At 36.3% G+C, this 72,089-nt stretch overlaps 4 protein-coding genes and 1 pseudogene across 4 annotated transcripts; all 5 read right to left on the reverse strand.

Moving 5' to 3' along the window:
- Window positions 1–2,036: 2,036 nt before the first annotated feature.
- Window positions 2,037–4,596, reverse strand: LOC125282628 (olfactory receptor 6C75-like). Its single transcript, XM_048217998.1, has 2 exons — window positions 4,584–4,596; window positions 2,037–2,977 (listed from the first exon to the last, which is right to left on the reverse strand). The coding sequence occupies exon 2, from the start codon at window positions 2,973–2,975 to the stop codon at window positions 2,037–2,039; it is 939 nt and encodes a 312-aa protein (XP_048073955.1). The 5' UTR covers window positions 2,976–2,977; window positions 4,584–4,596.
- Window positions 4,597–20,154: 15,558 nt separating this feature from the next.
- Window positions 20,155–21,070, reverse strand: LOC113255935 (olfactory receptor 6C2-like; annotated as a pseudogene).
- A 9,614-nt stretch (window positions 21,071–30,684) lies between these two features.
- LOC125282639 (olfactory receptor 6C2-like) lies at window positions 30,685–31,623 on the reverse strand. Its single transcript, XM_048218063.1, has one exon. The coding sequence runs from the start codon at window positions 31,621–31,623 to the stop codon at window positions 30,685–30,687; it is 939 nt and encodes a 312-aa protein (XP_048074020.1).
- Window positions 31,624–43,247: 11,624 nt separating this feature from the next.
- Window positions 43,248–44,183, reverse strand: LOC125282636 (olfactory receptor 6C2-like). Its single transcript, XM_048218038.1, has one exon. It carries the CDS (start codon window positions 44,181–44,183, stop codon window positions 43,248–43,250), a length of 936 nt encoding a protein of 311 aa, XP_048073995.1.
- A 21,010-nt stretch (window positions 44,184–65,193) lies between these two features.
- On the reverse strand, window positions 65,194–66,129 carry LOC125282633 (olfactory receptor 6C2-like). The gene has a single exon (XM_048218017.1). The coding sequence runs from the start codon at window positions 66,127–66,129 to the stop codon at window positions 65,194–65,196; it is 936 nt and encodes a 311-aa protein (XP_048073974.1).
- Between the last annotated feature and the right edge of the window lie 5,960 nt (window positions 66,130–72,089).

Genomic DNA, 72,089 nt, shown 5'->3' on the forward strand with positions numbered 1-72,089 from the left:
TGCTATAAAATGCACATTTGTCTTCTTTCTTTTAAACATATGGTGACTCAGGTCATCATATATGCTTTCATTTTTGTTCTACTAACAGAGCTAAATTTGTTAATAGCCTTGGATAGCTAGTTTTTAATCAAATTGTGTCTTCATCTCTAGAAAAACATGAATATAAGTTTTTCCTCTATTCTCATGATGATTTTAGTAATCAATCTTGAAATAATTTTAGAAAGTAACTAAGTATTTTAGCTATTTCTTTACAGAGCAGCTAGGTATAAATACACTAAAATTTAGAGCTTTAATTTTCATAGGCATTCTACAATATGTCAAATTTGTAAACTCTCGGGAGAAATATTTTGCACCTTATCTTTATTACTGACTAAATATCGGGTTATAGTATGGAATGTATTTTCAAACCCAGATCATCATATATACTTTCATTTTTGTTCTACTAACAGAGCTAAATTTGTTAACCTCACATAATAAGTTTCCAAGAGAGTAGGATCTAAGAAATATTTTTCCCTACTCTCAAATACTCTTACAGACCAATTCAAAATTACAAAGAACTATATAGGAGATTATACTATAAAGGACAAAATAGAAATTAAAATGCAAGTATTAATATGTTTTGTATAAGCCAACTCTCAACTAGATTTTAAAGGAAATATAATGATCTTTTGCAGAGACTCTGAATTTGACCTCTGACATTCATTTAATTTTTCCTTCAATAAGTTATAAACATTGGTCTTTATCTTAGGGAATTGGCATTAATGTTTTCAAATTTTCATTCTCACATTTCCTTCATTCAAAGTATAGTGACGCTTGACATTAAAATTAACTTGGTTAACAAGAAGAAAAATTTCCTACTGACTCCACTGACTTTGGAGAATTTATCCTGTATTGCTATTATTACCAGTAACATCACCAAAGCCTCAATTAACTGGAATAGAATATTAAAATGCAATTTAGCATTATATGGGAAAATGATTATTGCATTCAAATAAGAAATGTTTTAGATAAAGAACATAGATTTATTTAATCAGGAAAATCCTGTGGAAGAGTTAGAATATACTTTAAGCTTTGAAGTAAGGCAATGAAATAATTTCTTACATAGCAATTCATTTCAGTGGCATAGGTAGACATTATCTCTTTCAGGAATTTAAAATTTTAGAATTTTAATTAAAAACTTTTTAATTAAAAATTTTCATTTGGGGTTATGTAGAATTTGATTATTATTATTGATTATTATTCATTTTTCTCATTCATGACATATATAAGGATCAAAATTTATTCTTACTGAAAGAAAAGTATTTTGTAAAATAAATTATAAATTATAATTTGACTTACTTTATAATTTCTGCAATCTGCCCACACATTAAAAAATGACACGAAATAGAATATTCCTCATAACATAACGCTATTATCACTGAGCTATTTTCTTGACTAAATGGTTGATTTTGTAATCTCTTTCAAACATTCATTTTTGTTCTAAAAATATGATTCTGACTACAAACATTCTATTTACATGCCAAGTTCCACAGGCATCTAACATGTACAGGCATCTAACTCATACAGAACCTCATTGAAAACATTTGTTTCATACAATATGATCTGTGAAAAATATCACATTTAAAATTCTGCATTTCTGAAATCAAGAAAGGAACAGATTTGTGGATAGAATTCCTAGCCAGAAATAATTGCATTGAAGGAGTCCCCAAGTGGGCTGAAATTGCTAACTTGAAAATATGCACAAAGTAAGAGAAAGTAAACCAAGGTTAACAGAGCAACATTTTTTTGGCACCTGGGGGGCTCAGTTAAGTGTCTGACTCTTGATTTTGGCTCAGGTTATGATTTCAGGGTCCTGGGCTGGAGCCCTGTGTTGGGCTCTGCCGTCAGCGGGAGTCTGCTTGAGATTCTCTCTCTCCCTCTCCCTCTGCCCCTTCCCCCCTGCTCTCTCTCTCTTTCAAATAAATAAATAAATCTTTAAAAAAATAAAAGGGCAACATGTTAATTCATTTTCTCCCTTTGTACTTTTTAGAACTTTCTCATTTGTTTGAAGCAAATAAAACTTTCTGGACCATGTCCTTAAAGGCCTGTTTCACTTGCTGGTTCCTTAGTGTATAAATAAAGGGATTCAATAAGGGGGCAACTGAGGTATTGAGCACAGCTACTCCTTTGCTTAAAGTCACTCTGTCATTTGCTGATGGTTTTATGTACATGAAGATGCAGCTACCATAAGAGATGGAAACTACAATCATGTGGGAAGAACAGGTAGAAAAGGCTTTAGTCCTTTGCTGAGCAGAAGGGAATTTGAGAATTGTCTTGATAATGTAGCCATAGGAGAGAATCACTAACATCAATGTGACCATTAGTGTCACCACAGCCAAGAAAAAGGACATTAGCTCTAGAAAATGTGTATCTGAACAAGAGATCTGCAGGATGGGAGAAGAATCACAAATAAAATGATCAATGACATTGGAAGCACAGAATTCCAGCTTGAGTCCCAAGATGATTGGAGGAAAGGTGATCAGGAATCCAGTTACCCAAGAGCTGAGTACAAGTTGGTAGCAAACTTTGTTGCTCATGACGGTGGTATAGTGCAGAGGTTTACATAGAGCCACGTAACGGTCATAGGACATAGCAGCCAGAAGGTAAAATTCAGTTACTCCCAGAAAGATAAAAAAAAATAACTGAGTCATACAACTCATATAGGAAATAGTTCTGTCCTTTGTCACAAGGCTCACCAGGAACCGTGGAATACAAACAGTTGTGAATGAAATTTCTAAAAAGGAGAAATTCCTTAGGAAGAAATACATGGGTGTCTTCAGGTGGAAATCCAGCAGAGTGAGAATGATGATGGTTAAGTTTCCTGTCACACTCAACAAGTAGGTAAAAAATAGAAAGAGGAAAATTACAACCTGCAATTCAGGGTCATCTGTCAGACCCAAAAGAATGAACTCTGTCTTCATTGAATGGTTCCTCATTTCTCTCTTGTGGGTTTTAACAAAGCTAGATAAAAAGAGTTTAAAAAATCGTCAAGATTCGCTAGTAGAGTCAATAAAAAGGAAAAAGGAGAGAGAGAAGCTAACATTCATTGATCACCAGCAACGTACCATGCACTGTATTTGGAGATTTACATAAATTTTCTTACTAATATCTCCAACAACCTTCTTTGAGCAGAGTATGACAATCCTCATTTCTTAGAGAAGGAAACTGAGGCTCAGATTAGAGTCTGTCTACGGTGTATATCTAAATGTTGGGCTTTCTAAAGTTGGAAAATCTTTAACAAAGATAAAAGCCCAACACACAACCCAGACAATTCATTTGAATACCTTGGGTAAGATCTAGGCATTTATATTTCTACAACGTTTACAGGTTCATAGCCAACTTGGGAAGTATTGTGTTAGTAATTCAATTGGGAACTGAATCCTGAGTCATTTAAATACTACACCTTTGTTCTTTTTAATTTTATCATACTGAATATCCATTATAGTCTTTAGTACATGAATTGATTTCAGAATATTCATTAATTCACTTAAATTCTATGGAAATTGTGTGGAAGAGGGCACACAATTTTTGTTAGAAAGGTCACATGACATGTTTAAGACTCATTTACAGTATATTGTATTGCTTCATGAATGGCAGCAGTAAGAACATAATTCAAAATCTATGCCAATTGGGTGTGAAATCAGAAAATTGCAGATGGGCCTGAAAAGCATAGAAGACAGTCACAGCATCTTCGAGTTAAAGGAGATTTTATAGATCATTTGTCCAGTCTTGACATAAAACTGAAATCCTCTCTTCAAAAGTAAGGAAGGGATCTACTTATTCAGGTTTTACTTTTAAGACTGCGATTATGATTATGATAGCTTTTAAGTGTAAGAAAAACTTTAGATCGTAAATAAATATAAACAAAGGGAGAAATAGTCCTGTAAATTAAAAAACGTACAAACTCTTGCAACCACAGTTTAGATAGCAGTTTTCAACACCCTTTAACATTTTAGAAATTAGCTATATTGTTTGTACGATCTATACTGAGAGTTGTCTTCCTCCTCCTCCTCCTCCTCCTTCAGAATGTTTTGTAGATCCTTTGCATTATTTCCTTATGGGGTTTCCCATTAACATGATCCCTAAGGGACAAAACCAAAATACAAATAAGCAAAAACAAAGTGCATTTTTTTTTCTTTAGAATTACCTTTATCTGTGAAACTTTGGACTGCTGGTAATGACTTTCTTTCTTAATATGGTCAACTATTCAGCTGTCTTTTAAAATTACCATATCCCTAAAATTTTCTCCCATTTTATGTTTATTACTTTTTTGCAGTTCTCATGTCAAAATTTATGCCTGCCCAGAAAAATTATGTATTGCTTCTTTAATAGTTTTCTTCTAGTTTGATTTAAAAAAATAAAATTTGACCTAGTCCAGAGAGTTGTCTGAATATCACAGTGATTTCCTGAATCAAGTGAGAAAGTATTTAAATTAGTTCATGGTATCTTCTGTCTAAAGCTGCTTTGTGTTTATTGGCTGATAAATGGAAATAATGTATTCCTTTTCACAACTATTGTCTTGTAATCACCGTCTTCATAATTACTATTTTTTATATTAATAAATGGAAAAATAGCTAAGAAGGTATAATCAGACAAAAATAAGTTGATAACTAAAATGTGGCAAAATAATGATCATAGAGTGAAGATTTCTCTTTCTAGAGATCATTTCATTAGTCTTTTTTTCTCAATTTATGCATTGCTATCTTAAGCTTAAATAATTAATAAAAAAAGCAATGGACAGATTTAGGTGCATTTTGTAAATAGGTACCATTTATACATTTTGTATTTCTATACTAAAAAAGATGAAAACTGATTAACCAAAAAGAAAAAAAATCAAGCTACATATACATATCTGCCTTTGATTTCCACAAAATTACCTTAATTTACAATTAAAAATAAAAGATCCCAACTCTAAAACGTTTACCTTAATTCCTGTGTTTTCTCATATTTTCTTCTAGGATGTGAAAAGGCAAAAAAAAAAAAAAAAAACCCAAAACCAAAATAAAACTAGTAATGGATTATGAATGTACTCAAAGCCTAGACAATATTATTTCAGTAAGAAATTGAAAAAAAAATAACTTTTAAGTTGCAACTTAATGCAAAAAGATGGAATATATGCTGTGCTTTTGTAAATTTTCTATGTCCACCTCACCCTTGTATGTAAGTTTGAAGTTAGACCAGTTGTGGACTTGGGTAATACTATATTTAATTTTATTTTAGATAAGATAAATTCTTAGGCTTTACTGTGAATATGTCCGAATTATATAATATCTATATTAATGCAAGTGAAATTCATTTCTATATTCTTTACATTTGGAAGTGGAAAAAATCCTGGAAGATCTGATAAAAGTGTTATTATATCCACCAGGTAGGGGGATGGTTCATTGTTAATTTTACATGCTAAAAATGTGAGTGTTCTTATATCATTTAATTAATTACATACCCAAGGGATTCTATTGAGAAGGGAAAAGAAACAAAACAATACAAAGAAAACTTTCCCCTGGGATTAATGATCAGAAGACACTGATACATGATAAAACTAACTTGTATAGCACATTGTAATAGAATGTGAAGGGTCAATATACCTAAGGAGAACTGAGGTTAAAAGAAATCTGTGACAAAGTAAATGAGCAATTAATGGGTCATGATCACATTCATTTTATTATTCAATAATTAATATTTCAGGTTAGAGGTATATAATCCCATTAGATTTACCACATTTAACAAAATCTTTTTTCAGAAAGTCCTTGTAAAAATGGTTGCAAAGTTACTCATTTTATCATTTTACACAATAATTTCCAGAGCATAGAGGCACCAGGGTGGTTCAACAGGTTAAGCATCTGCCTTTGGCTCAGCTCATGATCTCGGAGTCCTGTGATCAAGCCCCATGTCTGGCTCCCTGCTCAGTGGGGAGTCTGCTTCTCCCTCTGCCTCTGCTCCTCCTCCTGTGCTCTCTCTCTCTTTCTCAAATAAATAAAGTCTTTTAAAAAAATTTTCCAGAGCATAGATAAGGAGGAAAAGCTCCTTTTGTTGTTTTATGGAACCAACATAACATTGACATCAGTCACTGTCAAGTTAAAGAAAATAAATTAAAATTATAAACTAATCTCTCTTTGGCCTAGGGAAAATTTTTAAAAAGTATTAACAAATTAAGTCCAGTGATATATAAAATTGGAGCTACATCAAGACCAATTTGAATTAATTACAGGTTTTTTGAGATTGGTATTAGAAAACAGATTAATGATTCATTACACAGATGAAAATTGTATGTTAATCTCAATAGATTAAAAGCAGTATTTGATAAAATTCAATACTCATTTATCATAAAATTCTTGACAACTTTGGAGTACAGGTAATTTCTTTAATTTGATGCAGAAAACCTAAAAAATAAAAGTAAACTCTTTAGCAGATATATTTAGTGGTAAAATATTAAGAGCTATCCCTCTGAGACAAAAAAAAAAAAACCTACTTTAATTTATATTTAACATTGTATTCATATTTTTGGCCAGTTTAAAGAGGCCAAATAGAGGAAAAAAAGATGGCAGAGGAGTAGGGGACCTTTTTTCAGCTGGTCCCATGAATTGAGCTGGATATCTACCAGATCATCCTGAACACCCATGAAATCAGCCCGAGAGGTAGGAAGATATAACTGGATCTCTACAAATAAACATCTCCGGCGCTGAGTATTGAGGTATGAAGTGGGGAGCCATGAATCTGCGCACAGATATCGATAGATAAATGGAAGGGGGAGGGAGCCACCCCTTTCAGGTGTCAGGAAGTAGTAGCCTCCTGCACTGGGGAGGGGGCCGGACTCACGGACCAGTAGCCTCCAAGAAACTAGATTGCTACTGGGAGCTTGGGAGCACACACACGACCAGACTGAAAACTGGAGCTCTGGAGCGCGCGCAAGCCACACTGAAACAGGGAGCTCGGGAGCACACCCGGGAACCGGGGGCGGCTGGCGGTGTTAGAAGCACAAAGGACAGAGATGTGCCAGCCCTGGGAGTGAGGACTGGGAGAGCAGCTGTGGGGCACACAACCCAGGACGCTGTGGGGTTTTTAGCAGCACTAACAGAAACAGAGTTAAAATGGCCAGGAGAGCTCAGGGGAGGGCAGACTGCAATCTCTCTGTTCTGAGACAGAGGATAGGATTCGGCCATTGCTGCTCTGACTCTCAGAAGAGGCACAGAAAACCACCAGGGAAAGCAGCCAGAGAACAAAAGCCCAGAAATACTGGTTCTCATTGTGCCCATCCCGACCCCTCCTCACAGGGGATGAGTAACTCTACCCAAACAAGGTTGCCTGAGGATCAGGGCAGCAGGCCCCTCCACCAGAAAGCAGGCTGAAAAAACAAGAAGCCCACATTCCTAAGGTCCCTATAAAACATTGCTTGGGTCTTGGTCAATAATCTGGGCTCTGTACATCACCACAACCACTCCTCATTAGAATGACCAGGAGGAGGAACCCCCAACAAAGGAAAGAGACAGAGACTGTGGCCTCTGCCACAGAACTAATGGATATGGATATAATCAAAGTGTCAGAAATGGAGTTCAGAGTAACAACGGTCAAGATGATGTGCAGGCTTGAAAAAATATTAACAAATAATGAGAATATAGAATCTCTAAGGGTAGAAATGAGAGTGAATCTGGCAGAAATTAAAAATGCTATTAATCAAATGCAGCCTAAACTGGATGCTGTGACAGGGTAAATGAGGCAGAATGAATTAGTGAATTGGAAGATGGGATGATAGAAAAGAAGGAAAAAATGGGAACTTAGTTAAAAAAAAATCCAATCTCAAGAATGTAGATTATGGGAGATTACTGACTCAATGAAACATTCCAATGTCAGAATCATTGGCATCCCCAAGGGGGTGGAGAATGAGAGAGGTCTAGAAGAGATATTTGGACAAATTGTAACTGAGAACTTCCCTAATCTGGTGAAGAAAACAAACATTCCTGTCCAAGAGGCAGAGAGGACCCCTCCCAAGATCAATGAGAACAGACCAACTCCACGTCATATAATAGTACAATTCGCAAATCTTAGATCCAAGGATAAAATCTTGGAGGTGGACAGGGGGAAGAGAATCCTCACCTACAGAGGGAGGAACATCAGAATAACGTCAGACCTGTCTACAGAGACCTGGCAAGCCAGAAAAAGCTGACAAGACATATTCAGAGCACTAAGTGAGAAGAACATGCAGCCAAGGATCCTTTATCCAGCAAGGCTGTCATTCAGAATGGATGGAGAGACAAGGACCTTTCAAGACTGGCAGAAACTGAAAGAATATGTGACCACCAAGCCAGCCCTAGAAGAAATATTAAGGGGGGTTCTATAAAAGTAAAAAGACCCCAAGAGTGATACAGAACAGAAATTTACAATCTATAGAAACAAAGACTTCACAGGCAGCATGACATCATTAAAATCATATCTCTCAATAATCACTCTCAATATGAATGGCCTAAATGCTCCCATAAAGAGCCACAGGGTTGCAGATTGGATAAAAAGACATGACCCAGCCATTTGCTGTCTACAAGAGACTCATTTTGAACCTAAAGATACATCCAAACTGAAAGTGAAGGGATTGAGAACCATGTTTCATGCCAGTGGACCTCAAAAGAAAGCTGGGGTAGCAATTCTCATATCAGACAGATTAGATTTTAAACTAAACACTGTAATAAGAGATACAAGAGGACACTATATTATTCTTAAACGTATGTATCCCACAAGAGAATATAACAATTATAAATATCTATCCCCCCAAGAGGGGAGCAGCTAGATACACAAGCCAACTCTTAACCAGAATAAAGAGACATACAGATAATAATACATTAATAGTAGGGGACCTCAACACTCTGCTCTCAGCAATAGACAGATCACCTAAGTAGAAAATCAACAAAGAAACAAGAACTTTAAATAACATACTGGACCAGATGGACCTTCTAAATATATACAGAGCACTACACCTCAGAAAAACAGAATACTCATTCTTTTCGAATGCATATGGAACTTTCTCCAGAATAGACCATGTTCTGGGTCACAAAACAGGTCTCAAATGATACCAAATGACTGAGATTATTCCCTGCGTATTCTCAGACCACAATGCTTTGAACCTGGAACTAAATCACAAGGAAAAATTTGGAAGAAACTCAAACACTTGGAAACTGAGAACCATCCTGCTTAAGAATGATTAGGTAAACCAAAAAATTAAGGATGAGCTTAAGCAATTTATGGAAACCAATGAGAATGAAAACACATCGGTTCAAATCCTGTGGGACATGGCAAAGGCGGTCCTAAGGGAAAAATACATAGCCATCCAAGCCTCACTCAAAAGAATAGAAAAATCTAAAATGCAGTTTTTATATTCTCACCTCAAGAAGCTGGAGTTGGAACAGAACAGGCCTAACCCACGCACGAGAAGGTAGGTGAACAAGATTAGAGCATAGATCAATGAATTAGAAACCAGGAGCACAGTAGAGCAGATCAACAAACCTCGTAGCTGTTCCTTGAGAGAATAAATAAGATTGATAAGCCACTGTCCAGACTTATTCAAAAGAATAGAGAAAGGACCCAAATTAATAAAACTGTGAATGAAAAGGGAGAGATCACAAACAACACCAAGGAAATAGAAACAATTATTAGAAACTACATAATCAGAGAGGAGTTAAGATGGCAGAGGAATAGGGGTCCCCTTTTTCAGTTGGTCCTCTGAGTCGAGCTGGATAGGTAACAGACCATCCTGAACATCCAAGGAATCAGCCTGAGATGCAGGAAGATACATCTGGATCTCTACAAATGAACATCTTCAGCGATGAGTATTGAGGTACTAAGCGGGAAGCCATGAAGCTGTGCACAAATATCAGAAGATAAACGGAAGGGGGAGGGAGACTCTGGGTTTGGGCACCAGGAAGCTGTAGCCACCTGCACGGGAGAGTGGGTGGACTCACGGACCGGCACCAGCAAGAGAGCAGACTGAGACGTGAGCCAGGGAACATGCACGACCAGTCTGAAAACCAGAGCTCCAGACTGCGCGCGAACCATACTGAAACGGAGCTCCAGAGCACGTGGGGGCGGCTGGCGGCTGGTGGCTGGCAGCTGGTGGTGTTAGAAACACAAAGGACAGAGATGTGCCGGCCCGGGAAGTGAGGGCTGGGACACTGACTGTGGGGCACACAACCAGGGACGCTGCAGGGTTGAGTAGCACCAACAGAAACAGAGTTAAAGTGGCCAGAACATCAGTGGAGAACCATCTGCGATCCCTCTGTTCTGAGACAGAGGCTGAGATTTGGCTACTGCTGCTCTGACTCTCAGAAGAGGCACAGCAAACCACCAGGGAAAGCCACCAGAGAACAAAAGCCTGGAAATACTGGCTCACAGTGTTCCCATCCCCATTCCCCCCTTGCAGGGGACACGGAGACTCTACCCAAACAGGTTTGCCTGAGTATCAGCGTGGCAGGCCCCTCCCCTAGAAGGCAGGCTGAAAAATCAAGAAGCCCACATCCCTAAGGTCCCTATAAAACAAGGGCGCACGGCCTGGGTCCTGGTCAATAATTTGGGCTCTGGACAACCCTACAACCTCTCCTAATCAAAATGACGAGGAGGACAAATCCCCCCCAACAAGGAAAAGACAACGAGTCTGTGGCCTCTGCCACAGAACTAATGGGTATGGATATAACCAAATTATCAGAAATGGAATTCAGAGTAACAATGGTCAAGGTGATGTGTAGACTTGAAAAAAGTATTAACGAAAATGTTAATGAGAATATAGAATCTCTAAGGGCAGAAATGAGAGTGAATCTGGCAGAAATTAAAAATTCTATGAGCCAATGCAGTAAAAACTAGATGCTCTGACAGCCAGGTTGAATGAGGCAGATAAACGTATCAGCGATTTGGAGGATGGGTTAGTAGAAGAGAAAGCTAAAATAGGAACTTGGCTTAAAAAAATCCATTCTTATGAATGTAGGTTACAGGAGATTACTGACTCAATGAAACGTTCCAATGTCAGAATCATTGGCTTCCCCGAGGGGGTGGAGAAAAACAGAGGTCTAGAAGAGATATTTGAACAAATTGTAGCTGAAAACTTCCCTAATCAAGAAAAGGAAACAAGCTTTCATGTCTAAGAGACAGAGAGGACCCCTCCCAAGCTCAACCACAACAAACCTATGCCACATCAGGTCATAGTGAAATTCACAAATATTAGATCCAAGGATACAGTATTGAAAGCAGCCAGGGCAAAGATATTTCTCTCGTACCAAGGCAAAGATATCAGAATTACGTCAGACCTGTCTACACAGACCTGGAATGAGAGAAAGGATTGGGGGGGGGCATTTTTAAAGCTCTTTCAGAGAAAAACATGCAGCCAAGGATCCTTTATCCAGCAAGGCTGTCATTCAGAATTGATGGAGAGATAAAGACCTTCCAGAATTGCCAGTCATTGACCAATTTCATACCACAAAACCAGCCCTGCAGGAGATATTAAGGGGGGGTTCTATAAAAGTAAAAAGGCCCCCAGAGTGATATAGAACAGAAAGTCACAACCAATACAAACAAAGACTTTACAGGCAACATGGCATCATTAAAATCATATCTCTCAATAATTACTCGAACTATAAATCACCTAAATGCTCCCATAAAATGCCACAGGGTTGCAGATTGGATAAAAGACATGATCTATCTTTGCTGTCTACAAGAGACTCATTTGGAACCTAAAGATACATTCAGACTGAAAGTTAAGGGATGGAATACCATCTTTCATGCCAATGGACCTCAAAGAAAGCTGGGGTAGCAATTCTCATATCAGACAGATTGGATTTTAAACTAAAGACTATAGTTAGAGATACAGAAGGGCAATATATTATTCTTAAAGGATGTGTCCAACAAGTGGATATGACAATTATAAATGTATATGCCCCCAACAGGGGAACAGCAAGATACACAAGCTGCTTTATACTGTTACGAGTATAAAGTATAAAGAGACATATAGATAAAAATACTTTAAGAGTAGGGGACTTCAACACTCCACTATCAGCAATACACAGAGCACTGGAGCAGAAACCAACATAGAAACAAGAGCTTTGAATTCCATACTCGATGAGTTGGACCTCATAGATGTATATAGAACACTACACCCCGAACCAAAGAATACCCATTCTATTCTAATGCCCATGGAACATTCTCAAGAATAGACCATGCTCTGGGACACAAAACAGGACCCAACCAATACCAAAAGACTGAAATTATTCCCTGAATATTCTCAGACCACAACGCTTTGAAATTGGAACTCAACCACAAGGAAAAATTTGGAAGAAACTCAAACACTTGGAGACTAAGAACCATCCTGCTCAAGAATGATTCGATAAACCAGGAAATCAAAAATAAATAAAAATAATTTATGGAGACCAACGAGAATGAAAACACAACGGTCGAAAACCTATGGGATGCTGCAAAGGCAGTCCTAAGGGGGAAATACATAGCCATCCAAGCCTCACTCAAAAGAATAGAAAAATCTAAAATGCAGTTTTTATATTCTCACCTCAAGAAGCTGGAACAGCAACAGAGGAACAGGCTTAACCAATGCACGAGATAGCAGTGGATCAAGATTTGATCAATGAATTAGAAACCAGGAGTACAGTAGAGCAGATCAACAGAACTAGATGCTGGTTCTTTGAAGGAATTAATAAAATTGACAAACCACTGGCAAGACTTATCCAAAAGTATAGAGAAAGGACCCAAATTAATAAAATTATGAATGAAAAGAGAGAGGTCACAACCAACACCAATGAAATTGGAAGGATTATTAGAAACTTTTATCAACAGCGTTATGCCAATAAATAAAGCAATCTGGAAGAGATGGAGGCCTTCCTGGAAACCTATAAACTACCAAGACTGAAACAGGAAGAAATTGATTTTTTAAATAGTCCAATTAATTATGAAGAGATTGAAACAGTGGTTAAAAACCTTCCAAAAAACAAAACACCAGGGCCTGATGGTTTTCCCAGGGAATTCTACCAAACATTCAAAGAAGAAATAATACCTATTCTCCTAAAGGTATTTCAGAAAATAGAAACAGAAGGAAGGCTACCAAACTCATTCTATGAGGCCAGTATTACCTTGATCCCCAAACCAGGCAAACACCCCATTAAAAAAGACAATTACAGACCGATTTCCCTAACGATTATGGATGCCAAAATTCTCAACAAGATCTTGGCTAATAGAATCCAACAGTACCTTAAAAGGATTATCCATCATGACCAAATGGGATTCATCCCTGGGATGCAAGGGTGGTTCAACATTTGCAAATTGATCAGTGTCATAGATTTTATCAGCAAGAAAAAAGCCAAAAATCATATGATTCTCTCAATAGATGCAGAAAAAGCATTTGACAAAATACAACATCCTTTCCTGATTAAAACACTTCAGAGTATAGGGGTAGAGGGTACATTCCTCAATTTCATAAAAACCATCTATGAAAAGCCTACAGCAAATATCATTCTCAATGGGGAAAAGCTGGAAGCCTTTCCCTTAAGATCAGGAACACGACAAGGATGCCCACTCTCTCCACTATTACTCAACATAGTACTAGAAGTCCTTGCAACAGCAATCAGACAACAAAAAGGGATAAAAGGTATCCAAATCGGGAAAAAAGTAGTCAAACTGTCTCTATTCGCAGATGACATGATACTCTATATTGAAAACCCAAAAGAATCCACTACCAAACTATTAGAAGTTATAGAGCAATTCAGTAATGTGGCGGGATACAAAATCAATGCTCAGAAATCAATTGCACTTTATAGATGAACAATGAGACTGAAGAAAGAGAAATTAGGGAGTCTGTCCCATTTACAATAGCACCAAAAACCATACGTTACCTTGGAATTAACTTAACCAGAAACATAAAGGATCTATATTCTAGAAACCACAGAACACTGTTGAAAGACACTGAAGAAGACACAAAAAAATGGAAAAACATTCCATGCTCATGGAGGAGAAGAATAAACATAGTTAAAATGTCCATGCTACCCAGAGCATTCTACACTTTCAGTGCTATCCCGATCAAAATACCAATGACATTTTTCAAACAACTGGAACAAACAGCCCTTAAATTTGTGTTGAATCAGAAAAGGGCCTGAATCACCAAGGAATTGATGAAAAGAAAAAACAAAGCTGGGGGCATCACAATGCCGGATTTCAAGCCGTACTACAAAGCTGTGATCAGAAAGACAGCATGGTACTGGCACAAAAACAGACACATAGACCAATGGAAAAGAATAGAGAACCCAGAAATGGACCCTCGGCTCTTTGGGCAACTGATCTTTGACAAAACAGGAAAAAACACCTGGTGGAAAAAAGGCAGTCCCTTCAATCAATGGTGCTGGAAAATTGGACAGCTACATGCAAAAGAATGAAACTTGACCACTCTCTCACACCATGCACAAAGATAAACTCCAAATGGATGAAATTCCTCGATGTGAGACAGGAATCCATCAAAATCCTAGAGGACAACATAGGCAACAACCTCTACGACATCGGCCACAGCAACCTTTTTCATGACACATCTCCAAAGGCAAGAGAAACAAAAGACAAAATGAATTTATGGGACTTCATCAAGATAAATAGATTCTGCACAGCAAAGGAAACAGTCATCAAAACAAAGAGGCCACCCACAGAATGGGAGAAGATATTTGCAAATGACACTACAGATAAAAGACTGGTATCCAAGATATACAAAGAACTTCTCAAACTCAATACATGAGAAACAAACGATCAAATCAAAAAATGGGCAGAAGATATGAACAGACACTTTTCTAATGATGACATACAAATGGCTAACAGACACATGAAAAAATGTTCAAAATCATTAGCCATCAGGGAAATTGAAATGAAACTACATTGAGATACCACCTTACGCCAGTGAGAATGGCAAAATTGACAAGCCAAGAAACAACGAATGTTGGAGAGGATGTGGAGAAAGGGGAACCCTCTTACACTGTTGGTGGGAATGCAAGTTGGTACAGCCACTTTGGAAAACAGTGTGGAGATCCCTCAAAAAGTTAAAAATAGAGCTACCTTATGACTCAGCAATTGCACTACTGGGTATTTACCCCAAATATGTGGATGTAGTGAAGACAAGGGCTATATAGACAAGGCACCTCAATGTTCATAGCAGCATCGTCCACAATAGCTAAATTGTGGAAGGAGCTGAGATGCCCTTCAACAGACGAATGGATAAAGAAGGTGTGGTTCATATACACAATGGAATATTACTCGGCCATCAGAAAGAACGATTCCTGAATATTTGTAGCAACATGAATGGGACTGGAGGAGATTATGCTAAGTGAAATAAGTCAAGCAGAGAAAGACAATTATCATATGGTTTCACTTCTTATGGAACATAAGAAATAGCAGGGAGACTGGTAGGAGAAGGAACGAAGAATGAAGGGGGGGGTAAACAGAAGGGGGAATGAACCAGGAAAGACTATGGACTCTGGGAAACAAACTGAGGGTTTCAGAGGATTGTGGGATTGGGATAGGCCAGTGATGGGTATTAAGGAGGGCATGTATTGCATGGAGCACTGGGTGTTATACGCAAACAATGAATCATGGAATACTACATCAAAAACTAAGTATACTGTATGGTGACTAACATAAGATAATAAAAAATTAGAAAAAAATAAAGAGGCCAAATAAGAAAGAAGAAAGAAAATGTAGGTTAATCGAAAAAGGGAAAATAAGTGTTACTGATCGTAGATAACAGGTTATGTATATAGGAAATCCAAATGAATCTGGAGAAAACATTAAAATTAAATACTGATTTTAGCAAAGTCACTCAGGTCATTTATAACTAAATTGTGGGGTGCCTGGGTGGCTCATTTGGTTAAGCCTCTGGGTTTGGCTCAGGTAAGGATCCCAAGGTCCTGGGATTATGTCCTTTATAGGGCTCCCTCCTCAGCAGAGAGTCTACTTCTCCCTCTCCCTCCACCCCTCCCCCTGCTCATTCTCTCTCTCTCAAATAAATAAATAAATAAATAAATAAATAAATAAATAAAATCTTTAAAAAATATATATTTCAGATATAAATAGTGTATTTATCCTTGCAAGAAAGAATCAGGAAATGAAAATAAAATAAATTAAAATACTGATACTGTTTATAGTGACATAAAAATATTAAATATCAAGGAAGAAATCTGTTAAAATATGTGCAAAACTGCTGCCCTGGAAACAAAAAACCACTTTACTGTAGGAAACTAGAATGACTTAAATAAATGGACGGCTAAATCTGAAATCAGGCATTTAAAACACTATGAAAACACCAGTAGTTGATGAAATAATAAAGGGTGATTCTGTTCCTTCTTGTTATTCACATTCTTCCTGTAAAGAGGAAATGCTTATGTATAGACGGTACCCTCTCCACAGAAGATCATAGTCTGTCATTGTGACCTCACAACACATATAGGTAGTTCATTTGGGGTAAATGGATTATCCAGCTTTATTTTGTAAATGGTGGATGCTTCTCATAATTCTTTCTTTCCTTTTTTTGTTTTTTGTTTTGAAGTTTTTATTTCTTCAAGAGAGTGCGTGAATGAGAGAGCATAAGCAGGGGGAGCAGCAGAGGGAGAGGGAGAAGCTGACTCCTTATGGAGCAGGAAGCCCCACGTGGGGCTCCATCTCAGGACCCTGGGATCATGACCCCAGCCAAAGGCAGTTGCTTAACTGGCGCCCCTCTCATAAGTCTTTCTGAGAACACTTGGAAAATTAAAGTTTACTGAATCTATTTGTCTTTGAGTTAAAAATTTCAGAGGATTATGGATTGCACGTGGCAGTTTGCTTGACAGCATCTGACTTGCAGGCTTAAAAATAGTTGAATTCAGGGGCGCCTGAGTGGCACAGCGGTTAAGCGTCTGCCTTCGGCTCAGGGTGTGATCCCGGCATTACGGGATCGAGCCCCACGTCAGGCTCCTCCACTGTGAGCCTGCTTCTCCCTCTCGCACTCCCCCTGCTTGTGTTCCCTCTCTCTCTGGCTGTCTCTATCTCTGTCAAATAAATAAATAAAATCTTTAAAAAAAATAGTTGAATTCATAATTATATATTGTTTATGATAAAGGATACAGACATATCATTGAATACTTATGTATCTTAACTTTTTAGCCTTTAGTTTTTTTAATTTCAAACTATATCAAGTACCCCAAAATTGAATTTTTTGATCTAGCCTTTACATATAAAATCAATATCCCACACCAAGGAGCTTTAACTATGATCTTGCAGAGGCCAATACTTGTAAACCAATACTGATAAGAATTGAGAATAAAGTAGAAGCAGCCTTTCCTGAATAAAAGTGGAGGACTATCCCATAGTCATGTATTAGAAAGTTCAATATTATAAGAATGTCAGTTCTCTCTAAATTTATCTATTGAGTAAATGCAATGCAATAAAACTGTAGCATTTTAATTTCAAGAAATTTCACAAGCTGATTCTAAATTTAGATGGAGATGCAAAGGACAAAACATAGCTAGACAATCTTGAAGTACAAGAAAGTTGGAAGACTTACTGCAAATATCAAGACTTATTATAGTTGATAAGTAATAAGTAATAATTATAGTAATTAAGATGTTGTGGTATTGGTACAAGAAAAACTAAAAATGAAATTGGCCAGCAAAATGAAATAAAAATTCTAGTAACAGATCCAGACTTCTTTGATCACCTGAATCACAGCAAATTCACACCTGCAAGGAGAAAGGAAAGATTCAATAAATAATGCCATGTCAATTGGATATTCCTATGAGAAGAATAAATGGAATTTAAACCCTACACCATAGCATACAGTGAAGGTTTACCATGGTGGTTATATTGGTTTTTTCTCCAGGGGGCAGGTTATGAGCCACATGGGCAAATAATGATTACTTTTACCTATTTTAGCAAAGCTTGTATGCATAGATCAGAGATGAGTGAAAGGGATCTGACAGTTACTAATTTGTCTGTCCTGATTTTTAGATACTCTGGATCCAGAGACATGATTATTAAGTGGGATTGTGAGCCACTGCAAATAGTTAGATAGGATTCCATCACCCAGCCTTGAAACACACAAACTCTATTTGCATTTGTGTCGTGTGGTGTCAGAGTTAGTTCCAACAGAAACGGAAAGGTCAATTTTAACAGACCTTGAAAGAATTTGGAAGTCCCTTTTTTCCAGGTCTAGAATTACTCTGATAAGTGACCTCACCTCTTCTTGGGGAAGGACTGACTGAAAAACCTTTGTCTGTATTTTTTGTGGCATTGCGGTGTCCTTCCACAAGAAGACATGGCCTCTCCTTCAAAGATGGGTTTTACAGTTGGAAAGTGGCTCATCTGTGGCAATTGGGAAGGGAATTTCCATTGGGTTGGCTTCCCTCAGCCTTCTTCTTGACACTTCTTGATCATATAGCTCAAATAATACTCTCTTTCGCTGCCCATCTCAGTCCTATTCTACTAGATACTGTCACAGACCTCTGCAGGTCAGTGACCTTGTGTTTCCATTCCTAGGTAAATGAAAATTAGACCACCTTGCCCTTAACAGAAAGTGTTGCAGCCTGGCTGTTGATACTCTGAATCTTGTCCATGAGAAATAGCGTCCAATCTTTGATTTACAAAGAACAGTTATCACTAAGGTCTCAGTGATGCTTGTGTTGCTTCTACTAGAACATTGCTTCTTTGTTTTGAGAACAGAATTTCCTTTGGCTTCTCACAGCTCATGTGTTCTCTGGTTTTAGTTGATAAATCCAATCCAGCATTCCTAACTTTTTGAAATTTTGCATCATTTATAAACACTGTATAAAGCTATTCTGGCATCTCTACCTCATTTATTGTAGGGTCCAATGTGTCCAGGCTTCAAGGAGTCAAACTAGCAGTACATTAGGACTGGCTCCAGGTGTTTTTGCCAGGACGTCAAAGTATAAGCCACTGAAGAGTGGCCCTATATCAGTAATCTCTCCCTTATTTAACATTTTATTTAACTCTTATTCAAGTGTAGTAACCTCTTGGTCCATTCTTAGGTCTGTTATCTTGATTCCTGCATTACACATTAGCTATCTTGATGAATAATTATTTTCCTTCTTTAGAAGGGAAAGTACTTCCTTAGGAAGGCCATGTTGAAACTTGATCCTAGACATTGTTATAGAAGCCATGATTCGAGGTGAGGGCAGATTTAAGGAAAATAAGTGCCAACTTCTAATGCATTTGCTTCAGATGAAGACTGTGTATTTTCCAAGTAGGAGGAGGCTGTTATTTTCCAGCAAGGAAGAGTGGACCTTCTTCAAGTCAGAGAGTGTAGGAGAATCTGAGGGTTCAAGATTCTCAGAACATTTACTCTGATATCTCCATTCTACTTTGGAAACTGAGGACAAGGGTAGAACAGCTTCAGAATGCTTCAGAATTCTTCCACTTGAGGGTCAAGGGAGAATGGGTATTTAAACACTAATTCATCTCAGTCAATGAATGAGTCCTCTTGAGGCATTTTGATTTTAGACACTTCTAGTCTGCCCCAAAGATGGGCACAATAGACCTCTGTGGCCCTATGTCCCTTCTGGTAGTTGGAAGTCAGGAAGTCAGATGGTGCACATCACAGCAGGAAGTCTGAGAAGATATGGATGGGGCACTGCAGCATCTCCTATCGGCCTCACCTAAGTACAAATGTTCTGAGAATGTATAGGTGTACATTCAAGAGGGGGACAGATAGTGTAAGCTACAATGAAACTCTGTCCAGAAATTCCATTGGCTTTTAACTTCTATCATTTGCATATTAATTTGAGCAGGAATGCAACTGCCTCCTAAGAGTTTATCTTGGAGAAATTTCTAAAATCTTTTCCAGAAACTATTGACTTCTATTTTATTCATATATTGTAAGGCTGGATATGATGTGGTGTTTTGGTCCCTCATAGAAAACTGTTAATAAAACATCAATTAAAGACATTTGCAAGAAGTGACCTTACTAAGTAAGGGGAGTGTTGGAGACAAGAAACATTTTGAGAAATTTTATTTGAATGGACTTCAGATTAGGAAGGAACAAATCATTTTAAGAACTCAATGATATATGCTTTGGGAAGCCAATCTCTTATGAAAACTTGAATCATCAACTTTAGCATTCCTTTATTTCTTGGAAGATAAGACAATTCTTTTGATTGAGTTATTGAAGGCTTGTTTTACTTGTCTGTTTCTCAAAGTGTAAATGAAGGGGTTCAACATAGGAGCGACGGAAGTAGTTAGCATTATTACACCCTTATTAATGGCCACTGATTCCTTTGCTGAAGGTTTGACATAGATGAAGATACAGCTGCCATAAGTGATAGAAACTACAATCATATGGGAAGAGCAGGTAGAAAAGGCTTTTTTCCTTTGCTGGGCTGAAGGGAATCTTACAATATGCTTATGTATGTGTAGGAAAGAACCACACAAAGAGGTGTTGTGATGAAGGTCAACACAGAACAAATGATAACCATGTGTCTGAGCATGAAATCTTCAGGAAGGGAGATACCTCACAGAGAAAGCTATCAATGACATTTGAGTCACAGAATTCCAGACTTTGGCTCAAGCTAAATGGTGGGAGTATGATTAACAAGCCAGCTATCCAACAGCAAAGGATGAGTCTTTTACAGACTCTGCTGCTCATGATGGTGCTGTAATGCAGGGGTTTGCAGAGGGCCACATAGTGGTCATAGGACATGGTACCCAGGAGAAAAAATTCCATTACTCCAAAAAGATCAGTGAAAAATGCTTGAATGGCTCAAGCACAGTAGGTAATAGTCTTGTCACCTGTTGCTAGGTTATATAAGTATCTAGATATACAAACGGATATGAATAAAATCACTAAGAGGGAAAAATTTTGTAGGACAATGTACATTGGTGTTTTAAGGTGAGAATCCACTAGTGTAAGTGAAATTATAGCCAGGTTCCCAGTTACACTTAGTAAGTAGGTAAAAAATAGAAAAATTTAAAGTAGACCCTGAAGTTGTGGATCATCCGTTAGTTCCAGAAGAATGAATGTTGTTATTATATAGTTTTTCATCTCTGACTTCTGATTTTTGTCCAATCTGCATGAGAAAGATAAGTTATTGTATTAGAATATAGAGATGCCAACGTTAAGTAGTGACAAACAATGACAAAGTCAAAGAAGTGACTGGGTCACATGAAATTTATTTTTTAATTTGGTGATTAATATTGTTAATATACTGGTGGACTTAGTTTGTGAATATCCTTCTTGTAGGTTTTTTTTTTCAAGTTTTAATTTAAATTCTAGTTAGTTAACATATAGAGCGATATTAGTTTCAGGAGTAGAATTTAGTGATTCATCACTTACAACAGCCAGTGCTCATCACAAGTGCCCTCCTTAATACCCATCACCCATTTAGTCCATTCCCTCCGCCCCCTTCCCTCCAGCAACCCTCAGTTTGTTCTCTATAATTAACAGTAACTTATGGTTTGCCTCCCTCTCTTTTTTTTCTTTCCGCTATGTTCATCTGTTTTATTTCTTAAATTCCACGAGTGAAATTATATGGTATTTGTCTTTCTCTGACTGACTTATTTTGCTTAGCATAATAAATGAAATTTCTTATAGATCAACTTACTTGGGCCACAATCCAATAATTTATGGATTTTGTGTCTCCATTGCATTTTTCCAAATTTATTTAAAAATTTTGTCTATATTCTGGATTGGTTTTATTGATAGTGCATCGTGATGTCATCAGTGTTAAAATTGTCTTTTACTCCCATCCATTCTTCTCTATGTTTTTAAGTAATTTAAAAAATTTTGAGCATAATTGACCCAGTAATTTCACTACTGGGTATTTACCCAAAGGAAATAAAAATACTAATTCAAAAAGATATATGCACTTCTATGTTTATTACAGCTTTATTTACAATAGCTAAGATATGGAAGCAACCTAGGTGTCCATTGATAGGTGAATGGATAAGGAAGATGTATATATAAAATATATAACATGAACATTACACAACCATTTCTCTGTGTTTTGAAGCTGAAATCTTGAAGTTCACTACCAGTATCATATCTTTGCTTGTAGGTTGGTTCTTGATAAAACGCATTTACAGAATAAATAATTTGGACTGCTTAAGAGACTCTCCAAAATCCATTCATCAATTATAATTTTATGTTCAACCCCTGTAACAGAATAGTGGTTTTGTTGCATTCTGTATAAAGTATGTATACACTTTGGGGACTATATGCATCAAGTCCTCTGATTTTGAATAGAACCCATACGTAATAATTCTTCTATCTGTATATCCAGTGGTGATTTCTTTTCTGAAATCCAGGTGTATGTAGCCACACATACCTCATATTGAACACATGCAAAGTTGGTTTCATGGACTCTGCATCCCTATCCTTTTCATCCAATGTGTTTCCTCTAATAAAGCTAATTGGTTACAATAATTGAACTCACACACTATGCCATGTGTTATGTAATGACTTCCTAGGAAGCACTTCTCTGGACCAACTGGAATTCTAATCCTTTCCCTTCTTCTACTATATCTTTCTTTAACATTTCTTGAATTCACCTTGAGGACACTGATTTCTCTTTGATTCTCAGCCTACACATTATTTCTTTTGGGAAGCCTTTAGAAACCTGGTGGCTGTGTTGGATCCTCCAGTCCCCATTAATGCATCATTGCTAAGCAATGCTTATTTCCATCATAGTACTTACCCTGAGAAGGTAAGTCTGTTGAGATTAGGAACTGTGGTTTTTGTTATTTTATTTTATTTTTCTTTAACTGGGATAACCAAGGAAACCAACACAGCCCAAGCATGTAGCCAATTCCTAACCAATGTTACTGGTTGAATGCCAAAATCAATATTTTTCTCCAGATACATACAAAGCTTTCTTCCTTCCTATTTGGACTTCTTCTTGATATTGTTCTATCACTGAATTTACTTTTTAAAAAATTTCTATGCCCGTGGTTCTCATATTTTGTATTTTATTTCTTTGTGGGATTTATTTATTTATTTATTTATTTATTTATTTATTTGCATTGAAGTGGAATGTTGGCTACTGAATTAAGTCATACCACAAAGCTGCCCCATTCTCTGCTAATATTTATTACTAAAGAAACAACTGGCTTTTCTTTATTGCCTAATCTTGCAAATGAGTATTTGAAACTCCATTTTGCTTCTTTGAGATATCTGTCATTGAGATAATCAAATAATAGGTCAACTTTGCAATACTAAGTTTGAGTCAATAGCTTTTCCATAGCTTTTCCCTGTTATCACAAATTAATCACAATAGGAAGCAATGAAATATTTTCATGTCTTTAGGGTTTGTTGTTTTTCCTATGTCAATGAATGAATTTTTCCGGGAGACTCTAATAGTTACAAGACTCGTTTCAATGCACTGATTAAAATATTCTCTTCTTACCTGGGTGCGTAGAGGGTCAACCCCATCTATGTGTCCCATTCTCACATTTATGCCACTATCTCGGAGAAATGTCATTAGCCAGGCTCTAGCTTTTCTTGAGAACTGGAACTCTGAAAGGTACTAGGGTCACACAAGGAATGCCCTCTGCGGATCACATTAAGATATAGCGAAGGGCCTCTTCAGGAACCCACCTACTCCCTTTGAATCCCATTTCTTCAGCTCACAGATACTAAATGCTTCATTATGGCATTAAACTAAGCCATGCACATCTTGAGAAATGGAGGCTCTAGGAATATAAATATTTTACTGCAATTATAAATAACATTATTCCATGGAAAACCTATCTATCCTATATAGTGAGAGTCAAGTTCTGATAAAATAATTGACGCTGAAGTGTGACTGGTATATTTTTATTTTATCTTTCAAATATTTCACATTTATAATGCCTGTAGGGATCACAAATAAAATGGTATCACCTAAGACTCTCTTTAGTTTGAAAGTGTAGCGTATGATGGTCTTGCATGACAATAATATGACATTTTGATGACCTTTCTTAGTTACTGCTACTAATGACCTAATGTACCCAATGGTAGTGCTTTCATGCTTAACAGTTACTCATAGCTTCTGTTCACTGTGAAACCACAAAATATTTTAAAGATACAAAATTGAAAATGAATGTGGAGTTGAGATTTGTGTATGAACTTATGGTCACTTGTGCTAAGCACAGGTAGCCCCGGGAATTTATGGTGTTTGCTCTCTGCAATGTAGTGCTAAAACACACCCCTAATGGCTTTTCTGTCTAGGCAATATTTTCTGGTGATATTTGCTTCAGTATTCTCCAGTATTCATCATTATTGGAATGAAAAACTTTTCAAAGTGAGTAATGTTGGGAATAATCTCTTTGGAGGAAAATCTAATGTTTGAAATCCTCTGGGCTGAGAGGTTTTTACACTATCAGTTTGACATTTGTGATTTATCATTAAGTTGAAAAATCAGAAGGTCTTTTGTAACATACATTCAAAAGGTACTAATGCATCTTCTGTGTATTGAAGTGGTAAAAACAAAAAACCCCTAACAATAATCAGTAATGAGAATGTCCTCAGAGAAAAGAGTGTCAATAAATCCATTACAGACTGCCGGAACAAAATTTAAAGTATCAGTCTAACTTAAGTTTATTTATTTTCATACATTCGAAGACAGTTAAAAATTATAAGATCTTGTATTTATTCTTTATCTGTTTTTATTATATGAATAATTTATAAACTAGAAAAATTTTGTGTGATATGTAAAATGGGGAAAAGTGTGAAATATTGTAACAGAGATAGCAAATATTTTGAAGCATACGCTTTTAGGTTTTCCTTCTACAAGTAGACCTATATATTATAAATAACACAGAAATACAAACATTAAATACAAAACTTGTACAATTGAATATATAGTTTGTCACATTTATTTACCTTAAAATATCACAATCTTTTTAATACCTTAATCAAAACACCCAAACCAAGGAACAAAATAATGCTTGGGTTCTTCTTCCTATCTTAGGCAAATATGTAATTTTTCCCTCATTATTGCAATTTCTACCTCTTCAATTCATCTTTCAGTAACATATTAGCATGTTTAAGGACTTTATGTTCTGAGTTTGTGTCAGTGCTCTTCCATAATTCTTTTTCAATAGTTACTAATTAACTACATTATAATCTGAACTATTTTAATTCCTGAACCAAAGGGAGGTATTTTAATTCCTGAGTCAGTGCTTGTAGGGGTTGAGATTAGTTTATATCGATGAATGGAAAAGAGTTTTCCCTGGAGGCTCTGATTAGATTGCAGCCTGAATAGTTTTCCTTTCTTTCTTTAAAATCTTTCCTTCTTTTAGAATTGGGAGGAGGGTCAGGTACCAGATGTGTCTAGTTCATGTAAAATCCCAAAGTATACAGTCACCATGATGGAAAACTTTCTGGGGAGCCATGGGATTGTAGGCATACACTGGATATAACTAAATACATCAAGTTAAGATACACTGAAGGATTATCTCTATAGCCCACCTAGCCTCCTGTCAATCCCTTTTCCTGAATTTATGGGCACTTATTGTAGTATGTACAAACACAATCTCTTGTTCTAAAATATCTATCTTTTCTTCCAGTTGTTAGTGCTCTCCTCTTGTGCAAAACACTAAGAGACAAAGTTTGAGGAAATTATTGAAAAGGATTGTAATTGACATTTTTGTTTTTTCTATATGTCTTTCAAAGTGTTTAAAAAAATTTTTAAGGGTGTAGAGACCATTTATTACATATACTTAGATATATATATATACTTAGATAGTAAGTCATGTTTAGAGGTAATTTTTCATATAAATCTACATTGCTTCACTTTGAAGTGGAGGGTGAATTCATGTCAGATGATAATTCATGTCGATAACACTCATTATATACCATCTTGGCTAAGCTAAGGTCATGCTTTCTACAGAAAATACAACTATGATATAAAGTTAATTCTTTTTTACAGTATTTCAAATAGCTACATACATTACTAATTTTGGTAAATGTAAGTCATATTTGTTCTTAATCTAAGTTCTCAAAAAGAAAAGTGAAATCACAACTGTCATACTTACTCTTCTGAGAGTCAATGATAGCTTTCACTGGATGTTTAACAATACTTTTCTTGTTGATTACTAGGAAGAGTAGACTTTGATTCTTAGGAAGAGTAGAGTTTGTTAGCAGAAGGTTACATTTGAACTTCTGGCCACTCTTGCTTGTGGACCAGCACTCCCCTTACAGGCATTCTGGAATGCCTGTGATCTCTGGGATACTCTTCTCCAACACACTGCCAAGTTCTTCTTATTAACGACTTCATCCCATTTTAGAGCTCTAAGGTTGAAAGTGATACAGAATTCAAAGGTTTTTGGAAACTGTAGGAGCTCTTTCTGGTTTTGAAAGGGTTGGTAGTCTGATTCTTGGTCTAGCAAGAAGTTTTTACATTAACAAGAATAACAGTTGTTATTTGTCAAAGCTAAAATGAAATGAATAAACACAAGGGACCTCTGTGACCCCATTTCAAAAAATCCCTGATGAATCTTCTGTGTAATGAATTTGGCAGAAATCCTGAAAGATGTAGTAGTGAGGAGAGTGTCCTCAGAGAAAGAAAGATGCAACAGTACCATTCAATACTGGTAACACACAGCATTAAAAATTAGATGGTAGAGTGCATGTCTGCCTTTCCTGTATGTGTTCCATACCTCCTGTGGCTGGTATAAGACCTAGTTTTCTTCCTTATCACATGACTTAATTAAAAGAGGTAAAAAAGTCAGATAATCTTTTTTTTTTTAAGATTTTATTTATTTGGCAGAGAGAGCACGGAAGAGAAAGCATGAGCAGGGGAGGGGGTGGAGCAGAGGGAGAGGGACAAGCAGACCCCCCACTGAACAGGGAACCCCACCTCAGGCTCAATCCCAGACCCTGGGATCATGACCTGAGCCAAAGGCAGATGCTTAACTGACTGAGCCACCCAGGCGTCCCCTAAAATCAGATAATCTTAGGAAAATATATGAATAATCACAAAATCTAGTGATAAGTACTTTTACCGTGTCTATACTTAATCTTTCTAATGTTTTCTGTGCACAAATGTCAACTGCCTAAATGCACAAATGTAAGCCTGTCTCAATACATCTTACATGATTTTGATAACTTGTTTTGTCACATAAACAACATGAAACTATTTTCAAATCACTAGTTGTAGACCATGAACCATCATTTTAAAAATTTTTATTTTTTTAATTGAAGTACAGTTGACACATAATGGTACATTAGTTTCAGTTGTATAACATAGTGATGGATCATCATTTTTGATGACTGTGTAATATGCACATTTCAGGATCCCATCGGTTTTTCATTCCTAACTTTTAAAAATTTGTCTGCAATTGTTCATTATCAAATAAATAGATGTATATAAATAAATTGTATGGTTGCATAAACTATTTCTCAGAAATTTAGTTTTTTTTCAGCAAATCATATACTTCTATAAATATTTTTGCAAACTAAATTTATTATCAGTCTTCAAATATATTTATTTATATTATTTAAAAAATTGTGGTCAAACTCCCTTTTACTTTTAGCTATTTTATAATTTGTCTGTAAAAAAAGTCCTCTGAAAAAAATTCTTCTATATTTATCAAATTGTTATTGACGTTCCCTCCAATGGAAAAAAGTTTGCTTTGATTCTTAGTTTGTTGAGAATTTTATTGATAATAAATTTTACATTTTATAAAATATTCCATATTCATTGAGATAATAAAGTTAATTTTCTAACTTGTTTTATTATTTTTGTTTAATTTATTTAAATATTTTTATTAGTAAGAAAGTGTGAATTGGGTATTTTAAAATATAAAACAAATATATTCTTAGAACAAATTTTTTAAAATTATTTTTTGTGACAAGAACACTTAACATAAGATCTACATTTAAAAAAAAGATTTTATCTATTTATTTGAGAGAGAGATAGAGAGAAGACAAGGTGGAGAGGAGAGGAGAAAGAAAGGGAAAGAGAGACTCTCCAGGAGACTCCACACTGAGCATGGAGCCTGATGTGGGGCTCAATCCCAGGACTCTGGAATCTTGACCTGGGCCGAAATCAGGAGTTGGACACTTAGCCAACTGAGCCACCCAGGGGCCCCTTGGGGCAAATTTTTAAGCATTCATTACAGTACTGTTAACTGTAGACACTATGCTGTACAGTAGATCGCTAGGATATATTCATCTTGTATCTGTGAGATCCATTTGTTCTATAGCATTATTCAAGTCCGCTGTTTCCTTATTTTCTGTCTGGATATTCTGTTGTTAAAAATGGAGTATTTGAAGGCTCCTGCTATTATTGTATTGCTATTTCTCACTTTGGTACTGTTAATGTTTGCTTTATATATTTAGGTGCTCTGATGTTGGTGCTCTGATTTCTCACTTTGGTTTTGTTAATGTTTGCTTTATATATTTAGGTGCTCTGATGTATATATATTTACAATTGTTATATATTCCTGTTGATTGACTCTTTAGCATTATATTTTGTGTCTTGTGACAGTTTTCAACTTAGCCTTTGTTGGCACTATGCTGTGCCATGTTGGGGGAGGTATGATGTGGGTAAAGTGAAGTTCCTCTTACCCTTTCCAATGGGTCTTACTTCTGTGTATCACCAGCATACCGTAACTTCTCACCTGAAATTGGTAGCTTTTAATGGTATCATCTGTGGATGGTTGTTAAATCTTTCTGTGTGGAGATGAGGGCTGGGACCTCTTTCTAACATCATTCTCTCTGGCTTGGTTTTTCTCAGAAGAAATTGTAATATATCATGATGTATTACTGTTTTCATATATTGTGGGATTCAGTTTACTAATTTACTAATGTTTTACTTAGGATTGTTGTGTCTGTCCTCATGAGAGATACTGGCCAGTAAATTTTCTTTCTTTTAATATTATCACCAGACTTTCATATCAGATTATTCTGGCCTTAAAGTATGTTTTGCTTTTCTCCCCCCACTTTTTGAGAAGTTTGTGTAAGATTGATGCCATTTGGAGTAATCTACTTGGGATGTTATTTGGGCTTGGCATTCACGTTATGGGAAAAGTTTTCTTTACAGCTGCATTTACTTTTTATAGATATAGAAATACTAATATTTGAATTAATCATGTGTCATTTTTGGCGAGTTGTGATTTTCTAGATTTTTCCATTCAAATACATGTAAAAATTCATTGGCATACATTGTTTAGAACGTCACCTCATTTCTTCTTAATATCTTTAGATTCTGTAGTGATACACATGATATATTTGGACCTCTGTAAAAAATAGAATGATAATTTGTGTGTGTGCTTATATGTGGAATCTCTTTTCTGTTCCATTTAGCCTTTGTTTTTTGTTTTTTTTTAAAGATTTTATTTATTTATTTGACAGAGAGAGACAGCCAGTGAGAGAGGGAACACAAGCAGAGGGAGTGGGAGAGGAAGGAGCAGGCTCCCAGCAGAGGAGCCCAATGCGGGGCTCGATCCTAGAGTGCCAGGATCATGCCCTGAGCCGAAAGCAGACGCTCAACGACTGAGCCACCCAGGCGCCCCTCCATTTAGCCTTTGATCTTGATGCAAATACTATCTTGGTTACTATAGTGTCATTTGTCTTGAATTTAGGGGAGTTTTGTTCTTCAATATTATTCTTTCTTAAAACTGATTTAGACATTCTACATCCTTTGCATTTGTGTATAAATTTTAGAATAGGATTGTCAAATTTTAGAGAAAAATCTACTGATTTTGATAGGAATAATATACAATCTATAGAAAAATTTGGGGGAAAATTAACATCTTACACCCAGTTTTGCAACCTGTGAACATAATATATCTCTCCATTTATTTAGGTCTTCTTTAATTTATCATGGCCTCCTAAACTCTAATCTCTTATCAGATCTTCCCCTTGGATAAACTCTCCTTTAAGCCAGAGATCAAGGGAATTTACTTACGACATTTATAAGGTGAGTCTTATGGGGCATGGAAACAATGGAAATAGATAGATCTGGATAGACATAGAGAAAATATCCAAAATATTCTGGAGGGTCAGGTCATTTGTCCACTTTAGTACTGTTGCATGTTGGCCAACCTCAATCGTCAAGATTTATTGGCAGGATTATGATAGGGTTTAGTTCTATCCAACTGTTCAGAACTTATGTGTGTATGCCTGAGGCAGTAGTCCTGGGTCTTCTTTTTATTTTTTCTTTTTAGAATCAGAATACAACTTCCTTATGTTAGAGCAATGTCTACTTGTTCTAAACACATCTCTCATAAATTAGGCATTAATCTTTTTAAAAAAAATTTTTGAAATTGTTTAATTTTTGTAACTCTATAAGAAAAGTATCATTAGCCCCATTTTAAACCTTGAGAAACTGAAGCTCAGAAGACTTACATAACTTTAGGCACTAATTTTCTGTGTGTGTCATATTTGTTTTCTATCATTTAAAAATTTTATGATATTTTGTAGGTTTGTTTAAGTCAGAAGGTATAGTTATTAATGTATTTCCTATGAACGTAAAGTCATGTTTTCTTTTAAGGGATGTTATCTCAATAGAGGTTCATCTATAAGAAGAGTGAAGAATGAACTGGAATGTGGGCTTTTGGATGTTTTGAGGAAGTTAATCTGAATTAGGACACAGACGAGGAGGATGGAATGACTTGTTAACTTAAAGAAGCTCTGGTATTTTGAAATCTTCATTCCTAGATTTCAGCATTCCCTTACTTCTTTGAGGATAATGCAAATCTTTTGAATGAGTCACTGAAGGCTTGTCTCACTTGTTTGTTTCTCAGAGTGTAAATGAATGGGTTCAACATGGGAGCTATGGACGTCATTAGCACAGTCACACTCTTATTAATAGCCACTGATTCCTTTGCTGAAGGTTTGACATAGATGAAGATACAACTTCCATATGTGATGGAAACAACAATCATGTGAGAAGAACAGGTGGAAAAGGCCCTTTTTCTTTGCTGGGCAGAGGGGAATCTTAGAATGGTCTTGATAATGTATACGTAGGACAGAACAACACACAGAAGGGTTGTGATGAAGGCCAATACAGCACAGGTTATCACCATCTGCTCTAAAAGCCACGTATCTGAGCATGAAATCTTCAAGATAGGAGATGAATCACAGAAGAAATAATCAATTACATTCGAGTCACAGAATTCTAGATTTACTATCATGATAAGTGGTGGGAGTATGATCAACACACCAGCTGTCCAGCAGCAGAGGACAGATTTTCCACAGACCTTGTTGTTCATGATGGTTACATAATGCAGGGGTTTGCAGATGGCTACATAGCGGTCATAAGACATGATGGCCAAAAGAAAAAATTCTGTTACCCCAAATGCATCAATAAAAAACACTTGAATGACACAGATACTATAAGTTATTGATCTGTCACCTGTTGCTATGTTGTATAAATATCTAGGAATACAAGCAGATGTGAATGAAATTTCTAATAAAGCAAAATTCTGTAGGAAAAAGTACATGGGTGTTTTGAGGTGTGAGTCGACCAAAGTGAGCAATATGATGGTCAGATTCCCAGTTATACTGAACATGTAAGTGAGAAATAGAAACATAAAAACTGGAATCTGAAGTTGAGGGTCCTCTGTCAGTCCGAGGAGAATGAAGGTTGTTATCGTCTGATTTCTCATCATTGACTTCCAGTTTCTTTATGAGTTTAAGAAAAGTTCAGAGAAATTTCAACTAAATAGAGAAGTATCAAAGGCAAGAAATACAATATCCTATCTTGCTAGAGTGTGGAGAGTCACCCTCTGTTGCTTTGACCTCTAGAATCAAAACAAACCAAATTCATAACAGAATCATAATCTTAAAAAATCTCAGGGATCTGAAGATCCGGAAGATCCAAAGAAACCTAAACAAAATAAAGTACATAAAATAATACATTCTTCATGAAAGAGATATTTCTCTCAACTTCTCTCATCTAAGGCAGAAGTAATAAAGATGGAGGCATTTGCCATAGGTAAAAGTAAAAAGAAACCACCCAAAATGTTAATGTAATTTTAGTGGCTGCAGAAGAAACCTTGTGACAGGTTGGAATTCCAAGTTTCTCTAGTCAGAGTGAATTTTCTCATGCAACTCTTTCCCACAAATCCACGCCAGGTACTCAAGGCAGCATATCAAAGCTTGGGGGAAGGAGCAGATATTGTCCCAAATGCAAGTCAATGTCTTCTGAATATATTTCAAGTTTTCAAATGCAGAAGAATGAGGAAGGGGATATAGAGCTAAAAGAAACCCTTTTAATATATTCCAAATCAACACAAGATGCCTGGTAGCCAATCTCCAAGAATGGGGGCAGTCTAATAGGGTAGAGAAAAATCTCCTAGGATCCAGAAAGCTGGGAATGGACAGAAAAGCAAAGAAAACTTACCAGAATGAAGACAATGGAGTGGCATCTTTGTAATGCTGAAAGGGCAACAACAACAAAAAACTAAAATTCTTACTCAGCAAAAAGCCCATCAGATATGAAAGCAAAATAAGACATTTTTACACAGAAAAAGCTGAGATAAGCTATTTCCAGTAGAGTTCCACCTAAAAGAAGGCTGAAAGTTCGTTCTTTCTTTCTTTCTTTCTTTCTTTCTTTCTTTCTTTCTCTCTCTCTCTCTTTCTTTCTTTCTTTCTTTCTTTCTTTCTTTCTTTCTTTCTTTCTTTCTTTCTTTCCTTTCTCCTTTCTTTCTTTCTTTCTTTCTTTCTTCTTTCTTTCTTTCTTCTTTCTTTCCTTTTAGAGGGAGAGAAAGACAGTGTGTGAGCAGGGGTGTGGGGAAGGACAGATGGAGAGGGAGAGAGAGAATCTTAAGCAGGTCCCACACCCAGGACAGAGCCTGATGTGGGGCTCAATCTCACGACCCTGATATTGTGACCTGAGCTGAAATTAAGAGTCAGATGGTTAATCAACTGAGCCACCCAGGCACCCCAGAATGCTAGAAGTTCTTTGTGCTAAAAACATATGATATCAAATGGAAACTAGATACACAGAAACAAAGAGTACCAGAAATCTTGATTTTGGTCACCCCCTGTTTGTGCACTCTCTCTCTCTCTCTCACTCTCAAATAAATAAATAAATCTTAAAAAAAAAAAGTACTGTAACATCACTTGCATTTATACCCAGAAATCTTCTCCTTTAGTGAACAGAGAAGACTCTATTGTTGACTTTAAACTTCATAATCAGTTTTATGCTTCTGCTGGAAGTTTTGGAGCTTGATAAAATTAAGCTGCATTGTCATTAAACAGGCCTTTCTAGATCTATTTTTAAAGTGAGATTTCTGTTTAACTACTGTCACCAAAAGTAGTTTTTGTTTCTGTTTTGTGTGTGTGTTTTGAAAAGGAACTCCAATTTTCAGGCTCCCTCCTCTGACTCTTTCTATTGTTTCTCTGATAGTATACGTAGACACAGAAATCATTTTAGTACATAGTTTACTACAGATGATGTATATTGAGTGCACTGGCTTAGTGAAGAGCAAAGTAATAACTGCCTACTTTCTGAGTTATTTTTCTTCAATAATCGCTGAAGTTTCCCTTTGGTTGATTTTGTGCACTTATAAGTGAATAAATATTTTCTTACACTGTTCGTCATTTAAAAGAAAGTCTCTTTTAAAGGGCTTTAAACATCATAAACTCTCTCGACTTATAAATATTGATATTCTTACAGTATCAAATTTAACATTTCTTTTATTTGCTAAATATGCAAACAAATTAATAAAATTATTTCATTATATGTCTTTGGAGACCAGGTACCAAAGACATGATGAACCTTTTCGTGTTTTGCAAGAAATAATGTTGGAAACAAGCTCTCAGACATAAGAGGGTGCAGTGGAGATAGCAGACACAAGTTGCTGAGCCAAAAAATAAGACCATATTTTAAGATAAAAGTCTAGATTATTCTTTCTATCGTGTGAAGTATTTGGAAAATTACAAGTTATCTTTTTTCTTCTTTTTATTATTATGATTTTATTAAAGAAATCATGTGTATTATTTAAAAGCCTTAATTTGATAAGCCAAAAGAAAAAAAATGCAAAATCACATAGGGTAGAAATAACTAATCCAATTATTTGGGAGTATATTCTTCCCAACTTTGCCCTCTGTGATTTTACTCAGAAATATTATATACTAATGTGATTAGTAAATGCATGATATCTAATTGAATACATCACTTGTCACATATCCTATTATCCTTAAAACATTTTGTGCGCCTATTTACATCTCAATAATTAGAGATATGCATCTATTTAATTTCAGGTTTTTGTGAATATTTATAATCATATTTTAAAACTCATCTCTTTTGACAAGATGTTATGATTTTTCCCCAAGAATTCTCCACTTTTAATGTGACGATACACCTATGTTTATTATTTTTTATTATTTTTTATTTTTTAAAGATTTTTATATATTTATTTGTCAGAGAGAGAGAGAGAGCACAAGCAGGGGAGGGGAGGTAGAGGGAGAAACATGCTCCCTGCTGAGCAAGGAGCCCGATGCAGGACTCGATCCCAGGACCCTCTGGGATCGTGACCTCAGCCAAAGGCAGATGCTTAACTGACTGAGCCACCCAGACATTCCACACCTCATGTTTAAACCATGGACTAATTACAATCTTTAGATTCCCCTTAGTTTTTGTTCCTAAAAACTATACAGTGTTTGTCAATAGCATCCTTGTAGAAGCAGTTTGCATTTGTCATTAATAATATCACTGAAATTTCTAGGACAAGGGTGTACTTATTTTTTAAATGCTTTTGAATGTCACCAAAGTGACATCCATAATGTTTTTTATCAATATTACACTTCAAGGCCACTGTATGAATATTTGCCTTTGCTTACATGGAAATCACTCTTGCATTCTATTTTTTTAAAAAAAGTTTAGGGCCTCCTGGGTGGCCAATTGGTTTAACATTTTTCCTTAAAAAAACAGTTTTCCCCTAGAGAGTTTTCTCTTTGTTGTTGCCAATTATACCTTATCAACTCATCTTTCTGTAGGATACTAACGAAAAAAGATTTGGGGCTTTGTAAATGTGGGTTTTGGACCGTAGCTACTCCGTAATAGTTCCTAAAGTATCACCAGTTTTTCCACCAATTATTTATAATAACAGGTAGTCAGTAATTTTAGTTTTGAATAAGTATCTCTAGGGGTTACAAGTTTCTTAAATTGATGAGTTTAAAGAAAAATTTCCCTGGAGATCCCATTTAGTTTATTATGTGAATGGCTTTAATCGGTTCCTTTAAAACATTGCCTTTCTATTGATATTGGCTCTGCCAACCCCCACTCTGTGTCCCATTCCCACAGCTAAAACTGCTGTCATATTATGGTGGGAGGACTGACCTAAGACCATAGTTTTCTGCTGAGCTGTTACACTCACCAGCCACTCAGTGTGATATATTTGAAAGCATTAGCTCTCCAAGCCACCCACAGTCTCTTCATTGTCCTATCCTCAACCTAGAAGTTTCTATTAGAGGCACTGTTTGGGAAAACAACTGACCCTGAACTGTGACTGATTGAAGTTCCTATTAAGAGGCAACATTTGGGAGGTGCCTGGGTGGCACAGCGGTTAAGCGTCTGACTTTGGCTCAGGGCGTGATCCCGGCATTATGGGATCGAGCCCCACATCAGGCTCCTCCGTTATGAGCCTGCTTCTTCCTCTCCCACTCCCCCTGCTTGTGTTCCCTCTCTTGCTGGCTGTCTCTCTCTCTGTCGAATAAATAAATAAAAAATCTTAAAAAAAAAAAAGCAACATTTGGGAAAATAACTGACCCTGAACTGAGACTGATTGAGTTATATTTGCTTTATTGGCTTTCAGAGATTTTCTTTTCTAATCTAAAAGAGTTCATGGGTCATTAAATAAATCAGTGTCAGGTAATATGTCCTTAACTATCTATATCTAATCTATATATATCATCTATATCTATCTAAAAATTATAATATTTTGGTGAACTATTTACACAAATGTACAGCTTGTTGGAAACATTTCAATCAGTAAAGATCTTATGACTCATTTTATAATTTTTTAAATAGCTTTTCATCACAACATTGGCAAAAATAGATCTAATATGTTATTCAGAGGAAATTGTCATTTAAATCTCTCAAAGGGAAAAATAAGTGAAATCACAAATGTTATACTTACTTTTCTGTGTGCCAATAATAGCTCCAGCTGACTGATAGCCCTGAAGGTTAAAAAGATGACGACGAAAATGTTAACAGGGGCTTGTGTGTGGGCTTCTGGCCATTCTTACTCATGGTCTATCATATTCACTGGTGCTGTAAGATAGCCTGCATCTCTGGATTTCGTATTTCCAACACATGGCAAATATTTTCTTACTTAGGCCTTTTCACTTCTAATGTAGGAAATATCTTCTAGTTGTCTCTCCACTTGAAAGTAGAACACAATTCAGGGACTTCCAAACTATGAGGAACTGTATTTCGTTTGAAGAGTTGGTAAGTCTCATCACTCTAATTTTACACCAATAAGATTGCTTTTTTTTTCTTTTTTTAAAGAACGCCTTTTTTTGGGTGAGAAAGGGCGTTGCTCACAAGACAGAAGCTAAGTATATAAACAAAAGGGTTCTTGGTGTCTCAGATTAAAAAATCACTAATGAATCCCTTGTGTGAGGTACTTGAGCAAGAATCCTGAAAGATGCAATGGTGAGGATGCTTCCTTAGAGACTAGAAGACTCAACAGGAACACCAGACACAGTCGAAAACAAAACAGGGACAATCAATTGATAAAGGAACCAGACAGACTTTTTAAAACTTTGTTTCCATCGCTTATAGCAGCTAAATGATCATAAAAGACCATTTTCTTCTTCTTTATTATTTTTATTATATTTACTTATAAAATAAAAATACAGATAATCAAAAAAGGAAAATATACATAAGTGTAAGTTAGCATACTTTTAATAGTCTTGAATATATCTTTTCAATAATTTTTTGTAATATAACACTGCTTTATATGAATAAGTTAAAAAATATAATTGCTTTTCTTTAAGGAGAAAGATAGCCAACACTGAGATTTCATATGGTTCAATGTAATATATTTCTATTGTATTGAAATATAGAATATGTATATAAACCAACATATTTATATAAATATTATATAGAAGGTAAATTAATTTCATGTATTTTTATATTTATCATTTATTTATTATTTCTCTGTATTTTAAAGGCAAATATTTATATATTTTGATTATATATTTTATATATATTTTACATGTTATATAACTTGATTTTTCCTTAAAAATATGACGTACACTTACTTTGATGAAGAATTTATGAATATACATCATTTTGAGTGTTCTATGTCTTCTTGGTTATTCCATCACATTTTAAAATAATTCTAAATTTGAAAATTTAATGGTAATTTCTCTGTTATTAAAAGGTCTTTATAATAGCTAACGGTATGGTTATACAGAGCTTTAAAATTGATATTTTTCTTATTTAAAAATTATGTAAAAAGTCACAAGAATCGTTGTTATAGAAATATATATTTATGAAAGTCCAAATTCCTAGAAGTAGAACTTCAGTTAAAGTATATTCTGAGGCTTGTGAATTATATTATCAATATGCTGTCTAAAATGTGACATATTCCTTCATATACACAACTGTGGTTCAGGGGTTATATACTTTTCTATTATATATTTCTAGCCATTATATTAAATTAAGTTTTATTTATTTATTTGTTTATTTTTAAAGATTTATTTATTTGAGAGAGGGAGAGTGAGCAGGAGGAGGGGCAGAGGGAGAGGGAAAGAATCTCAAGCAGACTGCAGGGAGCCCAACACAGGGCTTGAGCTCATCACCCTGAGACCATGACCAGGGCCAAAAGCAAGAGTTGGAAGCTTAACCAGCTGAGCCATCCAGGCACCCACAAATCTCAAGTATATAATTCAATGGATATTACAGTGAAAACAGCATGTAACTATCAGGTAAAAAGAAAGTGATACAGATAGATGTCACACAGAGGAATGAAAAGCACCAGAAATGAAAACAACATTGATGAAAATGATGTTTTTATTACTTAAAACTTTAAAAAGATTATTGACTGCTAAATAATAATAATAATAATAATAATAATAATAATAATAATAATGTAAGATAAATAACAGCAATAGCACAAATGCTAAATTGGGAGAAATGGAGTTATGTTGTTAGGTTCTTATATTGCATGGGAAGTACTATAATATTACTTTGATGTTAGACTGTGGTAAATTGAAGATGTATACTATAAATTCTAAATCTACTCCTGAAGCAACAATACAAAATGTTACAGCTAGTAACCCATCAAAAAGTAGTGTCTCCTGTCACCCCCAAAGGTGCCCATGTCCTAATCCCAAAACCCACGAGTATATTATTTTAAGTGTCAAAGAAAAATTAAGGTTACAGATGGAATTAAGATTGCTAACTATCTGCCTTTAAAATGGGGAAATTATCCTATATTATTTAGGTGGGCCCAAAGCAATAACAAGGATCCTACTGGAAGAGGGAGGCATAGGAGAAGAGTTAGAGGGATATTTGACCATAGAAAAATGTTCAGAGTGATACAGTGTTGCTGACTTTGAAGATGGAAGGTGTCCGTTAGTGAAACAATGTGGACAGTTTCTAAAGGCTGAAGAGTCAAGGAAATGGATTCTCCCCTAGAGCCACCTTGATTTCTACCCCAGTGAGACTCATGTTGTATTTTTGACTTAAAGGATGCTTAGATAATAAATTTGTCTTGTCTCAAGTCACGAATTGTACTATTTGTTAAGCTGCAGTAAGAATCTAATATAGGAGATAAAATCAAAACATTAAAAAAATTCACTTAAACCAAAAGTAGGCATACAAAAGAGATAAAAAATGAAACCAGTAACAGATGGTACAAAAGAAAATAATTAGCAGATGATAGACTTAAATGACATATAAAAATTGCATTCAATATAAATGGTGTAAATACCTGATTAGAAGTCAGAGATTATTGTATTGAATAAACAAACAAAACCCAACTACATCATGTGAACAATAAATCCATTTTAAATATAAAGAAACAAGTATGGAAATGCTAGCACTAATCAAAAGAAATCTGAAATGGGTATAGTAATATTAGACAGCTAGATTTTATTTTATTTTACTATTTTTTAAGATTGATTTATTTATTTGAGAGAGGGGTGAGGGGCAGAAGGAGAGGGAGAGAGAGAATCTCAAGCCGACTTCCCACTGAATGCAGGGCCCAACATGGGTCTTGATCTCACGACCCTGAGATCATGACCCGAGCCAAAACCAAGAGTTGGACACTTAACTGACTGTACCACCCAGGTGCCCCTAAACAACTAGATTTTAGAGCAAAGTTTAGTATCAGAAATAAGGAAGGTCATTTCAAAATGACGAAGGAGGTCAATTTATTAAAATGGCATAGAAATTCCCAGATTTTATTCTCTTAATAACAGAGTTTCAAAGTACCTGAAACAAGAGGCCTGGCAAGCCAGAAAGGGCTGGCAAGATATTCAGGGCACTAAATGAGAAGAACATGCAGCCAAGGATCCTTTATCCAGCAAGGCTGTCATTCAGAATGGACGGAGAGACAAGGAGTTTCCAGGACCAGTAGAAACTGAAAGAATATGTGACCATCAAGTTGGCCGTGCAAGAAATACTAAGGAGGGTTCTACAAAAGAAGAAAGACCCCAAGGGTAATATAGACCAGAAATTTACAGAGACAATCTATAGAAGCAGGGACTTCACAGGCAACACGATGGCACTAAAATCGTATCTTTCGATAGTCACTCTCAACGTGAACGGCCTAAACGCTCCCATGATATGGCACAGGGTTGCAGATTGGATAAAAAGACATGACACATCTTTATGCTGTCTACAACAGACTTATTTTGAACCTAAAAATACATCCAGACTGAAAGTGAGAGTATGGAGAATCATTTTTCATGCCAATGTACCTCAAAAGAAAGCTGGGGTAGCAATTCTCTAAGTACCTGAAACAAAAACTGCTAGAATGTAAGGAGAGATGGACAGATACATTATAGTAGGATATTTCAATACTCCTCTCAATAATTGGCAGAACAAATAAACAGAAAGTCAGTAAGGATATGGAGGACTTGAGCAATGCTATCAACAGTGACTAACGGATAGAACAACTAGGCAGAAGATTAACAAGGAAAACGAGGACTTGAAAAACAATGAGCCAGTGAGTTTTAACCAATATCTATAGAATGGTCCACCCAATAAGAGAAGAATATATTCTTTTTAAAAGTACACTGAACATTTGTCAAGATAAACTATATTCTGAGCCATAAAACACATTTTAATAAGTGCAAGAACACTCAACTTTCACAAAGTGTGTTCTTTGACAAAAGTGGAATAAAATTGTGAATCAAAATAGGGATCTCCAGGAAACCCACAAATATCTAGAAATCAAACAGCACACTTAAAGATAACTCATGTTTCAAAAATAAACCTGAGGGAAAATTGTAAACATGGCTTCACTGGTGAATTTTACTAAACATTCAAAGAATTAATGCCAGTCCTTTTCAAAGTCTTCCAAAAATTTGAAGACAGGGACACTTCTAAATTCATTTTCCCAAGTCAGATATGTTACTACAAGTAAACAAAACTATAGGTTAATATTTCTGATTAACATAGATGCAAAAACCCTTGACAAAATACTAGCATGCCAAATTCAACAATGCATTAAAGGGATCATATGCCATGACCAAGTGGGATTTATCCGAGGGATGCAAGAACGGCTCAACATATGAAAATCAATAACGTGATACATCATATTAACAGAGTGAAGGATACAAATCACACAGTCACCTCATTAGGTACAGAAAATGCATCTGACAAACTCAAACCCTTTCATGATTAAAATTATCCAGCAGCCGGGCAACACAGAAAGAAGTTACCTCACATAATAAAGGTCATAAATGTGAAGCCTTACAGTTACTATTATCCTCAGTGGTAAAGAATGGAACAAGACAAAGATGCCTACTCCTGACACTTCTTTCGTTCCCTTGCCTTAGGAGATACATCTAGATAAATCTTGAATGGCTGCTGTCAGAGAAATTACTGTCTGTATTCTATTCTAGGATTATGTTGAGCCTTTCACATGAATGTTTAGTAAAATTCATTCAAGTTAGGTCTAAATTGATCTCTCAGTAAATGACAACTTTTTAAATTATTTTCATATCTTAAAACAGAAATCAAATGTAGCAGGGTAGTTCAATCTTGATTTAAAGTTCTTTAAAAATGTATAGCATATTTTCCCACTTGATTCTTTTATGAATTTTTTTGACAGAAATTAACACTTTTCTTTAATAAGTAATAATTTTTTCAGTAGTTGTGAGGCTTTTTCATTCCGTGTACTTGGAGATAATGTATTCAATATCATTTATTTACTAGGTTTTATATATAGTAAAGTATGCATAAAAAGTAAAGTGTTTGCCTTTCTAGAAGACTTTAGATAAACAATATAACCAAAATTTTAGTGAAATGGTACTAAAGAAGAGGAAGTTTAGGTCAAAACAGCAGGTGGGATAAACATTAATTTCTCCAGATTTAGTTTGTATGTTTGTGTGGTGGGAGAGGAAGAAACAGCCTGTAAGTGGATGACATTTACATTGACACCTAAGTGAAAAATAGAGAAAATCGAATAGAAGAATGAGGGAAAGAGCCTTGGTTTTTTGTTTGTTTGTTTGTTTTGTTTTTGTTTTTGTTTTTTTAACGGAGGCAACTATAAGTGCCATATCCTAGAGATACCAGGAGAGAGTCCAAAAGGATGGCCATTAGGCCTGGATGCTGGAAAGCCAGGAGAAAACTTACCAGTATGAAAATTTACTTAGTAGTTTTATGCTCGTTTAAGAAAAATTGATGTACATTTTGTGGTCTTCTAATCTACATGCCATTTACTTCATGAAAAAATTTAACTATTACTTTATAACTTTTCATTTAGAATTCCTTTTCAATTATCTTAGACTCCCATGTAAATTGTTTGTTTTCTAGATTTCTTTTGAAATTCTGTTGTCATGATATACAAAAATTTATTGGTTAATTTAGATACATCTTGAATTTGGATATTCATATTATATTTAAGCAATTGAATATTTTTCATAATTTTAACAACTTCTTTGATTCCTCAATAGCAATTAACATTTTGACACCGAACTTATAATGTCATATCCTTTTAGAAAAGTGCTTTTCCTCACATTTAAAATATTATGTATTTTGTATTGTCTATGAATCTTTTACTTTTAAAATTTCAGCATTTTATATGAATGTGTGTGTCTGTGTGTATGTTTGTGTGTCTCTGTATTTACAAATAAATGCCGGGATCCTAGATATCAAATTCTACTTCCATATAAGACACATTTATTTGGCTATGTATTTATTTTTATTTTCTTTACTTTTCAATTATATCCTATTACTTTTTGCCAATGGTGCTTTTTTTTAAATTTTTCAAGTTTTTATTTAAATTCCAGTTAGTTAACATACAGTGTAATATTAGTTTCAGGTATAGAATTTAGTGATTCATCACTTACGTATAACACCCAGTGCTTATCACAAGTGCCTTCCTTAATACCCATGACCCATTTAACCCCTTCCCCTGCCCACCTCCCCCTGATGGTGCTTTTTTAAAAAATGTAGTAATACAGGATTATTAGTAAGCTAAGTACAATAAGAGATATTACTAATTAAAAATTTCTGCCTAGAGTGGTGCCTGGGTGGCTCAGTTGTTAAGCCTCCAACTCTTGATCTCAGTTCAGGTCTTGATCTCGAGGTCATGAGTTCAAACCTTGTGTTGGGTTCCACATTGCACATGGTGCCTACTTAACAATTTTTTTTGCTTAGAACTTGACCTGCCAAGACTAGGTACTCAATAAATTTGAAATTAATCAATTTAAATTCAGCAACATTTAGATTAGAAGATTAGAAGAGCACTTTAAGTGAATTATTTTTTACAAGTCCAAGAAAATATAAGCTGTTTATTTCCTTGTTTGGTTGTCATTTGTTTCATTTTTTTGCATTTCAGTTTTGTTTGTGAGATTAGAAGTAAAATCAGGCTTACATTTAATAGAAAATTACTATCATGTCCTCTGATTGGGATTTTGGGTTTGTTTGCAGGGTGGGAGGTTAAAGGAGTGAACTCATGTGGTGAAGGGTATTCATTCCGGATGCAATAAATGTTTGAGAAAGTTAACCTAAATAGAGATCAGATTAAAAAGGGACAAACAGATTTAGAGCTTAATGGTTTACGCTTAGCTTGTTATTTTATTTCTGGACTTGAGCATTCTCTTACTTTTTTGAGACCAATACAATTTTTTTGAAGGACTCACTGAAGGCTTGTCTCACTTGTTTGTTTCTCAGAGTGTAAATGAATGGGTTCAACATGGGAGCTATGGATGACATTAGCACTGCCACGCCCTTATTAATAGTCACTGATTCCTTTGCTGAAGGTTTGACATAGATGAAGATACAACTTCCATAGGTGATGGAAACAACAGTCATGTGAGAGGAACAAGTAGAAAAGGCTCTTTTCCTTTGTTGGGCAGAGGGGAATTGTAGAATGGTCTTGATGATGTGAATGTAAGACAGAAGAACACACACGAGGGTCAGAATGAAGGTCAGCACAGCACAGACAATAACCAACTGCTCTATGAGCCATGTGTCTGAGCATGAAATCTTCAAGATTGGTGATGCATCACAGAAAAAATAGTCAATGACATTTGAATCACAGAATTTCAGATTTAGGAATAGAGTAAGTGGTGGGAATATGATCGACATGCCAGCCATCCAACAGCAGAGGACAAGCCTCTTGCAGACTCTGTTGTTCATGATGGTCACGTAATGCAGTGGTTTGCAGATGGCCACATAGCGGTCATAGGACATTATAGCCAAGAGAAAAAATTCTGTTACTCCAAAGACGTCGATAAAAAACACTTGAATAACACAAATATTATAAGTAATTGACCTGTCACCTGTTGCTATGTTGTACAAATATCTAGGGATACATGCAGATGTAAATGAAACTTCTAAAAAAGCAAAATTTTGTAGGAAAAAGTACATTGGTGTTTTAAGGTGAGAGTCAACTAAAGTGAGGGATATGATGGTTAGATTCCCAGTTATACTGAACATGTAAGTGAGAAATAGAAATATAAAAACTGGAATCTGAAGTTGAGGGTCCTCTGTCAGTCCCAGTAAGATGAAGGTTGTTACTGTGTGGTTTTTCATCACTGACTACTGAATTTTATTCAGTTTCACATAAAATGTAGAGATATTTATTTGAATAGAGTGGTGTCAAATAGATGGGAATGAACAATGACTACCGGAGATAGCATGCATATGAACATGAGGTTCTTCTATCAATTAGTGATCGATACTGCCAATACTCTGGCTACTCAATTGTTTATTTTATTTTACTCTTTGAGCAGTTTTGTAATTTTTAAACATATTTAAAAAAATTGTTCTACCATCTCATTTTCCTCTATTCTTTCACAGTTTTAATCTATACGCAAGAATGGATTTTCTCATGTGATTAGATATGACCTATGTTGTGGTGTGTGATTCAACAAAATTATGATTTCTTCTTATATCTAACATTTCTTCTTTATTTCAAAAGTGATTATCTCAACTTAATTTGTTTTATGTCTTTTCTTGAAGATTTGGTCATGATAAAATGTAAATATATCACAGCTGATCTGGGCTCCATCAGGGGCTGCTGACCCATCTGTGACTTGTATTTCACATCATGCCACAATGACCAAGCGTGTGTTTATGTTTTGTTTCATGTTTTATCATGCAACTTCTACATTGTTGGATCCCGACTCTCCTTACGTTTCTCTGGTAGTATGTAATTTACACTCCGTGTCCACTGGATACATGATACAGAGAGTATTTTAATGCACAACTTATCTGTTACATATGAAGAAATGTTGGGACCAAAGACACCCAGCTGGGAAAAAACCCACATATTTCAGCCTGTTTACTTAAGTATGGAAAGCACTGTATTACCTCATTATTATTAAGTTCAAAATCAAATTAAAACTACTAAAAATACTCTCCACACACCCGTCTTTACTCTCTCACTCTAAGCTGTAGTGGCAGCATCATGCTGATTAAGAACACACCTTCTCTAGTGAGATCTCCATCATGCAATACCTGGCTTTCCTGCTCACGTCTGTATGACCTCAGGCAAGTTTCCCCACTTCTCAGGCCTTCAGTTTTTTAATCTATAAAATGGAGATAATAAGAGTATCTACCATATACAGCTAAAATGATTAGACGAGGTAATACATTTATAATAAAATCTGATGCATAGTACATGTTCATATATGTCAGCTAGTATTATCTGGACTCTTACAGATAATTCGTGAGACATGAACTCAAAACCACAAAATCGGAAGTGGGATTTATGCTCTGTTTAAGTCATATCTTCTTTCTATTCCACATTTCTTATAATAAGAGGAATAGATTATATTTACTGAGAATTTACCATGTGATAGGTCTTGTTGTAAGCAGTTTACACTGATAATCTATCTGAAAAAAAAAATCCCCCCTCCCCCGCATCTCTCTCTCTCTCGGTCCTTCCACACTCCGTCTTTCCTTCCCGGTCTCCAAAACTACCCCCGCATCTCTCTCTCTCGGTCCTTCCACACTCCGTCTTTCCTTCCCGGGCTCCAAACCTACCCCCGCATCTCTCTCTGTCTGTCCTTCCACACTCCGTCTTTCCTTCCCGGTCTCCAAACTACCCCCGCATCTCTCTCTCGGTCCTTCCACACTCCGTCTTTCCTTCCCGGGCTCCAAACCTACCCCCGCATCTCTCTCTCTGTCCTTCCACACTCCGTCTTTCCTTCCCGGTCTCCAAAACTACCCCCGCATCTCTCTCTGTCTGTCCTTCCACACTCCGTCTTTCCTTCCCGGGCTCCAAACCTACCCCCGCATCTCTCTCTCTGTCCTTCCACACTCCGTCTTTCCTTCCCGGTCTCCAAAACTACCCCCGCATCTCTCTCTGTCTGTCCTTCCACACTCCGTCTTTCCTTCCCGGGCTCCAAAACTACCCCCGCATCTCTCTCTGTCTGTCCTTCCACACTCCGTCTCTCCTTCCCAGTCTCCAAAACTACCCCCGCATCTCTCTCTGTCTGTCCTTCCACACTCCGTCTTTCCTTCCCGGGCTCCAAAACTACCCCCGCATCTCTCTCTCTCTCTCTCTCGGTCCTTCCACACTCCGTCTTTCCTTCCCGGGCTGCAAACTACCCCCGCATCTCTCTCTCTCTCGGTCCTTCCACACTCCGTCTTTCCTTCCCGGGCTCCAAAACTACCCCCGCATCTCTCTGTCTGTCCTTCCACACTCCGTCTTTCCTTCCCGGTACAAGGACTTACTTGTGATTTTTACTTGGAGCATCACTTCTGAGAAGTCTCCTAAACTCTGTGTATTGACTGGTCCTTATTTGTGCTCTCAAAACAAATAATTGTTTTCTATCTTAGCACTTTCAGTGAGAAAGTAAGGTGGTTGAAATCAGGGACTGTTGTCTTTTTTACTGGGATAGCTCTACAACTATCAATCCTAGACTTATAGTCAATGGTAAGACATTGTATAACAACATATATATCTTATTCATTTGCATATTCAAAACTATCTTCTGTCCTATTTGGGTTTCATCTTGAAACTGCTTCCTGGTGGTGGTGCAGTCAGTTAAGCGTCTGACTCTTGGTTTCAGCTCAGGTCTGATCTTGGGGTCATCGGATCAAGCCCCACGGCAGGCTCCTCACTCTGAGAAGTCTGCTTGAGATTCTCTCTCTCCCTCTCCCTCTGCCCCTCCCCTGTGCTCTCTCCCTCTCTCAAATAAATAAATCTTTTTTTTTTTTAAAGATTTTTATTTATGTATTTGACAGAGATAGAGACAGCCAGCGAGAGAGGGAACACAAGCAGGGGAGTGGGAGAGGAAGAAGCAGGCTCCTAGCGGAGAAGCCTGACGTGGGGCTCGATCCCAGAACGCCGGGATCACGCCCTGAGCCGAAGGCAGACGCTTAACCGCTGTGCCACCCAGGTGCCCCTCAAATAAATAAATCTTAAAAAAGAGAAATTGCTTTGACACTAATTTTAATTATTAAAATTTTATATGTCCCAGTATTTAACATTAATAGTTCAGTCAGCATGAAAGGTAGTAACAAAAAGGGGGATAGTTTCATGATATGCATGAATGGTTTTACCTTTCATGCTGGCTGACCTATTGACTGGCATCTCTGACTTGCTTTAGCTGTCAAACAGTTAAAGAGTTATATTTTTCTTGGTAGTTGTTTTGCTTTCTTGAAGAATCTGTCAGTAAGATATTCAAACTGAAGGTCAAAGAATTTACGTATTTGAATAATAGTTTTCACATGCTTTTATCTTAAAATATATTATATTTTTACATTTCTATAATAAAATATACTTAATTTAATTCTGTTTAATTTCAATCCACTGTATTTGTGTAATTCCAGTTTTAAAATTCCTCTTTATTTTTATAAATTCTTATTATTTCAAAAATTTACCTATATGGAAATAACTTTATGAATATACTAAAAATTTTGAATCAATTTTCAACACCCTTTTGTGAATCTTTGTTTTATACAAATGTTCAAATGTCTGCAAAAGGCAGCTCTTTATGAACATTTATTGCATGCATTTATAATAATTCCTGCAAATGAAATCAAGAAAAAAAGATATTCATTTAGACCTTTTGTATACATTTACCCAGGTATCATCTATAAACTTCCTTCCTATCATGGTTTCCTTCAACTCACTGTGCAACTTTAATTATATCCATGCCGAAATTACTACAGTGTATCATGTGGCCTTTTTTCAAGATTATTGACACATATTTTATAAAGGTCAGTGCCATTGGGTGTGAATTCACACAATTTACACCATGAAATATGCATCTGTTCAGTTTACACTTAAAACTTTCATTCTTGTCTTCTGCAGAAAAAGATTTTTTCCCTCTTAAATTTCCATTTATGTGTCTTTAATGCATATTTTCTTATTTTAAAACTGAAGTTTAAGAACTCTGTAATTTTTGCATTGGCTTAATAGTTGTTCTGTAGTTTCTCCTCAGCTACCACACTTAGTGTTACTAACATACTCAAAAACTTTTTTAGTTTTGGACTGGTATCTCCAGGATTTGAATGTCTCTTTTATACATGAATAGAAGGCAATATGCTGTTCAATTTCCTAGCAAAAATCCATTAGGTTGTGTTTTGAATGGCTCTCATTTGTTCCATAAAATATTCAGTTTCTCCAGAGATGAGGGCAGGATCATCTCTCACTGTATGCCCAGTTACTACGAAAAACCCCTAGGTTTACTGTCACCTTCATTGGACAGGAGAGATGACAATGATTTTTTTTGAAGAAGTTCGACATTCTTAGGAACTAAAGGGGCACACCATAATAACTACAATAGGGAATTTTAATGAAGTGGAAAGATACTCTTTTCAGCCTGCCTAACTTCCTCAATCCGTTATTCCTCACTCCAGTGGCTCCTAGAGCTTTATGTGGTAACATGCTCTTTCCTGTACCCTCTAGTGTGGCCCTTGTTCCAAAATATTTTTCATTTATTCCATTCATTAATGCTGTTTTTAAGAGACAAGTTTTAAGAAAATAGTTTTCATCTTTCAAAGAATTTTATACTTTATTTTATTTTATTTTTTTAAAGATTTTATTTATTTATTTGACAGAGATAGCCAGCGAGAGAGGGAACACAAGCAGGGGGAGTAGGAGAGGAAGAAGCAGCCTCCTAGCAGAGGAGCCTGATGTGGGGCTCGATCCCATAACGCTGGGATCATGCTCTGAGCCAAGCTTAACGACTGTGCCACCCAGGCCCCCCCAAAGAATTTTATATTTTAAAAAAGATCTAGGATAACTAACTTTGCCAATATTACATAAGTTGTTTTATCAGTGATTTTAATGTAATATGTATCTTCTCTTTATAAAGAGAAAAATGAGAGTGTGGCAGAGATAACTTCTTACCACATGTAACTCCACATTATCTTTATGTAAACTATAAAAAGCAGCATTCAAAAAATACCTCTCAGAAAGATCTGTGTGTCTTCATATAATAATTCAAATATTATTTACATCTGATCTTGGTAACTCATGTCAAATTTGCTTTTCTGAGAAAAATTGACATGAAGATTTGCCAAAGATGAAAGTAAATGAAATGACCTCTGTGCGGACTCTTCTGAGAGTTAATTTTAGCTTCAGTTGATTATGTAACAATGAAGCCTCAAAGCTAATTTGATGAAGAGAATCTTATTAGAAAAGGTTTGTGTGGGATTTACTTGGTTCTCAGTTTATGACTGTACTTACCCTGACTGATGCTCTGGGAGAGCCTAGAACTCTTTGTATTTTTCATCTTCAACACACTGAGATTTTCAGACCAAGAATTTTGGTCCTCTTTATGCCTAGGAAATATTTTCCAGCTCTCTTGTGGTGGAAAGTAAAATATAGTTAAAATATTTCCCTCTTGTTTTGAAGTCACTGTTATGACTTCTCTGGAAAGGATAAGAGGCTTTTACACTATTAAGATTTATATTTGATTTATTTGCTAAACTTCAAACTAAATAATAAACAACTAAGTCCTTGGTGACCCAGGTTCAAACATCGCTAATTAGCCTTTGTAATGAATCTGGGCAAAAATCCTAAAAGATGCAGCAGTGGGGGCAGTGTCCTTAGAGACACAAAGACCAAGGATAGCAACAGGCTTAGGTGAAGATGCAACAGTAAAGAGCCAGATGGTCAGGAAGGAGTCTGCGTTTCCTGCCTTTCTTCCCTAAAATATATGGAAGCTGAAAGATCACAACTCTATTCCATTAATCATTTTTTTCTCAATCATTAAAAGGATAAAATAAGAAAATATTAGAAAACTCAAAGCAACTAATTATTTTTAATGTTTTAAGGAAACATATGAACATAATACGAATATTTATATGAGTATTTAAAAAAGTAAAAATATTTTTTCCATCTTCCATTTACAGCACTTCCTAAGATGGGTCATATATAGATTCATATAAAGATAGTTTTTTAAATTCATGTAAAGATATATTTTCTTTTCACAATAAACATAATTCTGCATATTACCATATATAGTTTTCACATCAATCTACTGTATTTACACAATAAATACTTGGTTTGGGCGTTCACTACTGCTTTTCATTTCCATATTATTTCCTTGGATTAGTCCTGTGCACTTAGAAAAAAAAACTATAGCTTATGCTCTAGAAATTTTTTGAGATGTGGGTTGTAATGGTAACTTTTCTTTCATCTTACAATAATATATAACATATCAAAATGTGTGCGATATAGCAAAAGCATTGTTTAGAGGGAAATTTCTACTTAAATATAGAATTTAGAAAATTTAATATGTTGAAAAACCAGCGACGTAAGGTTCATTTTAAGAGCCTACAAGAAGAACAAGCAAAACAAAATAGAAAGAAGAATATTAAAAGTAGAAGTCAGTTATACAGAGAATATATATAAGATAAAAAATAAATGCAACTACAAAATGATTTTTTTTAGAAAGGTAAACTTGTAGGTATAATCAAGAAGAAGCTAAAGAGGAAAAAATGGGAAATTATCCAAAGTGAAATTATCCAAATGAGAAACAGGAACATCAATACAGTGCAACAAATATTAAAAGAATAATAAAGTACATCATAAAGAGCATTGGGTCAATAAAATAGTTTACATAAAATAAGCATATTAATTTATGTTAAAAACACAACTGAAAAAAAACAAGACAGAAAGAAAAGGAAAATATAAAAATATTTCAACGTAATTCAGGGCAAAATGGCTTCACTAGTAAATTGTTCCAAATATTTAAAGAAAAAATTATACTAATTTTATGTAAACCAATTCAGAGAAGAGTAAAAGGAAGAAAAATTCTCAGCTTCGTTATGGGGGCAGTATAACTTTCATGCCAAAATTGGAAACAGTTTTGCAACAAGTTAAGTTACAGGTTGATTTTTGCCATAATAATCATAAAAATCCTTAAATATGAATTATCAAGTTAGAGTGTTAGAAAAGGATAAGTGTAACCATAAAGTGAGGTTTATTACAGAAATTCTACGTTGGTTTAACCATTGAAAATCAATAAATGCAATCCACCACATTACTAGAAAGAAGGGAAAAAATATGATCATCTCAATAATGCAGAAAAAAGCATTTTATAAACTTAATTCTCACTCATTATTAAACATTCTCAGCAAACTAGGAATAAGAAACAAAGTTTGTTAGTGTGATGAAGGGAATCTAGAAAACATGTTATTTATTTTTTTAGTGAAGTATAATTGACGTACAATATTCTGTTATTTTTAGGTATGTATTACATTGATTCGATATTTTTATATATACAAAATGTTCCCCACAATAAGTCTAGCTACCATCTGGCACTGTACAAAATAATTACAATATTTTTAGCTATATTCCCTGTGTTGTACATTACATCCCCATGATTTATTTTATCACTGGAAATTTGTACCTCTTAATGTCCTTCACCTATTTCACCTGCCACCCAACCCCTAGCTCCTCTGGAAACCAATAGTTTCCTCTATCTATGAGTCTGTTTCTGTTTTGTTTTTTAAGATTTATTTATTTATTTTAGAGAGAGAGCACAGGGGGCAGAGGCAGAAAGAGAGGGAGAGACAGCCTCAAGCAGACTCTGTGCTGAGTACAGAGTAGCACAATGTAGGCCTTGATCTCGCGATCCTGAGATCATGATCTGAGCTGAAACCAAGAGTCACTCAACTGACTGCACTACCCGGGCACCCCTGTTTTGTTTTTTTGTTCATTTGTTTTGTTTTTTAGATTCCACATATAAGTGAAATCGTATGGTATTTGTCCTCTTCTTTCTTATTTCATGGAGTCTAATACCCTCTAGATTCATTCATGTTGTCCCATTAAATGGCAAGATTGCATTCTTTTTTATGGCTGGGTGATATTCCATTACAGATATTATTTATGTAATACATATAATCATATAAATATATTTTATTAAATTATGTAAAATATGTATTAAAATGTGTATATAATATATATTATAAATAATATATCATTGTATACATTATCTATATCCTGTCTGGTTTATCCATTCATCTATCAGTGAACACATAGGTTGCTTCCATATCTTAGCTGTTGTAAATTATGCTGCAATGAACACAGGGGTGCAGTGTATGTCTCTTCAAATTGGTGTTTTTGTTTTCTACAGATAAATACCCAAAGTAGAATTTTTTAATCATATGGTAGTTCTATGTTTAATTTTTTGAGGAACCTGCATACTGTTTTCCAAAGTGGCTGGACAAATTAACATTTCTACCGACAGCGGACAAGAGTTCCATTTTCTCTATATCCTCACAAATAGTTGTTACTTTTGCCTTTTTGATGATAGCCAATCTGACTGCTGTGAGGTAATATATCATTGTGATTTTGGTTTGCATTTCCCTGATGAACAGTGAAGTTGAGCATGCCGCTGTTGGCCATCTGTATGTCTTTGGAAAAATGTCCATTCAAGTTCTCTGTCCATTTTCTGACCGGGTTGTGTATTTTTTTGACATTAAGTTGTGTAAGTTTTTTACATATTTTGGATATCAACCCCTTATCAGATGTATGATTTGCAAATATCTTCTCCAATTCAGCAGGTTACCTTTTTGTTTTGTTGACGGTTTATTTCACTGTGCAGAAGCTTTTCAGTTCGATGTAATCCCATTTGTTTATTTGAACTTTTGTTGCCCTTGACTGAGGAGACTGGTCCAAAAAAAAAAAAAAAAAGGAAGAAAGAAAGAAAGAAAATGATGCTGAGACCAATTTCAAAGAGCTTATTCCCTTTGTTTTCTTCTAGGAGTTTTATGATTTTAGGTTTTACATTCAAGTCCTAAATCCATTTTGCATTTATTTTTGTATATGGTGTAAGATAGAGGTCCAATTTCATTTTTTTCCCACATAGCTGTTCATTTTCCCCAACACCATTAATGAAGAGATTATCTTTTCCCCATTTTTGCCTCCTTAGTCATAAGTTGATTAACCATTTGTGTGGGTTTATTTCTGGGCTTTCTATTGTATTCCATTGATCATCTTGTCTGTTTTCATGCCTGTACCACCACCCTATTTTGATTACTATAAGTTTGTAATATGACTTGAAATCAGGGCATGTGATACCTCCAGGATTTTTTTTTTTTTTTGTCAAATTGCTTTGGCTGTTTGGGGTTTTGGGTTCCATACAAATTTTAGGATTCTTTGTTATAGTTCTGTGAAAAATGCCATTAGTATTTTAATGGGGATTGCATCTAATCTGTAGATTGCTTTGGGTAGTATGGACATTTTAACAATATTAGTTCTTCTAATCCATGAACATAGAATATATCTTTCCATTTATTTGTATCTTCAGTTTATTTCATCAATGTTTTATAGTTTTCAGAGTACAGCTCTTTCACCTCCTTGGTTAAATTTAGTCCTAGGTATTTTATTTTGAACATTGAAATCTTTTCTGTTTAGTTGAGGAATATGACAGGATGTTCACTCCCAGCATTTCTATTTATCATTGTATTGGGGGTCCTACACAGAGCAATAAAGAAGAGAAAAATAAATATAGTAACCTGTCATTATTTACATATTATTTGATTGTGTGTTGACATATTTAAAAGACACTAGAGGTAAATCACTAGAATTAATTACTAAATTTAAGGTTGCTAGACAAAAGTCAATATTCAAATCAATAGTACCTCTAAAAGTAGGAATAATTAGACAATAAAAATAAAGAAATCCATGTAAAATAGCAACATATTATCAAAGGCTGAGGAATCTATCAGAACACCAGCAATGTGTCTATCAATATTGTCCAAGGCCTCTATACACTTAAAATTGAAATATTTTTGAGGGGCGCCTGGGTGGCGCAATTGTTAAGCATCTGCCTTCAGCTCAGGGCGTGATCCCAGCGTTCTGGGATCGAGCCCCACATCAGGCTCCTCTGCTGGGAGCCTGCTTCTTCCTCTCCCACTCCCCCTGCTTGTGTTCCCTCTCTCCCTGTCTGTCTCTATCTCTGTCAAATAAATAAATAAAATCTTAAAGAAAAGAAATATTTTTGAAAGTAATTAAAGACACAAATGGGACTGTTTTAATGGATTAAAATTCTTAGTGTTATAAGGACATTAATTTCCCCCAAATTGGCCTGTTGGTTCAATGCAATCTTAAAATCAGTGAAGAGAACTTTTTACTTGTAGAAATTGCCAAGGTTTTTAAAGTTTTATGAAAAACAAAAGGATGATAAGAACAAAGTAAACTTGAGGAAGGAGAAGAGACAGTTGTTTGGATTACACTATTCAAATGAAAACTTATAAAGCTACTATAAATAGAATAGTGTAGAATTGGTGTATTGGTTCAGAGATAAGCATATCAATGGAATTAAATGATGAAGCCTGAAAAGGCTTCGCTCACATAATGACAATTGATTATGACAAAATTGCCACTGAATACAAAGAGGAAAGGGGGATCTTTTTAAGAAATAATTCTGAGTGATTTTGATATTCACGTGGAAAAAAAGAACATAGTTCCCTACTTCTAACCATAGAAAAAGTCTATTTCAGATGGGCCATTAACCTTAATTTGTAAGAACTGTGAGTGAAACTTACAGAAAGAACATAGTTATCTACCTTTGTAATGCTAACAAAGATTTCTTAGACAAAACCCCCAAAACAAAACAAAAAACAGAGAGCCCTATCAACAACAGAAATGAAATGATGGATTGGACTTCATTAAAGTTAAGGACTTTTGTTTTTCAAATTTAACAACATGAAAAGGGATAAATAACTTCAGTATATACCCTGACAAAGGACTGATATATAGAAAATGTACAAAACTCCTAAAAATAAATTCAAACAGAATGAAATCTAATAGAGTTAAGATGGCGGAGGAGTAGGGAACCCCTTTTTCAGCCGGTCCCCTGAGTCGAGCTGGATAGGTACCAGACTAACTTAAACAACCACGGAAGTAGCCTGAGACACAGGAAGATACATCTGGATCTCTACAAATGAACATCTCCAGCGCTGAGTATTGAGGTACCAAGAGGGGAGCTGTGAAACCTCGCACAGATATCGGAAGATAAACGGAAGGGGGAGGGAGCCGCAGCGTTCGGGCGCCAGGAGGCAGTAGCCACCTGCACGGGGTAGCGGGAGGACTCGAGGACGGCACCCGTGAAACAGCAGACTGAGACCCTGAGCCAGGAACGCGCGCCACCAGGCTTCTCACGGAACTCTGGAATCCCGGTGTGCTCACCGGAAATAGACTGAGACACGGAGATCCAGGAGCGCACGGGGGTGGCTGGGGGCTGGCGGCATTAGAAACACAAAGGACAGAGATGTGCTGGCCCTGGAAGGGAGGGCTGGGACGCCGGGTGTGGGGCACACATCCCGGGACGCTGCAGGGTTGAGCAGCACCAACAGTAACGGAGTTAAAGTGGCCAGAACATCAGTGGAGAACGGGCCGCAATCCCTCTGTTCTGAGACAGAGGCTGAGATTCGGCCGCTGCTGCTCTGACTCTCAGAAGAGGCACAGCAGACCACCAGGGAAAGCCGCCAGAGAACAAAAGCCCGGAAGTACCGGCTCACAGCGTGCCCATCCCCATTCCCCCCTCGCAGGGGACACGGAGACTCTACCCAAACACGGTTGCCTGAGTATCTGCGCGGCAGGCCCCTCCCCCAGAACACAGAAGGCAGGCTGAAAAATCAAGAAGCCCACAGCCCGGGGCACCTGGGTGGTGCAGTCATTGAGCGCCTATCTTCGGCTTAGGGCGTGATCCCGGTGTTCCGGAAAGGAGTCCCTAATCAGGCTCCTCCGCTGGGAGCCTGCTTCTTCCTCTCCCACTCCCCTGCTTGTGTTCCTTCTTTCGCTGGTTGGCTCTCTGCCACATATAAATAAATAAAATCTTTAAAGAAGAAGCCCACATCCCCAATATCCCTATAAAACTAGGGGCACGGCCTGGGACCCAGTCAATAATTTGGGCTCTGGAGAACCCCGCAACCTCTCCTCATCAGAATGACAAGAAGGAGAAGCCCCTCCACCCCCAGCAAAGAAAAGACAGTGAGTCTGTGGCCTCTGCCACAGAAATAATGAATATGGATGTAACCAAATTATCAGAAATGGAATTCAGAGTAACGATGGTCAAAATGATGAGTAGTATTGAAAAAAGTATTATCGAAAAGGTTACTGAGAATATAGAATCCCTAAGGTCAGAAATGAGAGCAAATCTGACAGAAATTAAAAATTCTATGAGCCAAATACAGGCAAAACTAGAGGCTCTGACGGCCAGGGTCACCGAAACAGAGGAGCGTATTAGTGAATTGGAGGATGGGTTAATAGAGGAAAAAAAGAAAATAGAAGATGGTCTTAAAAAAATCCACGCCCACAAATGTAGGTTATGGGAGATTACTGACTCAATGAAACGATCTAATGTCAGAATCATCGGCATCCCCAAGGGGGTGGAGAAAAATGGAGGTCTAGAAGAGATATTTGAACAAATTGTAGCTGAAAACTTCCCTAATCTAGCAAGAGAAACAAACATCCGTGTCCAAGAGGCAGAGAGGACCCCTCCCAGGCTAAACCACGACAAACCTACGCCACGTCACGTCATAGTGCATTTCGCAAATATTAGATGCAGGGATACAGTATTGAAAGCGGCCAGGGCAAAGAAATTTCTCAAGTACCAAGACAAAGGCATCAGAAATATGTCAGACCTGTCTACACAGACCTGGAATGAGAGAAAGGGTTGGGGGGGTATTTTTAAAGCTCTTTCAGAGAAAAACATGCAGCCAAGGATCCTTTATCCAGAAGGCTGTCATTCAGAATTGATGGAGAAATAAAGACCTTCAGAATCGCCAGTCATTGACCAATTTCGTAACCACGAAACCAGCCCTACAGGAGATATTAAGGGGGGTTCTATAAAGGTAAAAAGGCCCCCAAAGTGACACAGAACAGAAAGTCACAACCAATACAAACAAAGACTTTACTGGCAACATGGCATCATTAAAATTCTATCTCTCAGTTCTTTGTGCCAATGTAAATGGTTTAAACGCTCCCATATAACGCAACTGGGTTGCAGATTGGATAAAAAGAAATGACCCATCCATTTGTTGTCTACAAGAGACTCATTTCAAACCCAAAGATGCATTCAGACTGAGAGTAAGGGGATGGAGTACCATCTTTCACGCAAATGGACCTCAAAAGAAAGCTGGGGTAGCAATTCTCATATCAGATAGATTGGATTTTAAATTAGAGACTATAGTTAGAGATGCAGAAGGGCACTATATTATTCTTAAAGGAAGTATTCAACAAGTGGATATGACAATTATAAATATATATGCCCCCAACAGGGGAGCAGCAAGATACACAAGCCAACTCTTAACCAGAATAAAGAGACATATAGATAAAAATACATTAATAGTAGGGGACCTCAAAACTCCACTATCAGAAATAGACAGAACACCCTGGCAAAAACTAAGCAAAGAATGCAAGGCTTTGACTGCCATACTCGACGAGTTGGACCTCATAGATATATAGAGAACACTACACCCCAGAACCAAAGAATACTCATTCTATTCTAATGCCCATGGAACATTCTCAAGAACAGACCATGTTCTGGGACACAAAACAGGTCTCAACTGATACCAAAAGATTGAAATTATTACTGCATATTCTCAGACCACAACGCTCTGAAATTGGAACTCAACCATAAGGAAAAATTTGGAAGAAACTCAAACACTTGGAGACTAAGAACCATCCTGCTCAGGAATGACTGGATAAACCAGGAAATCAAAAATCAAATTAAACAATTTATGGAGACCAATGAGAATGAAAATACAACAGTCCAAAACCTATGGGATACTGCAAAGGCAGTCCTAAGGGGGAAATACATAGCCATCCAAGCCTCACTCAAAAGAATACAAAAATCTAAAATGCAGTTTTTATATTCTCACCTCAAGAAGCTGGAACAGCAATAGAGGGACAGGCCTAATCCACGCACGAGGAAGCAGTTGACCAAAATTAGAGCTGAAATCAATCAAACAGAAACCAGAAGTACAGTAGAGCAGATCAACAGGACTAGAGGCTGGTTCTTTGAGAGAATCAATAAAATTGACAGGCCACTGGCAAGACTTATCCAAAAGAAAAGAAAAAGGACCCAGACAGATTATTAAAATTATGAATGAAAAAGGAGAGGTCACGACGAACACCATTGAAATTGGAAGGATTATTAGAAATTTTTATCAACAGCTATATGCCAATAAACTAAACAATCTGGAAGAGATGGAATCCTTCCTGGAAACCTATAAACTACCAAGATTGAAACCAGAAGAAATTGATTTCTTAAACAGGCCAATTAATTATGAAGAAATTGAGTCAGTGACAAACAACCTTCCAAATAACAAAACTCCAGGCCCGGACAGTTTTCCTGGGGAATTCTACCAAACATTCAAAGAAGAAATAATACCTATTCTCCTAAAGCTATTTCAAAAAATAGAAACAGAAGGAAAGCTACCAAACTCATTCTATGAGGCCAATATTACCTTGATCCCCAAACCAGGCAAAGACCCCCTCAAAAAGGAGAATTACAGACCGATTTCCCTAATGAATATTCACGCCAAAATCCTCAACAAGAACCTTGCTATAGAATCCAACAGTACATTAAAAGGATTATCCATCATGATCAAGTGGGATTCATACCTGGGATGCAGGCGTGGTTCAATATTTGCAAATCAATCAGCGTGATACATCATATCAACAAGAAAAGACTCAAGAACCATATGATCCTCTAAATTGATGCCGAAAAAGCATTTGACAAAATACAGCATCCTTTCCTGATTAAAACCCTTCAGAGTGTAGGAATAGAAGGTACATTTCTCAATCTCATAAAAGCCATCTATGAAAAGCCTACTGCAAATATTATTCTCAATGGGGAAAAGCTGGAAGCCTTTCCCTTAAGATCAGGAACATGACAAGGATGACCACTCTCGCCACTATTATTCAACATAGTACTAGAAGTCCTTGCAACAGCAATCAGAAGACAAAAAGGGATCAAAGGTATTCAAATCGGCAAGGAAGAAGTCAAAATGTCTCTCTTTGCAGATGACATGATACTCTATATGGAAAACCCAGAAGAAGCCACTCCCAAACTATTAGAAGTTATAGAGCAATTCAGTAACGTGGCGGGATACAAAATCAATGCTCAGAAATCAGTTGCATTTCTATACACGAATAACGAGACCGAAGAAAGAGAAATTAGGGAATCCATCCCATTTACAATAGCACCAAAAACCATACGTTACCTTGGAATTAACTTAACCAGAGACGTAAAGGACCTATATTCTAGCAACTATAATTCACTCTTGAAAGAAATTGAGGAAGACATAAAAAGATGGAAAAATATTCCATACTCATGGATCGGAAGAATTAACATAGTTAAAATGTCCATGCTACCCAGAGCAATCTACTCTTTCAATGCTATCCCAATCAAAATACCAAGGACATTTTTCAAAGAACTGGAACAAATAATCCTTAAATTTGTATGGAAACAGAAAAGGCCCCGTATCTCCAAGGAACTGTTGAAAAGGAAAAACAAAGCTGGGGACATCACAATGTCGGATTTCGAGCTGTACTACAAAGCTGTGATCACAAAGACAGCATGGTACTGGCACAAAAACAGACACATAGACCAATGGAACAGAATAGAGAGCCCAGAAATGGACCCTCGGCTCTTTGGGCAACTAATCTTTGATAAAGCAGGAAAGAACATCCGGTGGGAAAAAGACAGTCTCTTCAATAAATGGTGCTGGGAAAATTGGACAGCTACATGCAAAAAATGAAACTTGACCACTCTCTCACACCATACACAAAAATAAACTCCAAATGGATGAAAGACCTCGATGTGAAACAGGAATCCATCAAAAACCTAGAGGAGAACATAGGCAGCAACCTCTACGACATCGGCCAAAGCAACCTTTTTCATGACACATCCCCAAAGGTAAGAGAAACAAAAGATAAAATGAACTTATGGGATCATCAAGATAAAAAGCTTCTGCACAGCCAAGGAAACAGTCAAAAAAACTAAGAGGCAGCCCACGGAATGGGAGAAGGTATTTGCAAATGACACTACAGATAAAAGACTGGTATCCAAGATCTACAAAGAACTTCTCAAACTCTATACATGAGAAACAAATAAACAAATCAAAAAATGGGCAGAAGATATGAACAGACACTTTTCCAATGAAGACATACAAAGGGCTAACAGACACAAGAAAAAATGTTCAAAATCATTAGCCATCAGGGAAATTCAAATCAAAACCACACTGAGATACCACCTTGCGCCAGTTAGAATGGCAAAAATAGACAAGGCAAGAAACAACAATTGTTGGAGAGGATGTGGAGAAAGGGGTTCCCTCCTACATTGTTGGTGGGAATGCAAGTTGGAACAGCCATTCCAGAAAACAGTGTGGAGGTCCCTTAAAAAGTTAAAAATTGAGCTACCCTATGATCCAGCCTTTGCACTACTGGGTGTTTACCCCAAAGATACAGACGTAGTGAAGAGAAGGGCCATATGCACCCCAATGTTCCTCGCAGCATTGTCCACAATAGCTAAATCATGGAAGGAGCCGAGATGCCCTTCAATAGATGACTGGATTAAGAAGCTGTGGTCCATATATACAATGGAATATTACTCAGCTATCAGAAAGAACGAATTCTCAACATTTGTTGCAACATGGACGGCACTGGAGGAGATAATGCTAAGTGAAATAAGTCAAGCAGAGAAAGACAACTATCATATGATTTCTCTCATCTATGGAACATAAGAACTAGGATGATCGGTAGGGGAAGAAAGGGATAAAGAAAGGGGGGTAATCAGAAGGGGGAATGAAGCATGAGTGACTATGGATTATGAGAAACATACTGAGGGCCTCAGAGGGGAGGGGGGTGGGGGAATGGGATAGACCGGTGATGGGTAGTAAGGAGGGCACGTATTGCATGGTGCACTGGGTGTTATACGCAACTAATGAATCATCAAACTTTACATCGGAAACCGGGGATGTACTGTATGGTGACTAACATAATATAATAAAAAATCATTAAAAAAATAAAAATAAAAAAATTAAATCTAATAGAAGGGACAAATTATTTCAATAGGCATTTCACAAAATAGGATGTCTGATATCCAAAAAGCATATAACAAGGTATTCAACATCATCAGTCATAATATGGCTAAAATTAATAGGTCTGACAAAGTTTCATGTTGGCAAGAAGATGGTGCAATTATAATCTACATACATCGCTGATAGGAAGATAAATTGGTACACTATTTTTGAATGTTGTTTGAGTGTCAAGCTAAACATACGGCTAACTTATAGCCTATCGCTTCCTCTTTTAGTTCTATAATCTACAGTTCTATACTCTACATATGAGTGTATGTGTCCGCCAAATACATGTACAAGAATATTCTTTGACCTTATTTATAATAGCCATATATAGGAAACAACCTAAATATTTATTAATAGGAAATGGTTAAATTAATTGTGCTATATTTCTATAATTGACTACAACTTATAAATTAAAAAAATCGAGTACTGCTAATGTAACAACCTGGACAACTGTCACAGACATAATGCCAAGCAAATGAACCTGGACCCCAAAGAGTACGTTCTGTGGATTCCCATTCGTATGATGGTCATGATAATACAAAACTGATCTGTGGCATTGTAAGTCAGCATGGCAGATACATTTGGGAGCATATTGATATAAAGTGGCAGGGAAGAGATGTCTGGGGTGCTGAAATGTGCTGTATCTGATCTGTGTGATGGTGACATGAGGATCAATGGTTATGAAAACTCATCAAGCCGTGCACAGTGAATTAGGTTCTATATTACATATTATCATCAATGTTTAAAAAGTTTGTAAATTTCTAGAGAGTCATACTGAAACGTATATGAAATAATATGTGTATCTGTTTCAAATAATGAAGTCGGGGTTGGAAGGAATGGACCTGTTTGCAGAGGAAACAAGTTGGCTATAAACTGATCCTTGCTGATGTGATCGATACAGCACTGTGCACCATGAAATATTCTTTATGTGAGTTCAAAAGACATAAAGTGCTTAACACACAGCTTGGGTAGAATAAGCCTTCAAAATGTTTGTTGTTGATATTAAGATGTTTTTAACATTTTGGACATTTTAAGGAGTTTAGGAGACTAGTTGTAATTACCCTTGGGCTGAAAAAAGGCAGGCAGCTTAGAACAGGACCTGGAGGACTCTAAGATCTCAGTATGAGCCCTCAGGGAAGCTATTATTAGTGGGCCTGAGCAGAAAGGAACTTTTATTCCTAGAATGCAGGCCTCCTCTAGCTCCTTGTCTCAAGACAGGTGAGGGTTATTATTACAATCTAAATTTCTAGAAACTGACAGTTTCTAATAACTTAGTAGTCATTAAGTCCACTCATCTCTGGAAATACCCAGTGTTTGTCAGATCAGGGGTTCAGGACAAGAGACTAGAATGATTCGTATTGTGTCTCTGGGAGTAGGGCATCGACTAGACCAGTGAAGGACATGTGAGAAGGTAGGGCAAAGGTGAAAAAATGACATGGAAAAAATGAGTCCACCAGAGAATCAGAGCTTTTGCATGAATTGGAGTTAATGCTGTAGAACAATTGATACAAGGAGTTGCTGAAAAGTTCTGCCTGCGTTAGAAAGAGCTTCCCGGGGCTCCTGAACTCGTTGCACTCAGCCACCCTTCCCCCCTACTCGATGCCAAGGAGTACTGTTCCAAAAACCACATGGCTTTCCTATTCAGAGTCCCATTATGTATATTAATTTATATACATTTAAACTTCAACTCTTTTTAAAGGAAAATTAGAGTTATGCTAGAGGTTACTACATTTCTATTTTCTATCAAAACGCTCTTGTTTTTAACCCACAGATTAATTTCATTTGTACATTATCAATCTTACAATAGAAAGATGTACTGCATTTTATAAGTTAAGCCTATGTGAGCATTTTTTAATATTAGGGTTAATGTTTTTAAATGTTACTTATACTGATTTCATTACATGTAGATTTTGCTTGAGGAGTCTCTTGAAAATATCTTTTTGCTGAAAGTGTTTCTTTGGTGAGGCTTCCTTGAGTCAAATACAGAATTTTGTGTCTAATAAACAGAATTTAAGTTCCAAGTTCACTACTAACTAGCACTGCTTAAATATCTGAAGCATTCCAATAGGAAGGTGATGTGAGTCACAAATTTAATTGAGACTTTTCTATAGCCATAATATAAATTAAAAATAAATCAATTTAGTGGTATATTTTATGTAATTGAATATATCAAAATACTGTTTCAACCTGTAATCACTATAAAATTATTTTTGAGATATATCACAATCAAGGCCCCTGAAATGTCATTATAAGTTTGTTTTCCTTCCTTGTTTCTAAAGGTATCAATGAAGGGGTCCAGGAAGTAGTTCTGAACATAGGAAACAGGGAACTCTGTCATGCCCTTATTAATAGCCACTGTTTCCATGGCTGACTGTGTAATATCGATGAAAGTACTGGTTCTGTAGATTTCCTTTGAGTTTTCTGTGCCTAATTTAGATACACTTCATGTTTTTCCTTGTTTTTACCTTTTTTAAAAAAGATTTTATTTATTTATTTGACAGAGATAGAGACAGCCAGCGAGAGAGGGAACACAAGCAGGGGGAGTGGGAGAGGAAGAAGCAGGCTCATAGTGGAGGAGCCTGATGTGGGGCTCGATCCCTTAACATGGGGATCACGCCCTGAGCCGAAGGCAGATGTTTAACGACTCTGCCACCCAGGCGCCCCTGTTTTCACTTTTTAACATGTTTTCACAATCTTCCTAATCGTTTTAGTTTCTCAACAGCCAGTGCATATAGTTACAAAGGTATAGAAACAAATGCAGAAGCAGATATAGAACGACTGTCTTTAGAAATTTACTCGTCTTTTACGAAGAATTGTTAGCACTTTTACATCAAATTAACCTGCTAGTCTGTGATTTTTTTGAGTATTGAAAATTGTACGAGCCTACATTTTATAATTCAGCTTCTGCATTAAGATATAAACATTTGTCATAGCTTCCTTTTTTTTTTTCCATTTTAAGGTATTTTTGTTGTTTATAATTGTGAAAGGTGAAATAAAATGGAGTCATTAATGTCAAGGGGTTTTAAAATGAATCCTGGAGGCCATTAAGGAGGTGGGCTGTATGCACGTCCTCACCAGGGAGAACACGAACTTCTGGACTGGGCCAAATCCCAAATACCTCAAGGGCTCTGCAAGAATATTTGCAACTTGCTACAGGAATGCACTTTGCTTAGTGATGGCCTTAGCAACAAGTTATGGTTAGCTAAGATTATTTTTCTGCCACCAACACCAATCAAAATTCTGTAGACAGCTTATACAAGCATTCCCTTTTTGTCTTTAAAACCCCTGACTTTTGCTCCCTAGTAGGATGCTGTTTGGGTTGCTGCCCAGATCTGGTACCTGAATGGTAATTCTTTGATTCCAAATACACACTTTTGGTTGACTTTTGCCTCCTGACAATTGTAGGTTGACGGTGAGGTTTATATTTTATTTAATACACTAGTCACATACCCTTTCTAAAGTGTAAGGCATTTAAGGGCAAGAAATCTGCAAGTTTTCTATTCTATCTGCAGTGCCTGAAATGGTGCCGGGCATCAAAAATGCTCTTGAAAGATAGAACTGGAAAAGGCAATGAGCACAATTATTCTATCCAAAATATACAAAATATACAATCAACTCGTTGGTTCTGCTTACTTTGTCTTGTTTTGCTTGCAGTTTTGTAAAGGCTTGTTAGGATGTGAAGCATTCTTTTGTTTCCTAGAAATGTATCACATTATCTTTTTAAGAGAGCTTCGCTTGGGTGGTTCAGTCCGTTGGGGGTCTGCCTTTGGCGCAGGTCATGATCACGGGGTCCTGGGATAGAGCCCCTAGTCAGGCTCCCTGCTCAGCGTGGAGTCTGCTTCTCCCTCTCCCTCTGTCCTTCCCCCTACTTGTGCTCTCTCTCTCTCTGAAATAAATAAATAAAATCTTTTTTTTAAAGAGAGCTTTTTGAAATAGCTTCTTTGCTAAAAAGGACTGACTTAAAAATCTAAAGATATATACTTAGGAACTAATGATATTTTTATGAAATGTGAGCCCTCTCCTTTAGCAAATTCCATTACTTCTTTGAGAAAAATGCAATTCTTTTGATTGAGTCTTTGACAGCTTGTTTTACTTGCTTGTTTCTCAAGGTGTAAATGAAGGGGTTGAGCATAGGAGCAACGGATGTGGTAAGGACTGCCACACCCTTATCAATGGCCATGGATTCCTTGGCTGACGGCTTAACATAGATGAAAATACAGCTTCCATAGGTGATGGAGACTACAATCATGTGGGAAGAACACGTAGAAAATGCCTTTTTTCTTTGCTGGGCAGAAGAGAATCGTAGAATGGCCTTGATAATGTATATATAGGATAGAACTACACATACGAGGGTCATAATAAAGGTCAACACAGCACAGGCTATGACCATCTGCTCTATGAGCCATGTTTCTGAACATGATATCTTTAGGAGGGGGGCTGAATCACAGAAAAAATGGTCAATAACGTTAGAGTCACAGAATTCCAGATTTAGGCCCAGGCTGAGTGGTGGGAGTATGACCAAGAAGCCAGCTGTCCAGCACCCAAGGATGAGTCTTCTACAGACCTTCTTGTTCATGATGGTCACGTAATGCAGGGGCTTACAGATGGCAACATATCGATCATAGGACATGGTGGCCAGGAGAAAGAATTCTGTTACAGCAAAAAGATCAGTAAAAAAAATTTGAACGGCACAATTGTCATATGTGATTGTCTTGTCACCTGTTGATATGTTGTACAAATATCTGGGAATACAAGCAGAGGTAAATGAGATTTCTAAGAAGGAGAAATTTTGTAGGAAAAAGTACATGGCATTCTGAAGGTGAGAATCTATGAAGGTCAGGGAGATGATCGTCAGGTTCCCAGTTATACTCAACATATAGGTGAGAAACAGAAAGACGAAAATCACAGTCCTCAGGTGTGGGTCATCAGTCAGTCCCAGCAGGATGAAAGTTGTTACTGTGTGGTTTCGCATCATTGACTTCTGACTTCAATTCAGTCTGCGTTTAGAATTCAGATACATTTGTTATGTGCACAGTGGTAATGGGAGAAAACACTATGCAAGCAATCACGTGCATTTAAAAATTTTTTGCTTACAAATATTATCAATACACTGGTATTCTAGGTTCTACAATTGGGTGTTTTTGGTAATTTCAGGAGATATTTAAAAAATCAGAAAAACCTATTATGGGTGCTTCCTTCTCATCACATTTTGTTTGCAATTTACATATTTTTTTACTACACCTGGGATTTGTTTTCCCTACAGATAGATCTGACTGCTAATGTTTTGTGATCATTTTGTGCCTGTTCACAGACTGAATCCTAAAGCTGAATCTTAAACTTTCATTATCAACTTCATACATTTCCCTGAAGTTTTGTTTTGATAAAGAACAAACAATCACGAATAGTTTGGGGGTCCTTGTAGAGGCTCTCCACACCCATTACTGAAGATGTCGAGCTCTAGTATTATAATTTTAAAAATATGTGTTTTCCTTATGCAACTTCTTCCTTACTCACCCATTTCCTTGACTCTCGTAATTTTCTGTTTAAAATTACACTTATTTCCCACTGTGATACAGAAGATGGGAAGTGTTTCGATGACAAATATATTGTATAGAATGATAATATGTATGTGTTGGGTGTAAAATATATAGGATGTAAAAAATCATTGCAATTTTTCTGTTTTCAAACTGTTTAGTTGAGGTTGAAACACATTCCAAAATATTGTTATTAATATCACTAACTACAAAAAGTTTCAGATTGAGCTATTAAACACATGTGTGGCTTGCTTTCACTGTGACTCAGGTTTTATCATCTACAGAATGGAAACAGTATTTTCCTTCATCTATATATATTAAGTTGAAAAATTAAAGATTAACATATAAAGTACTTAAAAATTACATGGCTGATGAAGAGTGATAAATATATTTTAACTACTTCAATTACCTTGTCCAGAATGATTTTCCTTTTAGTTACCATATATTCAGTCATCGATATGCTGTAGTCCTGTTTTGCTCTCATGAATCTACTGAAATAATTTATGCAGAATTTATCACATTTTTTAAAAAAAATTTGCTTTTAAAGTTTAGGAAATTTCTTTTTTTTTTAAGATTTTATTTATTTATTTATTTATTTGACAGAGAGAGAGACAGCCAGCAAGAGAGGGAACACAAGCAGGGGAAGTGGGAGAGGAAGAAGCAGGCTCCCAGTGGAGCAGGGAGCCAGATGGAGGGCTAGATCCCAGGACCTTGGGATCAGGCCCTGAGCCGAAGGGAGACGCTTAATGACTGAGCCACCCAGGCGCCCCTAAGGTTTAGGAAATTTCTAAATAGAATGTGTACCTTCAACCACCCAATATTCATAGCATTCTCTCAGTTACCTTAATACCACATTCATGTTTACTGCCATCTTTTTGCTTTCTAATCTCTAGACACTTTCTTTTTCTTTTCTTTTCTTTTTTTTTTTTTTTTTTGCTGGTCTTTCTTGTGTTGAAATAGTACTTAATACTTTTTTAAAAATTTTTTTTATTTATTTATTTTGTCAGAGAGAGAGAGAAAGAGCACAAGCAGGGGGAGCTGCAGAGGCAGAAGGGGAAGCAGTCTCCCTGCTGAGTGAGGAGCCTGGTGTGGGACTCCATCCCAGGACTCTGGGATCACGACCTGAGTCGAAGGCAGTGCTTAACCAATTATGCCACCCAGGCGTTCCAGTTCTTAATACTTTTTCACTTAACACAGACGCTCCCTTTGAGTATTTTCTTGAACGCCTAATCTCTAAAAATGATTGCTTTTCAGTTACATAAAAAAATGCACTCCAGACATAAAAAGTCCAAAATGAAACTCTTAATTTTCTACACTCCCATCCTATTTCTCCCCATGTTTTTTTAAATAATCAAACTTGTATATTTATTGAAACTTTACTATATGCTAGATACTGAAACAAGCACTTTACATGGGTTATCTATCTGTAGTGATCTTCCTTCCGTTGTGCTCTGTTTCCGCACTCCATCTCGGCCCCCAGTGTCCAGTTTTGCTGGGTTGTTAGTTTTCAGTTTCCAGCATTTGCATTTGGGGGATGTATCATTTCATCATGGCTTTCAAACTATGCAACTCTTAGGTGACCTCTAATTTATTGTTGCTTAAACTAATCTTATCAGTAACTATACACTATCCCAGAATAAAGTACTCTAAAAATGATGTTTAATACCCATATTAGAACTTCCATTGCTAAATTTTTAAAAAAGATTTTATTGGTTTATTTTAGAGAGAGAGCGTGTGTGAGGTGGGAGAGGGTCGGAGGGAGAGGGAGAGAGAAAATTCCGAGCGCACTCTGCAGTCAGCACGCAGCCCAGCCTGAGGGCTCCATCCCGCGACCCTGGGATGATGACCTGAGCTAAACCCCAGTCGGTTGCCCAACTGACTGAGCCACCAAGGTGTCCCTCCATTGCTAAATTTTATACAGTCAGTAAAGATTCATTTACTAGAGGTGACTATGACCCAAGTCTCAACAAAAATGTAACTGACATGACAGGATTTATAATACTTACACTCTGGCAGTTAATCATAGCTTCTCTCTATTAAGTTAACTACAACTCTTCTTACAGCTACAACTTGAAGATGAATATGATGGTGAAAACTAGCAAGAACTCTTCTGGTCACTACTGGTTGAATCGGGTCACTCCTGCAGTAACAGCTCTCAGGAATATACGTAATTTCCCTGAAGTTCTTATCTTCAGGCAGTTGCATCAATTCCCGCACAATAGCTGTAGTGCCATCAGAAGCCTAGGTCATAGTTGCTGTTGTTGTTTTAAACTTTCAGTCATTGAGAAGAAAAGCAGGTTCAAGGGCACTTCTAGTAGCTCCGGAAAAGTCGATGTTCTGAACTGCTTTGCTGAGAGAGAGAATTTTCCAATTTCGAGCTTGATATTTATTTGCCAAATCTGCAACAAAATTAATAAACAGAAGAGTCCTTGGTGACCCAGGTTCAAAATCGCTAATGAGTCATCTGTGTAATCATCTTGTATCATCTGACCTTAGGGTAAAAAAAAACAAACAAAAATAAAGACAAAGCTAACACAGTTAGCAGTGGGAACATGGCCTTTAGAGATAGGAAAAGCAACTGAATCATTTAAGAGACCGGTAGGACAACACTGACTCTTATCCTAGTCCAGTGGTTTTTTTTTTTCTTTTTCTTTTTTCCTTTTTTCTTTTTCTTTCTTTTTTTTTTTTTTAAATTCTTATGATGTAAGGTAGTTAAAAGATGATAGATCTCCTTTTCTGCTTTTTCAAATAGTTATAAAATGAACAAATTATATATTAAAACATTTGATTAGATATGTAACAACAAAAAAAACCTGAAAAATTAGAGGTAACAAAAGTTAATATTTTGGAGAATATCCTTCCATACTTTCTCTCCTGTGAATATATCCATGTTTGTCACATGTAATAATTACAAATGCACAAACATGAAATTAAAAATGCGCTCTGTATTGGGATATATGAATTGTCTCAGCTATTTTACCCTCAGAAGTGAACCCTGCTATATCTTAATAATTGTTGATATGCATCATTTTAAATCGATTAATTTTAGTCCCCTGTATTTATATAACATCAGAATTCAAACCAAAATTTATCATTGTTGTAAATGTATGCTGCTTCCGAAGTTTCACAGTTGTAAAATATCACTCTATCGATAATTGTGCTGTTTCCAATTACCTAATTCATTTTAGCTTCTTTTATATTTTTTATCATTATAACAAAATTTTACAATGATAAAAAATTGTGAAAGCATTTTTTTGTGCATTGTCAGATAATTGATAGAATTGAACTTTCTTCATATTGATATATTTCTAACTGCATTTTTAAATTAGTAATTTTATTAATAATTAGTTATTATAAGGAATAATATCTTCCTTTAAAGTGTGTGTGTCTTTGTGCATACCCCCAAGTCATGAACATACATCTTTTTTTCCTTTAAATAATTATTACCTTCATTCATTTATGGATTAACATGGGTCAAGGCTGGGTTACAGATTTATTAAAGTAAAAGTTACATACAATAAATGGACCTTTTTTAATATTTCAGTTGATGAATTTTTTACGAAAACATACCTCTTTAGTTATTGCCACTACTGAAAATACAATGAATATTTCCACTTCCCTACAAAGTTCCTTTATGTCTCTTCCTAGTAAAACCCTCTATTCCCAGGTAACGGCAATCTGCTTTCCATCATTTTAGATTAAATTTGATTTTTTCAAACACAAGCGTTTTCTTGTGTTTCATATGAATGGAATCATACATGGTATTCGTCCCTTCTGTGTTTTTTATATTCATCTTTACTATTGCATATATGAGTAGTCGATTTGTCTTACCAAGTAATATTCTGTGATTTAGATATTTACAATTTGTTTATTCAATAATAGATGGACATTTTGAATGTCTCTGGGTTTTGGTTATTGTGAACAAAGTTGTTAGGAGCACTGATCTACAAATTTTGGTGTAGACATGTGTTTCATTTCTCTCAGGTAAGTACCTACGTCTCGATTGTCTGATCAAATGCAAGTTTATGTTTGACAGGCAGTTTCAAAGTGGTTGTAATTTTTCTTAAGGATTTATTCTCTTAAGAGGGGGGTGGGGGAGGGACAGAGGGAACTGACTGTGCACTGAGCACAGAGCCTGACTTGGAACTCAATCTCAGAAACTTGAGATCAGGACCTGAGCCCAAACCAAGAGCCCAATGCTTAACCTGCCGCTCCACCCAGGCACCCCTGTTGTAACATTTTTATTCTCAGTGATAGTGTATGAAATTTTCAGTTGCTCTAAACATCACTAATAATTTGGCATTCTCAGTCTGGTTTTTAAAATTAAAAAATTTTTAAGTTGAAAAATAATTGGTTTTTATCGTTATATTCGTTTCTGGTCTATGGTGTCATGATTTGGTATTTCTATGTATTGTGAAAATATCACCATGATAAGTCTAGTTAACATGCATCACCACACAGTTGCAAACCTTTCTTTGGTGGTGAGAACTTGTAAGATGTACTCTCTTAGCAACTTTCGAATATACAATACAGTATTATTAACTATAGATAACACGCTGCATATTATATCCCCATTGCTTATTTATTTTACAACTGGAAGTGGAGGTTTCTACCTTTTGACCACCTTTACCTATTTCACCCATCCCAACATACCTACCTTTAGCAAACACCAATCTGTTATCTGTATCTATGAGTTTGATTTTAAACATTTTGTTTGTTTTTAGATTCCACATACCAGCGAGATTATATAGTATTTGTTTTCCCCTGTCTTACTTATTTCACTTAGTATAATGCCCTTAAGGTCCATTCATTTTGTCCCAAACAGCAAGATTTCTTCCTTCTTTATAGTGAATACTGTTCCATTGTATCCACTGTGTGTGTGTGTGTGTGTGTGTGTGTGTGTGTGTGTGTTCAGATCTTTATCCATTCATCTATCAGTGGACACGTAGATTGTTTCCATGTCTTGGCTATTGTGAGTAATGCTGTATTGAACATGCAGGTGCATATATATTTTCAAGTTAGTGTTTGTGTTTCCTTCAGATAAAAACCCAAATGTAGAATTGCTGAATCATATGGTAGTTCTGGTTTCATTTTTTGAAGAACTTCCATACTGAGGGAGCCTCCATAGTAGCTGCACTAATTTACATCCCTAACAGTGTATGAGGGTTCCCTTTTCTCCACATCCTCACCAACACTTGTTATGTCTTTTTTGATAATAGCCATTCTAACAAGTGTGAGTGATATCTCACTGTGGTTATGATTAGCATTTCCTTATGATTAGTGACACTGATCACCTTTACCTGTTGCCCATCTATAATGCCTTCTTTTGAAAAATATCTATTCTGAACATCTGCCTATTATTTTTTATTTTTATAATTTTTATTTTGTTATATTAGTC

This window comes from Ursus arctos, unplaced genomic scaffold, assembly GCF_023065955.2.
Source record: "Ursus arctos isolate Adak ecotype North America unplaced genomic scaffold, UrsArc2.0 scaffold_21, whole genome shotgun sequence".
Taxonomy (NCBI): domain Eukaryota; kingdom Metazoa; phylum Chordata; class Mammalia; order Carnivora; family Ursidae; genus Ursus; species Ursus arctos.

Excerpts from the sequence above, each read along its gene's own strand:
- LOC125282628 (XM_048217998.1), bottom strand. The coding sequence starts at position 2,975 with ATGAGGAACCATTCAATGAAGACAGAGTTCATTCTTTTGGGTCTGACA.
- LOC125282636 (XM_048218038.1), bottom strand. The coding sequence starts at position 44,183 with ATGAAAAACCACACAGTAACAACCTTCATCTTACTGGGACTGACAGAG.
- LOC125282633 (XM_048218017.1), bottom strand. The coding sequence starts at position 66,129 with ATGCGAAACCACACAGTAACAACTTTCATCCTGCTGGGACTGACTGAT.
- LOC125282639 (XM_048218063.1), bottom strand. The coding sequence starts at position 31,623 with ATGATGAGAAATCAGACGATAACAACCTTCATTCTCCTCGGACTGACA.